The sequence below is a fragment of the Glycine soja genome, chromosome 12, assembly GCF_004193775.1.
Source record: "Glycine soja cultivar W05 chromosome 12, ASM419377v2, whole genome shotgun sequence".
Classification (NCBI taxonomy): Eukaryota; Viridiplantae; Streptophyta; class Magnoliopsida; order Fabales; family Fabaceae; genus Glycine; species Glycine soja.
The window spans coordinates 15,615,455-15,687,543 of record NC_041013.1 but is presented as its reverse complement, the minus strand read 5'-3'; the positions used below and the strand labels follow the sequence as shown (position 1 = coordinate 15,687,543).

At 29.8% G+C, this 72,089-nt stretch overlaps 2 protein-coding genes, 1 non-coding gene and 2 pseudogenes across 3 annotated transcripts; 3 read left to right on the top strand and 2 right to left on the bottom strand.

Moving 5' to 3' along the window:
- Positions 1-2,265: 2,265 nt before the first annotated feature.
- LOC114378596 lies at positions 2,266-3,824 on the top strand (annotated as a pseudogene).
- A 10,735-nt stretch (positions 3,825-14,559) lies between these two features.
- LOC114380396 (protein disulfide-isomerase 5-4-like) lies at positions 14,560-24,515 on the bottom strand. Its single transcript, XM_028339423.1, has 15 exons — positions 24,299-24,515; positions 23,806-23,896; positions 23,500-23,594; positions 22,314-22,371; positions 22,013-22,197; positions 21,838-21,895; positions 20,513-20,553; positions 20,277-20,351; positions 17,995-18,051; positions 16,180-16,246; positions 15,949-16,092; positions 15,467-15,688; positions 15,068-15,220; positions 14,906-14,983; positions 14,560-14,814 (listed from the first exon to the last, which is right to left on the bottom strand). Exons 1-15 carry the CDS (start codon positions 24,337-24,339, stop codon positions 14,737-14,739), a joined length of 1,443 nt encoding a protein of 480 aa, XP_028195224.1. The 5' UTR covers positions 24,340-24,515; the 3' UTR covers positions 14,560-14,736.
- A 22,861-nt stretch (positions 24,516-47,376) lies between these two features.
- Positions 47,377-52,172, top strand: LOC114379099 (annotated as a pseudogene).
- Positions 52,173-55,480: 3,308 nt separating this feature from the next.
- Positions 55,481-55,551, top strand: TRNAG-CCC. Its single transcript has one exon. It is a non-coding gene; the product is annotated as a tRNA-Gly (tRNA).
- Positions 55,552-55,777: 226 nt separating this feature from the next.
- On the bottom strand, positions 55,778-59,400 carry LOC114380498. The gene is made up of 2 exons (XM_028339584.1): positions 58,668-59,400; positions 55,778-56,454 (listed from the first exon to the last, which is right to left on the bottom strand). The coding sequence occupies exons 1-2, from the start codon at positions 59,142-59,144 to the stop codon at positions 56,095-56,097; spliced, it is 837 nt and encodes a 278-aa protein (XP_028195385.1). The 5' UTR covers positions 59,145-59,400; the 3' UTR covers positions 55,778-56,094.
- Between the last annotated feature and the right edge of the window lie 12,689 nt (positions 59,401-72,089).

Below are 72,089 nucleotides of genomic sequence, written 5' to 3'. Positions count from 1 at the left end.
AAGTATCTGAATCAATAGAGGATCACAAACAATTTGTGGGTAAGACCAGGACCCCTGCACCTTATTAACAAATCATAACAGTCTTCGTTAGTTTCTCCATTAAGAATAATAAAATGCTTATTATGACTATTGTAACAACTGTTTTATTATTATTGAGGGTGCAAACAAGATCTGGCCATGAAATAGGAATAGGGCCAGACGATGTCGATGGTGATGTTGGAGAGACTAGATCATGCCACGACACTAGATTATCTCCCTGAATGAAGTTGGGCGGCCACTACGATTTTCATGCTCTTTGGTGTTGGTAGGGTAGGGGGTCGAAGTGGTGGTGTGGTTTGCGGTGGAGTGTTTGGGGTCTGGCACGGTGGTTTTTTGGTGCGGCGGTGACTGGTGTTGGGTAGAGGAAGAAAAAGAAGAGGGGCTCTTCATGCAGAGAGGAAATTCAAACGCAAATGAAGATTATTGGGTTGGAAAGAGGCGAACAAAAACGAATTGATGAGGGGGCTCGTGAAATTTTGATTTTACGAACTGTTTTAAACCCCATAAATTATTCATACTTTTTATCTAAGCAATCAATGGGGGATTTCCACTACAAAATTATTGTCGCATCACAATGTAATAGAGATATTTAACAATAATAACTAAAAATTAAATCCAAAGATAATTGAGGAACCAAGACCCATGAAATATTAATTGAGGGACAAAAATAAAAATTGTGAATAGTTTAGAAACTAAAAATATATTTGATCCTTACAAAATAATAATAAAATAAGAATTTATTTTAAAAATGATTTGATTTTTTTTTAATTTGCAGCAAATTCTCTTGCAAATTTTAAATCGCAGGAAAAGTACCTTCAAATTCTTCTGTGAATTCAAAAACTATGCTCAGAAGTTTTTCGCAAAAATAAAATCTGTAGCAACTTTAAAAAAATAAAATCTGCGGGGAAACTTTCTTGCGGAAAAAATACGCAAGGAAACTCACGGGAAATATTATGTAGATTTTAAAATCCGCAAGAAATTTTTTGAAGATTTCAAATTTTGCAAGAAATTAATTATTCACAGAGAAATTATTTTGCAGATCAAAATTCGTAGAAAACGTGTTTATCATGAAATTTTTTACAAAATCTGCAGGAAAACAAGGAAATTTCTAGTAGTTGTCATACGGCCTTCCCACGGAAATAATTTATAGAACGAGAGACTTCTTAAATAATTACTGTAAAAACAATACAAAGGATTCTTGAAGGCAGGTTAGATCAACAATGAAGATCCTTGCACTTTTGTGATCTCACCACGCCATTCTCAATCCAGCTGTAATACATTTGAGCTATTTTTCATTTTTTCAATTACTCTTATTTCTTTTTTAATATATATATATATATATATATATATATATATATATATATATATATAACCGATCTTAAAAAAAATTGCACACAATATTAAAGAATTAACTGACCCACTGACTGACCCAGTTGGTTGAACAACATATATGTTCTAAATTTTAGCGATATTTGTTTTAAATTACTACGGATATTTTTTTTATTATACACCGTCTGTATTCTTCTTTTTCTTAATAAATTTTAGAGTTTATTATCCTTTTAATTTTTAAACTTTTTAAAATTTCTGTTTAGTACCTGAATTTATTTTAAGTTTACCCTAAATTTTATTTCCATGGTCATACGACCACGAAAGCTATATATCTTTCTGTAAACTTTTCTGAAGTATCGAAATATGCAAAGCCTTTTACGTTAGTGACAGAAATGGAAACTTTGGCTTCTGTACATCTCAATCATACGGTTAAATTCATTCCTGAAAAAAGTTGATAAAATTTACCAAAGAGGATTAGATCATAAAGGAGAGAAGAATGAAGAGTAAAAGTCATAGAAGAAGGAGGCGTAGAAAAAATGCTTGCACAGTGTTACTCTATCACGTATTGGTGAAGGATCAAATATCAATATTGCCGCCACAATAAAAAAGCTTCACATTGATGGAACAGTTTAGACTTTAGACATATCATTGTGTGATAAGCTAGTTTAGCCCTATGTCACAAGACATGAATATTCTTGAAAACACTGAAGCAAAGCACAAAACCACATACCAAGTTATGAGAAAGATTCTAAAAGAGCTCATGGTCCAGATAATAAAAGTGAACTTGTGCTTTGCACCAGAATCAAAGTAAACCCAAACAGAAGGTGAGAATAATCAAAAGTTGCAATAGCTTCCTTGCCACAGTTCCATGCAACTTACATCTACATAAACCCTGATGATGGATCAATGTCAATCACCCCTCTAGCTTCAACATTTCAAGCATTTGATTTGCAAATTGCAAATCCCTCCACCTTTTCAAAATCTTTTGTGATCTTTTCCAATGGCCACCTTCATCTTAAGGTCTAACAAAGCAGTGCATGCCTTTGGTTGGCTTTGTCTGCTACTGATGGTTCATAAGGGTGCTTCCTATGATTTTGTTGTTGGTGGCCAAAAGGGTTGGAGTGTTCCAAATGACCCCAGTTTCAATCCCTTCAATCAATGGGCAGAAAAAAGCCGTTTTCAAATTGGAGACTCCCTTGGTGAGTTCTGATATATTCAATCTTTCATTCTTATGATCATAGTTTGAAACGTTTTCATATAGATCTAAATTGACATATATCGAATTGGGTTAATGGAAATTATTCTTATATTCTTTTGAACAAGTTAACCTTTTCTTTTTAATTTATCATGGCTATGTTATGATATCAAATAATGGTTATAACATCCAAATTAAGAAAAAGGCCTTTCTTCTATTTTCCTGTTACATATAAAAAAAGAAAAAAAAAAAAAACTTCCTTTTCCTTTCTCCTAATTTGGTTTTCTAATGGTCAAAAGTTTTGGATACATATTCAAGCATAAAGTAATGCGACTTGGAGCTTTGTTGGCGCAGTTGCTAGCTCTACATGTTTTCAAACTTTAATTATATATATATATATATATGTATGTATGTATATATAATTACAAATTATTCACATAATTTGAAATACAGTAAAAAATTTAATATATAATATGAATGTTACCTTCACAAATTTATACATATTAGTATTATCTCCACAACTTAAAATTTTTGGATAAATGAGTGCTTCTCTTTTTCTCACAAAAATATCACATTCAATCATACCCTAAGGGTTAAACTTTTACATATGTTTATTGCAGTGTTCAACTACCAATCTGGCCAAGACTCAGTGCTCTATGTAAAGAGTGAAGACTATGCCAGCTGCAACATTGATTCACCTTATGCAAAATACTCTGATGGCCACACAGTCTACAAGCTAAACCAATCAGGCCCTCACTTCTTCATAAGTGGCAACAAAGACAACTGCAACAAGAATGAGAAGTTGACAGTGATTGTGCTAGCTGACAGGAACAAAAACACCAACCAAACAACCACTGCTTCTCCACCATCACCACAAACATCATCATCTCCTTCAGCAGCACCTACTGGCCAAGATCAGGGTCAGTCTCCAACTTCAGACACAAACCAAACACCAAGCCCTGTCAGTGAGCCACCCCCTCCCAATGCTGCTGCTTCAGCCTTTGTCTCCCTTGCTGGCTCTGTTGGAGCATTCATGGCCTCAGTGCTAGTTTTATCTCTCTAAGTATGCATGCATAAGTGGTTGAGTATTGATTTCATTTTTTTTTTCATACAATTTTTTTTCTTTAATTATCTTTTTTCTGTTCTTTGTTTCCTATACTGAGTTTGGAACTATATATTGGACTGTCTTCGGTTCAAAAGTGGGATGATGTTTGATATTTGTTTGTGAAGATTGAATAATAAGCTGACAATAATTTACCCTTTTGTGTGCTTCTTTCTTACTCCATGATGTAAAAATGTTGTTCATAATGAAATGAAATAAAACTAATTTTTTATTTGATTCACTGAAATGCAGGAAAATGTTAATTTCGTGAACAATATGAAATTTCTTACAAAAATTAATGTATTTTAAACCTCTCTATTTATTTACTTTTATCAATTTATCTCATTGTTAACGTTTTATTAATCTTAGTTTTTAGGGACCTGACGGGTATTTTATAATTTCTTTGGCTCTAGTCCAGAAAATTATTAAAAATATAAACTAAAATTTCTTCATTATTCTGATTAGGATCTCCAAATTCTTATCCAGATCCTTAAAACAAATATATATATATATATATATATATATATATATATGTATATTACAAATGAGTAAACATATAATTTTAGTTTTCTTATTTTATATGATTTTTCATCCTAAAAGGAAAATACTTTTCCACTAATAATTTTAAGGCTAAAATAATAATTTTAACTTTCATGCTCTTTTTAAGAATAAAAGTATAATTGTAAAATTATTTTTTATATTTAATTATGACAATTTTTTATTTAAAATGTGATATATATATATATATATATATATATATATATAATTGAAATAAATAAACATGATATATAATAATTTATATATATGTATTTTAAATTTCCGGTATAATTAAATAGATAATAATTTTATATCAAAAATTAAAATAAAATCTTAATGCTTGATTGTAAAATAAAATATAATTTACAAAAAAAATATATTATGATCGTTTGATTGAGTCAAAATATCTCAAAATATATTAGAATCAATAAAACAATAGATTATTAAAAATATATAGTATTAAAAAAATAAAAAAGAAATACGTAAAATTTATACATACACTTGTTGCATATAACTAAATTTATAACATTTAATTTAATTGTAAAAGTCATACAAATTTTACTCACACATTTAATACTAATTGGTTGCCAAATTATATATATGTTGTTAATAAATATAATTGAACAGAATAAAATATATTAATTATGTAAAAAAATAATTCATTATTTTTTATTACCCGTTAAAAAAGTTTAATTGATTATATTAATTTTTTTTAAGGAATTGATTATGTTAATTGATTAATCTAATATAATAAGTCTAATGTAAAAAAATATAAATAACATTAATTTTGTGCATAAATAAAAATCAATTAAATTTATTTTTAATGTCAATCTGTAAATATAAATAACACTAATTAGTGGAATATATTAACTGACAATAAATCGGAATTTGGAAAATTTTAAAATATATATTTTCTTCTATTTAAACTGGCCTTCATCAAAAGCAAGATTTTTTTCTTTGAATTATAAAAGTTGCCCAGTTGTCTATACACTGAATTGTTATTTGTAAATGGATCATCTGAAATATATTTTTTTTCGAGAAAGACAAAAAGAATTTGAAGAATTTGATTAATGAATAAGTTATCATTTCTTTCATATTATTTTTGTTCTAAATTTCATTCTCATTATAAACTTCTAACACATGTATTTTCTTTTATTTGCGTGTTAGTGTTATATTTTGTGTTACTAATTTATTTCATGATCTTATTTTTTATGTATCAATTTGATTTTCCATGTTTATAGGTCTTTCTTACAAAGTTTGTGGATAATTTTGTTTCTTTAGATGGAAAGCGTATATATCTTCGTCTTGAAGGGGGCGGACCTATGCTTACAAACATGTGAGGCCTAAGAGAAAACACTATGAGCTATATATTTGGGTCAAGGGTGATATAAGTTTGTGAATGATAAAAAAATCGGTTAATGAAAATGTCCTCAAGTATGATCTTTATGTCAAGAACATTAGAAAGAATTAAATTTCTTGGAATTTTGAAAGATCTAAAGATGAATTGGAAACAATTCAATTTTTGAATCCAAAATTCTTATTGTATACTATATAATTTGAAAACTACCTTAATATTGATGAATGATTCTTAGCATGTACGTGAATTAATATTGCAATACCCGTGACTTTCAACTTTTACCCGAAATTAAAAGAACCTAACCCTCACGTTTATGAATTTTGAAAGCTTTCGCACCCACATTCACATCGTTGTCGCACTCACTTCACCACCCACGCCGCCGTCACACAAGGCCCCTGTCACGCTTGCATCATTGTTGTGTCAGGGCCTCCATCACGACGTCACACCTAGGTTGCCGTTGAATTTGACTTCTCTATCTGTCATTTTTTATGTTGTCCTTCTCCTCCATTAAAATAACAAGGCATAATAGTTATATAGTTATGTTAATATTTAGTAATGACATTTAATTTTAAAAATTATGAAAATTATATGATTTTAATGCGTACCACAAGGACAGTATGATAAAGAACAATAGAGAAATCAAATTAGTTGTCATCAAGCATCCATATTATCGCGCCGTCCTCTCACCCACATCATCACACCACCGCCGTTGAGCCCACACCGTTATCGCTCACGCCGCCACACACTTGCTCTCATGCCCTTATTTTTAATTATATGTCAAGCTCTCTACTTTGCCTTTTATATGATAATCGATGAAGGTTCTCAACCCTATATCTCATTTGGGTCTTGCGGACCTGTAATTGTGCTTAGTGGTATAGGAATAACATCTTGGTTTTGTTATTTATTAAACCTAAATACTCTGAACAAAGTTAAGAATATATAATAATATTAGTAATTTTTTATAAGAGGTACTCAGCCTCTATATAACATAGCTGGGAAGGACAGCATGATAGAACCAGGTGGTGGATCTGTAATTAGCAAACAAAATTCTCATTTCTCAGGCAAAGATAAAACCGAACCCTCCAATTCCTCTGAATTAAGGAACAAACCAACACAAGGATGGCTAGCAAGAACTCCCTTGTTGAAGAAATTGAGAGTAGCCAGGGAGACTTAACTCAGCCTTCTGCAATCCCTCGTAGGACAATTCCCACTGCACAAGTTAATCCACATAGGCTTAACTTAACCCATCCATCAAAACATGTTCCACAGTTTCGGTGTCTCATCCCACACAAAGAGCACATAAAGCTCGTTTGAGATTGGTCTCCAGCCCGTTATGCATAATCAGGTTTGTTTGTTTTTTTACCTGGAGTTCTAATGGGAAATTGTCCTCTAATATTCTCATAGATAACGCGCATCAGAGAGTCCTTTTTTTTTTTATCATATTCCATTCTTAGTTTAAGGTATTTATGTAATTTCAATATTTTTTTCACTCTCTACATAATCTGGTCATCACATCGATGAGAACGATGGCCGATGATATCCGAGGAGATTAGGCACCGTCGGCTTTTTAAAGTAAACTCGTTTTCGTCGTCCTTCCCTATCTAGAGCTGGAAAATAAAAGGAAAAAACTTAGTTCTTTTCTATCAAAAAATGTAATATATATATATATATATATATATATATATATATATATATATATATATATATATATATATTTCATTCATTTCATATAAAAGAAAAATACTTTTTTCATTTATTTTTTCATTCATTCATTTCACTGGTAAAATTCATCAAATAAACCTCCGAATCCGAACCTAACCTGGTTCGTGTGTAAGACACACATGTCGCGTAAACGAAGCTAACTATTACTCCCAGATTAGACAAGAAACAATTAAAATATAAAACCAGTGAAGTTGAGACATGACTCTTTGATTCCCATTACTCATTTCCATCGTTTCACCTTCTGAATCTGTTTCTCTGCTTTACTAATTTGTCCCAAATCAGAACCACATTGAGCTTCTGCACAACTAGACCAGAGATTCAACGCAGAAACCGGTATCTTTACTAACTCTGTAACTCTGTGTTCTTTCTTCATTAAATTATAGTTTGCCAAACCTTTATTTTTTAATTTGAAAGTATAGAAAGTAGGGGTGGGTATACAGGTCAAGTCAATGGATCAGTCCCCAGGTCCCTGGTACGCACGGGGCTATGGAACAACTTTTTTTAAAATTTCATAGTTATATTAGGGTGTGTTTTGTTTACATTTTCATTTTTTGAATTTTTTTTTTCATTTTTAAAAGATTAAAATTCTGAAAATATGTTTGGTTTGACTTCTTGTTTTTCGTTTTCAGAAAATAAAAATACTGAAAATTTATAATATATTGACTTCTTGTCTTTTTTATTTTTAGATTTGTTTAAAATTACATTTCTTACCATCACATTTTCATTTTACCCAAAATAAGGTTTTTGTTTTCAACTGAAAACACTGAAAACGAAATTGTATTGTTTTCATCCTCTGGCTATTTCCTGTTTTCATTTTCACTGAAAATGTTTTCACAAATTCAACCAAACACATTTTCATAACCATTTTCTATTTTCAGTGAAAATGAAAACAGAAAACAGTCAAACCAAACACTCCCTAAGATTTTAGGTCTGCTCTGCATCATTCGCGGGCTATGTGGGTTTGACTCGCAAACCCGCAACCACTAGTTAAGTCCAATCCAAACCCAATTAATTTTATAAGCTCAGTCCATACTTTCTTTGCATTTATGTTGAAAATTTATTTGGTTGTGTTAAAACTTTTGTAATTAAGTATTTGTTAGAGATTTATTAAGACTTTTAACATATATATATATATATATATATATATATATATATATATATATATATATATATATAATTGAGTGTAATTGACTATTTTTTAAGAGAAAAAAATATATTTATTTTAAAATTGCATTTTAAAAAAACAAATAGGCATACAGACCAATCCGTTTGGTTTGCAGGGTTTGTGGGGCGGGGATGAACCAATATTTTAAGTTATGTAAGAGTGTGTGGCGGGTTGACCCGGTCTACTGTCAATGCAGGAAAGACCTTGCACGGGACTAGCCAACCCACTTACTCGCCCCTAATAGAAAGTTAAATTTTTAAAATTTTATATATTCGATTTATATTGCACTAATCCATAATTATATATATATTTTTCACACGGGCGATTATATTATATTAGGATAAATTTATTGAGATGATTAATTTTTTTATAATCATTAATTTTTTTATGTTAAGAGACTTTTAGATATTTACATTTAAACTTAATGTATACAACTTTTATATAAATGATATTTAATTTTTTTATATCAAAATATCCTATATTTTTTAATTTAAAATATAAAATTATATTCTTTAAGACTATTATATGTTCTATTTATATTGTGCTAATCCATATTTATATTTATTTGTCGCACGGGTATTCCTACTCGGACGAATCTATTAGAGTGATTTTTATTTAATCATTGCTTTTTATGTTGAGAGACTCTTAGATGTTTACCAGTAATCTTAATCTTAATGTATACAACTTTTATATGAATGATTTTTATATATTTCTTTTTAGAGGAAGAATCAACTTACTCCAAGAATGACTTTTTTAGAGTTATTCTCTATTCTCACATTCATTTTCTTGGATTTTAATTATTAAGATTAAAATATAAAATATTATGTTTCTACGCTAATTCATGTTATATCCATGTATCACACGAGTTACCATATTAGGACATTAGGATGATTTTTTTTATAATCATTGGTTATTTGATGTTAAAAGACTCTATAAACTATATTATTTTTTTAAAATTATATATTTTTATAATCATTAATTCATTATATATTCTATTTGTTAATTTTATTGAATTGTGTTAATTCCAAAAAAAATTATTTTTTAAACTATTCTTCATTGGAACTTGATATCAAACATAAAAATAAAATAAAAAATTCTTTGGCTTTATTAAATAAAGGACTTTTTGAAGATAGTTTCATTGAACAAGATAAAATTAGTTAACTTTTGTTTATATCTAAGACCAAACAAGTAATTTTTGTTGCTTATAAAAGAAAGTAGAGGGAGTAATATTTTTTTTTATAAAAATAATAGTTGTAAGAATAACTATGAGATAAATATATTTAAATACACTCTTTTATCAACCCAAAATTTTAAATGTACTCATAACTTTATAGCATATATATATATATATATGAGGTTTACTTTAATTATGACTAAAAAAATCAAGTAAAAATCATCATACTCTTTACCAGACTCTTTCTCAGACATCTATATTCAATTTTATAATTAAATAAAATATTTTAAATCTAAATAAAAACATCTAAAATCTTTTATTTATCCCGTTCATGGCATAAGTCAAAAAACTAGTTAAATAAATAAAAAATGATCAACAAAAATGATGAGAGTGTTACAAATAACATTTGACTAGAAAATTATCATTTTTTTATATATAGAAAATCTTCGGGTTTTTTATATAGAAAAAACAATAACTTAAAAATTACAAAATCAACTATTATGTAAAATAGAGTTGATCAAATAGACTCTTCGATTGTTCAACTAATGCTATATTTACACTTAGTGTTCTAATGCACATCCTTCAATTTATTGTAATTATCATATATTTTTTTAAAAATATTGTAATTAATATATACAATTTCTTACAGTTGTAATAAAAATATATTTAAAACATTTCTTTGTAAGAAAATTATAATTTTTTTAATGAATTATTAACAATGACGTATATTATATATTGGTTTTTCTTTAACATTAATTTCTTTATGGATAAGTTTTAAAATTAAACAAAACAAGTATAGTAACCATATATTGTCCAGGTACTTTATGAAATATAAATATTTAAATATAATAAATATATTTTTTCATGTTAAAGAAAATAAAGTTATAATATCAAATATACATTTGAATACTTTTACTTTTGGAAATTTAATTTAACTGTATTTCTTTCAATATTTTTATATATGTAACTTTTAAGATTTAGATTATATATATATATAATGTTTAAAAGTTTTTGGACAAGTGCTACTTCTTTTCATTCAATTCTACTTTTCTTGTAAGGGTATAATAAATATTTTGTTCAATGTATGTCTCATTATTAAGATAGTAAAAAAAAAAACTAGTGCCAGCTGGCTTTAACATTTTTATAGCATTATTATATGAATAACAACTTTTGACTAGATAATCATCAGTTTTTTATATATAGAAAATCATTACTTTTTTTATAGAAAAAATCATCCATCAGTTAAAGGTTACAAAATCAACAATTAGAAATTATGTAGCATAGAGTTTATCAAATATTAATATTGAGTATTCAAGAAATGTTATAGATGTGTAATTACTGTTCTAACTTCTAACGTGCATCCTTCAATTTACTGTAATTAACCAATGAAATTTATGAAAATATTATAATTAATAGATAAAATTTATTACAATTGTAATAAAAATATATTATCTTTTCTAAGTTTTTTTCTTTATTTAAAAGTAATGTATTGCTATAGATGTGTAATAGAAGGTATTTATTGAATCCAGAGAAACAATACACTATTGTTTAAGTCTAGACCTAACGAGCATCACAACGAAACAAGGCATGACGATTGGTTTAGTCAAGATGGCTTTTTTTTAGTTGCCATTTCGTACTTTAATGGTTGGTAAATTTTCTTACAATATCTTAATGTCTGAGAATATGAAAACAAATGTATAATTCTAGAAAATTGTACTAATATTACTGAATTTTTATATATTTTTGCAGGGCTTTGTATTGTGAGGATACCAAGAAATACAAGTCATGGACAATGTCAGCAAAATGACGAATGCAACTTGATTTTATCCATTTTCAATTAGTTTTCTAACGTCCATCCTTAAATTTATTGTAATTAAAAGATAAAATCTATTAAAATATTGTAATTAATAGATAAAATTTATATCAACTGTAATAAAAATATTTTTTAAAAATATTATATATTTACTTTTAAAATTATAAAAATTATTTTTTAAAACTGTAAATTTTTTTAAATTAAATTAAAATATTTAATATTTAATTTCACGTATTCATTTTTATTGTAAAATTTTATTTTAATATAAAATAATAAAGTATTATAATAAAAATTTGTTCTTATTTAATTATAATTTTAAAAAAAATTACATAAACCAATGTATAGATTATTTAAACAAATTGTTTTATATAATTTATACAAATTATGTAAATTTAATATAATATTTAAATAATCTAAAAATTTAAATTTATTAATTTTTATAATTAAATAAAAATTTATTATTTATATATAAATACATTTACATAATTTTTCTAAATTACATAAAATAATTTATATAAATAATTTACATATTAAAATAATTTACCTAATTTGTATAATTTACATATTAACTGATGTAATTATATTTATTTATATAAATAGAGTAAAAATAATTTGTATACTAATTTATGAAAATTAATTATAAATTGGTAAAATTAAAACAAAAATTTGTAAACTATTAAAAAATTAAAAAATATAAAATGGTATAAAATAAAATTTTAAAAAATTTATATATTAATTTTTTAAAATTTTATAATTTTTTATAATTTGAAAAAAATTAATAATTCTTGACTTATGATACATACAAAATAGAATTAACTAAACAAAATAAAATAAGTGTCTTAATGATTTATTATCTTATCTTTAAATAAAAGGTCATGGAGTCAATTTCTATAAAAATTCTTTTGTATTTTTTACTTCATTTAACTTTTTATCACATAAGCATCATATCAATAATCTACATAAATACCACGTCATCATCTATACATCACATCAAAGTCAACATTTGATTTTTGATGGTCAATTAACGAAATGATCAAAATTATTTATTATAAAAAAATAAGGAGACTAAATGTATTGATTTAGAAATAAAGGAACCAAAATCATGGATTTGAAATTATAGGGGATCAAAATTGCAATTTAGCATTTATATTATGGTAAGATGAGTTCATTATTGTTGAAGTGAATAATGTTTTATGAGGTGAGTGTGTTATTGTTGATAATAAAATATGATGTTGTGGTTGAATCTTTGAAATTGGAACCTATCTAAAAGCATTTAAATGAGTCGATTATGTTTTTGAAAGGATTGAGAATTGGCTACTGGGTGAAGGTGAGATCCATTGGACGACAGATCTCCAATCCACTAAGAGACCCAAGGATCTCGCTTAGTGGATATCTTCCCAAGTACCCACTCCCATGTTTTAGACTTCGATGACTTTTCGAATGGTGGAAATGTTTCATAATCATTGAAGTTGACTCATTTAAATGTATAAGAGATGGCTATTTTCGTTGGTGAAACTTGAATCTTTGAGACAAATCATAGGTGAGATGATGGGTACAGAGGTGTTGTATCTCAAACTTGAAGTGAATCTAAGTATCATATGCATGATGTGGTGTTTTGTTGTTGCGTATGAATAGGCACATAAATTGGGGGATGCTTTGTGGACCGTCAACCTAATGTTGAATGAATTGTAGGGCTAACACCGAAGTAGTCTATAGAATTATGATGTTGATTACTTGATTTTAGTTCATGATGGTTGTACATGAAATGTACTTTTTGTGAGTTGATTGTTGCTATTAATTGATTCGTAAAAGTTATGTTTAAATATGCAATATTTTATCAAGCTTTAAATTATTGTAATTATATTTGTTTATTGTAAGTTTACCCTTGTATTGTGTCGCATGTGGTTATATCTGTAATGATCTAGAACTTTATGTTAATGGAAGTAGATAATCTAGAGGTGGACCTTTTCTTTAGAGGCATATGAATGGACATGCTCAGACATAAAAATGTGATTCTTGCCTCTTCTTTGTTAGTTTTATGTAAAGAAATGACCAATGTAAGTGTTTAAGAGTTATCTTTTGAGTCGTATGGATATGTATATATGTTGAGATGACTACGTGCCTTATGCGTAGAGTTATTTAAATGTTTTAATGTTTCAAGATGTTGATGTGTCACAAGGCACAGTTTAATTCAGTTCATCATTTTATATGTGGTGTTTTATCTTAATGTCGTGAACTTTAGATTTTAGTTTTTTTGAAAAGAAAAAAAGTTCGTAAGTATTTTTATAAATAAATTAATTAAATATTATGCTTCTCTAGTTATCGAGTTACCATATGGCAACAGGTCGTTACATAAACGAATATCCTTTGGTGTTTGTGAGTAACTATGAACAAACCTTCTAAAAGTATTCTTTTTTTTTCTTTAACTTCTAAGGTTACTAACACTAATTTTAAACATTGTAGTATTGGATTTCTGACTTTTCGTTCAGAATCTTCATCTTTCAAAATTAGTTGCCCATAACGTTAAGAATCATAAAAGTAAAAAAAAAAAAAAAACTTTAAATTTATTTAATTAAACTAAACTAAACTAGAACACAAATAATATCTCAAAAAAAACAGCAAACTTTATTTTTCTAAAATAACACGCAACTCTCAATTTCATTTTACTTAAAAAAACTCCTATTATAAGTGGTTACAAGGATATTTTTATTGAAGAAAATAAAAGAAGCTAGCAGTAGCACATCAACACTAGTTAATCAATTTTCGTCCCAAATAACACTGCAAATAGCGAATGACTTAGGCAAACCGTCCTTTGATCCTAAGTCTTTTTTAAGAGTCATGCTAATCATTAATCATTACTACACCCAATTTTACATTCAAATTTATTCATCATCTTCCTACTCAATACTACCATTTTCCCCCTCTCTACCCTTAAATAAATTAATAGATATTCCTCAACCATAAAAGAAACAAGAATTTAGTGAAGGCAAAATATCGGATGCATTATATAAAAACTTCGTACCCCATTGCCCAGAGGCTCTTCGCTATGCGAAGGTATGGGGGAGGGATGTTGTACGCAGCCTTACCCTTGCATATGCAAAGAGGCTATTTCCGGATTCGAACCCATGACCAACAATATTCACCTCGTTAATCCTTATCCTTGAAATGATCATTTTTACTGAAGTAACTAGAAAGGTATATTTGTATGATATATAGCATAGCTAATTTCCTATAAAACTGCCAAGGGAAATTGGGCATTACAAAATCAGATGCCCTACGCTATACAAAATTTCCACCTATCTATCAAAAATTTTTGCCAAGCTCAATTTTTTTCACCATTCTTATAGTGTTGTGCAGAATCGAGTCCAAAATTCCAGCTACCTGAAATCACAAAAGAAAAAGAAAATCAACAATGTAATTAAAAAAAAAAAAGCATAAAATAACAATATCTGGAACAATGGCAAATACAAACCGTGAAAACACCCCCAATAATGGCACAGACATTTGTAATAAAATGTGAAAAAGACCTCTGGTTTTCTGTTATTAAGACCTGCAGACAAAAGCATTGTAAACCTTAAATAAATTTACTAGTAATGCACAAATTCATCCATAACTAGAACCTCTGTATGCAGACCTGCATGGGGGAGAGCTCAAGATGAAACTTCGCAACAGGAATGTCCAGACTGTGTGCCACACTGCTGTGCGCTGTGTACTCGTACTCCTCAATTAATTTATAACCTTTCCTAGTCACTACCTCAGTTTTAACTATCTGAATATAATGCTCTATCTGCAGAAACATGAGTGAGTGGTAGGACTATAAATTTGGAAGAAAAGCAAAGCAAAAAACTTCATGAGGTCCTGGGCATCCTTGCTATCTGTTGCATCTCACTCTTGCAAATGGAGACCAACATACAAGCAATCAGGATATTTCCCATCATGCAATCAAACATTCAATTATGATACCAACTGACAAAAGCCAAATAGTAAAATTAACACTAAATTATAAGTTTTTCATATAAAATATTGAACTTACAGTAACATTGGCACCTAAATCACGAGTATTGATGAATGACCGGCCGTTGAGCCTGTCATGGCTGCTACCTATGTATGGTATCAAGAGCTTCACATCACTCATGGCCCTAGGAGTCACTTTCTTTCCAAAAGACAAGTTGTTTATGACATGTGACATGTTCATTTGAGAAGCATCAAAAGAATGGGCGTCTGATCTAGCTGAGATGATCAAATTTCCTGGAACCTGTAAAGTGCAAAACAGTTTATATTTCTTTACAAAATTGAAATCTAGGGGAAAAAACAATAAGTTATTTTAGTATTAATAACTTAAGCTTCTACTATAAACAAAAGAAGATGAAAAAAAGAAAAAAAGGATTCCATTGTATCAGATATTTCCAAAACAACGCAAGACCATCATTCATGGTTACATATGAAAGCTAAGAAAAAAAGGAGTTTTTCTATAAATTATCGTTGAAGGTTAAACCTTAATCTTTTGGCATTTACCTTTTTCACACGCACATATCCCTCTACTCTACATCCACCTGCTGATGGTGCTGGCCTTTTTGCATTGTCTGCAGCATTAGATTTATCCTCCAGAGCTAGCTTTTGAGATTCTGTTGGGAGAGATGTGACTAAATCCTCCATAAACTGCAGGCAGAAGGTGATGTTTAATTACATCAAAAAAGCATAGAGTCTACTGATTCAAATTATGCTAATTTAAAATATAGTATGAACCTTGACTAGGCTTTCTGTATCTCGATCTCCATAATAGGACTCGTGTTCATGATGCCCATGTTCACTTCTGAAATTGGAAAAGCATTCAGGAAACTAGATTTATTGAAAAAAATCCAAAACTTTAGAAATCCAATCTTGGACAAGTAAGGTACAATATTAGGGATGTATGAAATATCATAAAAATATGGCTTAAAATGAATTGAAAGACCTCTCTCTAAATACAATGGCGAACTAAACAAGTAAACATTATAAAGAAGTGGCATTGTCCATTAGAAATTTGATTCATTGAGAAGGTCAAGGAGGCAAGTCCTGGTAAGTGGTAACTTCTCCAAAGTTATCTTTAATTACTACAAAATTGATCATCCATTTAATTATGCAGCTGATCCTCTCAGGAGATACAGTACGCAAATGGATTTTGAGAATTGCTCTAGGAGTACACCCCTTTTATCTTCTTTTTTAAACAAAATGCAACCGCAATTGTGGAGATTTAGGTAATTGAGTTGAGAGGTGAAAAAAAGAGAGCGGACATTATTGGCTATATGTATTAGTGAGATCTGATATAAAAACATTTTATTTAGGTACAAGAGATATGCCTATATATAACCCTGAACTAATAAGGAAATCGAGAAATGGGAAATAACAACCAATTCAAATTCAAATAATAACAGAAACATGGAAAAATGACAATCAAATAATGGAAATACAGAACAAAATTAACCTATTAATATCCATTTTCACAAAACGATTTCGTAATTCTGACCAATTCCCAATGAAATATATAGTCCTTTCCTTTCCTACCTATTTCAATGCATCAGTTTCATCTTCATGTTCCACTACTTTTAATTAAAATGTTTTTTTATCACTAATTGCATTCTAGATTTGAGTTTTAGATCCAACCCATTCCCTTATTGAATGAAGAAAAGGCTTAATTGCATGTTGGGTCCTTCTAGTTTAGATTGTATGGGATTTTGGTCTCCCAAGTTCTTTTGACCCAATTAAGTTCCTCTATTTATAAAACTTAGCAAATTTGATCCCTTTGTCTATTTTATTTTTGCTGAAATCTTCAAATTATCATTTTCTACTCAATATTTACAAGTTAAATCAACTAAATCTTCTTCTACTAAAAACTCGCCAACAAAAATATCAAATTACATCCAAAAAAAAAATCTTAAACTTTCCCCACTTCAAACCCTAACTTCACATCTTATTGAAATCCTTCAAATTTTATCAAGTTTCCACAGAATTTCTTACTTCTAAACTTGTAAAATAATTTCACATCCCAATTCCATCATAAACCCTCAAATATTTGGATAGAAAATTAATAATTTGAGGGTTTTAGGTAAAAGAAAATAGAAAAGGGGACCAAATTTGCCTAATTTTTAAATTACAGACTTAATTAACTCAAAAAAAAAAAAAACTTGGGAAACCAAAATCAGACACTGGCCAAACTAGAGGGACCAAAAGTGCAATTAAGTTAAAAAAACTACAACATTAAAATAGTGAAAAAATTTAATACAATCACAAAATTTATTAAGTATATAATACCCAAAAAAGGATTAGCAGATGCCAAATGAGCGCACGTGTACATTATTACCCAAAAATCCAAGGTGAAGAAATACCTAAAATGCATGACCTGTATAATATGAGGTTTATGCAGGGATAACTTAATGAAATTAATGCTGTATAATAACATCAAACTAATAATCATACATAACATATAGTACAAATGATTGTTGCTTGAAATACTGAATCAGAGGTAGGAATTCATCATCAAACACTGTTTGACCAATTGATTTTCCCAAATGGATTTATTACCTGAGATCACTACCTTTACGAAAGATTCGAATAGATGGATACCCTTGTATGTGATTCCTGGACAATGATATTGAGATACAGATGAATGGCAAAAAATGCATAGATGGAGAATAATAAGAGTTTAATAACAAACCATGACAAAAAGTAATAAATTATAATGAAGAAAAATAATTTCAAGCTCAACATAACAAGTATTGCAGAAAGTGTTTGATGTTTATCTTCAATCTTATGTGAAGAAGATCTACAAAGCCTAATCTTTGAAGGAAAAAAAAACCTTACAAGGACTAAAAGTGAAAACTGGTATGTTTGCAAGAACAAAAAGGAATTCAAACCCCCTCTATTAGGAAACAAACTACTCTAACTGTTGCTAACTAATTTCCGTTCTCTGCTAACTCCTAGCAAGACAGAAGATTTATTGACAAGAATGCAACATCACAATCATATGACCGCCACTCAGCTCTGACTCCCATATATCAGTTTTTAATCAATCTTATTCTTACTATACTCCTGTCATAGTGGATCACAGCCCTTAATTAATGTTATAACAAAAAACCCCACTAACCCTCACATATTTGCTTTATTTACAAAAGTAAACACCTTATCCTTTAATACATATCAAAAAGGTTAATTGACACAAAAACCAAGCTCCAGTTACAGCAACATAAAAAATAATAATAATAAATATAATAATAATAATCTGCACTGTTTCACAGATAGAAGCACAATGTGAATCTGAACTTTTGGTGGGAAAAGAAAGGAGCAGGAAAGAAAACAGACAACAACAACAACAACAACAACAACAACAACAACAAAGTCTTATCCCACTAGGTGAGGTTGGCAAGAAAGAAAACAGAACGAATGAAAAATAGAGACAATACAATTGTTTCCTCGTGTTTAATCAGAATAAAACTGCGGTGAAAGAAAGTTATAGATATTGAGGAAGTTTTTTAATTTAAGAAAAAGAAAATTTAAAAACACATCCCAAAAAATTATAAAAATAAGTAATAGTATAAAATAATACTTAAATAGGAATTTCACTATATTCATTGTTGACTTATTCTTCATATATATCTGGGTTAATAAAAAGTATAATTCATTTCGACATTTTAAAAAATTTGAATACTCCTATTTTCATTTTTTTATATAAAATTATTTCTGTAATGTTACTAGCATCAGATATACATTTTGAAAAATCTACCCAACAATAACCTTAATTTCTTGCAAGTATCTTAGAATTTGGCCAAGAGCCTAACTCAACCTCATAAAATCAGCTTGTAAGATGAGGATTGTCTAAGCTTTATAAGGACTAAATTGGTCACATCTCTAATCGATATGAGATCACAACCGTTAGCAACTAACTCCGGTAGGTCATAATTAAGGCTGAAGACTAGGGTGACTGCAATTAAGGCACCTTTCCAACACACCCCCTCACGTCGAAGGCTATATAGGCCTAGAGCATGGCAATGTAGGTGACCAAACAATGGATCTAGGATAGGCTCTGCTACCATCTTAGAATTAGGGCTAACAGCCTAACTCAATCCCACAAAATCGGCTTGTAAGGTGAGAACTGAGAACTGTCCAAGCTTTGTAAGAACTAGATTTGATCATATCTCTAGTCAATGTGAAATCTCAACCCGCCAGCAACTAACTCTGATTGGCCACAATTAAGGAAGCAGACTAGGGTGACCATGATTGAGGCAGCTTTCCAACAAAGTAATACCTATTAAGTGATGAGCAAGGCAAATTGACGAAAGGTTCATGCAATTATAAGGGTCAAAACAACAAATGCACTTCTTATTTCTTAATACCCATCACACATCATTTTGTTGCACTTGCTACCTATGATGAGAGCCAAAAATGGGGGGTCCATCCACGCACATTTCTTTTGAGTTTTGCCTCCCATGTTCTTTTTTACAAGCCAAACAGTGTATACAGCAGTTAACCCCATTTTTCTTTCCAATAATGTTCTTTTCCTTATTTTCTACCAAAATTAAAAAAACATATCTTGGCCCCTTTCCTTTCTCCACTCCAAGTTCATCAGCAGCATAGTCTTTATGGTTATTACAAGAACTTCTTTTCCAGGTATGATTTGGCAATGTTGTGTATATATGATTCAAAAGCAAAAACATAAAAAAAATGATAGAAAACTAAATTTCATTAAATAATGGATATAAAAAATTACATAAAAAAGGAAAATATGTCAACTCTTGGTAAGAATCTTTTTTTTTTTTGAGAGGGGGGGGGGGGGGGGGGGGGGACGAAAAGTAAACTAGCAATAGTACCTCCTGCATAAATCTCCTTCTTGAGTGCAATCTACCTTTGCCAAAATAATACGTCCATCCATTTCTGGGTCATATCTATATAAAATGTAATAATACACATATTGGACCTTGAATTAGTGAAGTTATGATAAAAATAACTCTACATCTCTACCAAATCCACAAAGCAAGCGAGAAAGTCAATCTTCTATAATGTAATTAAAAGAAGTGTGAGAAACAATGAGTCAATAATAGAGTACCTCTCTTTCATAATTTTAGCCGTCTTCTCCCATGATGGTTTCTGAAAGAAACCAGCAGAAGATAAATTCATGTAACAAGTTCAAAATCTATTAATCACACCATCATCCATTAAAGGAAAGAACTTGATAAGGCTGTTGATGAAGAAAAGGATGGGCAAAGAGATCCAACACTGAATGGGAGACCCAAAAGGCATAGCAAACGCCTAGCTGGATGGGAGTCATTTATTCAGTGAGAGCTAGCTGTTAGTCCATTTTACAGTCTTTCATGCATTTTGATTAGGTTGATGTCTTGGCACATTATCATTGGGTTTGTTATTTTACTGTTGCAATAGTTTTTCCTTTTGGAAGTTGATATAAGTAGTGGCATATGGAAGGGAATAGGACATACTCCATCAAATTCTAATTCCCTCTTCCTTCTGGAGGTATTTCCTGACCTCAAATAAAGGAAAAGGTTTTTTTTATCAGTAAGGTCAGTCTTTATCATTTGAAGGAAAAACTAATCAAAATGCATGACAGACAGTAAAACAGACTAACTAACAGCTAGCTCAGTGAATAAACTCCTCCCATCCAGCTGAGCGTTTGGCTAAGCCTTTCGGGCCTCCCATTTAGTGCTGGATCTACTAGACCATACTTTTCTTCATCAATAGCCTTATTAGAACTTCTGCACAATTCATTCATTGTATCTGTTGAAAGACAGAAAAATAGATGCAAGAGATGCCGAAACCGTAGACAACAAAGTCCGTTTTATATAGACTGCTTGCAATAAATACAAATAATTATAGGAGAATTTATTCCTATATACATAATATGATATGCCTATAAATCAATTCTAATAATCTGATTCTAATCAGATATGCCTATAATTACAAAGATCCTAAATAAATAAGGAAACAAATCATAAAATATAGAAGAAGAATAAATCCTATGCGATCATCTAGGATACTCTAAAATATTCCAAGGTATAAAAATAATATCATCAGATATCTCTCAGATTTCTAATGGTATCAAAGCACTTGGTTAACAAACTTATATGGGCAGGTGAAATGCAACTATTAGCACCCCTAGCATGACATGTTAGTCAACATTCTAAATCAGGATTTTGCTTTAGTCACTACTGAAGTGTAACTGATGAAATATGCACTAAGCACTTGAAATAGCCTTTGCCACTACTACCTGTACTGAAAGGGAAATTTGTCTTTTAAGGAATGAGACATTGTTGAAATGGAAAAAGAAAACCAATCTATTTAGGAAGCAACAAAGACATCAGGTACCAATCTTATTTCCTGAAGTGAAGAAGAGGTAAAGAATCATGATAAAATGATTACCAAACGTTGACACCAGGAACACCAAGGTGCATAAAAATTTACAATCGTAACTGGAAACCTGCAAAAGGATTATTAAAAATAGAGTAAATAATTCATATTAAAAGGAACTTTAGAGTTCTCAAATAGCTAAAACACAGAAAAATCAAATGAAATGTTTTTGGAAGTAGCCACTTACTGATGAACATATTTATCAAAATTATGTGTTGTGAGTGAAAAAGAACCTTCAACAGATTCTTCATCTACTTCATCATCATGCTTTACAGCATTTGCAACTGTACCCGAATGAAACTCAGCACCAGTGGGTCTTAAATTTGAATCAATAGAAAACTTACGAACTGTTTTTGTTATATTGAGCCTGTTCTGAAAACAAGAGGTAAAATATTAAGTACAAGGACTAAAACATCAAATAATGAGATGAGGTATCGTATCATAAGCAAGTATTAAATGAATAAGAAAATGGAGAAATAGAAACTTACTGTTCCCAGCACATCACTCACATCAACTGATGCAAACTCACATGAGAGTGCAGGAAAACTACAAAATAAGTTGAAGCAATCAGCCAACAACAACAGAGCAGAGGAAGATAAAGTTAACAAATAGCCATTAAATTAACTTAATGTACTGAGTATAATACTATGACTAACTACGATGTCTAAATGACTTGAAATGTTTCATTGAAAGGTTTTCATCTCTTCTATAATAGTGTGATTGGATCTGGAGCTTTAAGAGAGGAATTCAATTTTTCAAGTGGATTTAAAATATGACATATCAAAATGACTTGTTTGGATATTAAATCCAAAGAATTTTTAAAATGGTGGATATTTGATGGGATTTTTTTTTTAAAGTAATATGAAGGCCTTTCAAATAATATTGGAAAATCAAAGAGTTTGAAAATTCCTTCTCCTTTACTGTCTCACTGTCAAACTGTCACCCAAAGCTTTGGTGAGTGCTCTATCTCTATTGCACCTCTTCCCCTCTCTCTTTTGCACCTCCCTCCCTCTCTCTCTCTCTCTCTCTCTCTCTCTCTGTCTTCTGCACCTCCCTCACACTATTTTGCATCTCTTTTCTCTTTCCCTCTACCTCTCTATTACTGTTATGCATTTTTTAAAATAAATATTTAAAAATAAAATTTTACAGATAATGAAAATTAAATTACTTTATCCAAATAAAGAATTTGAAATACAAGGAATTTGAATTTCTTTATTCAAAAAACTATTTTGAAAATGAAAATAATTTAATTGAATCAATTAAATTTCCATGCATTTTAAATTCCTTAGAATTTTGAAATTCTCTATCCAAACACTACCTAAGTTAGTTTCAAGCTTCTAAAAAGTCAAACTACAAAACCATTTTGTTTAATGAATTAACCAATAGACAGCAAACAACTTATCAAACCCCAACAAGCTGGTCTTCATAAATTCTCTATTAGACAAGTATACATTCCTATAACACAAGCCTCAATTTGCTTATTTGCAAATACAAGTAGATAGAAGCTCACATTCCTTGCAGCATGAAAAGTTCATACCTAGACTCAGAAAACCACAAAGCCACCAATAATTCAAATATAACACTAAACAATAGTTAAGACACAAGCATCCACCATCTTGAGTTGAGAAACACCCTATTCAACCAAAGACAGAAAACACTTGCAAATGCTTCTACCTGATATTGAAATCGATACGTAAATAGTCACCATCAGAACTCTTGTCAACAATCACAGATGTGGAGGTGCTAACAGACATATAACTACTTAGTTCCTGAAACAAGGTTGCAAGACAAACATCAATATTAAACTTAAACAACCAAATAAAACTTCAAATTTGACAAAACTAAATAGAAGATGTTCATAATTTGGCATATAACAGTATGAGGACCTAATATCAATTTACAATACACTTATACACATATTATGTTCAGCAATTCATAAGTCACAAACAAAATGGAGGTTTCAGGCTTTCATCTACTGACCATTCCAAATAAAAACATCATAACCAGAGCTGCCACTATGGATAATCCCGCCCCTGATAACGACGCCTCAGTCAAATCTCTCGGGATTTTCCTGTTGACATAAGTCAACAAAAACCACATAACAAAATTATCAATAAAATTATAAAAAAGGGAAACATGCATTCACAAATTACTCATAAAATTTACATCGCAAGCGGTAATGTCCATAACCACAAAACTATTTGTAAAATTTACAACAAAACACTTCAAATCACAAAAAAGAAGACTTGAATCTAGGAAATGGACATGTTCTTCTTGCACATGGACTCTGAATAAATAGAATTTTTTGTGTTCTCTTACGCTGAGCACTTCGGTCCGAACCGTTATCTCAAGAACTTAACAAAGAACATTGAACATAACAAAATTGAACTAAATATATAATAGAAAACAACTATTCTGCACATTCGCGAGCAAATTGAAACCGAAAAAGAAGAACAGAGAAAGAGATTCCGACCTGTAAAAATCGACAGATTTGAGTTTAGTAGCAGAAATCATGATGGAAAAATGGTGAAATCGCGGTGAGTGTGTGTGAGAGAGAGAGAGAGAACACTCTCGGAAATTGAGAGCGTAATAGCTATAGATTGTAGATCGAAGGAGCTTCTCTTTCAGCAGTAGCTTCTTCGTCCCCCACTCTCACTCTTCTTCTGGGTGACTCTTTTTCACGGTTGAATATATTAAAGGTTAAATTAATGTTCTGAAACTATAAATTTTTAATTAGTTCCGCATTAAAAAATATTATAGTTAGGTACTTTGTTTTATAATTTTTTTTGTATTTGAATTCCTCCGGCTATTGAAACTGTAACAAATTATTATTTTTTAACAGTTTTAAGTTGCTATACATTGTAAAAACAAATGGTTTTAAGTCGCTATAAGTTAATTTTAAGACTTTCATTACGGTAATTTTATTACAAAATTAATTTAGAGACCTAATTAATTTTTTTCAAATACTACACGGAATCTATTGATTCATTTAAGGAGTGTTTTTAAATTTTCTATTTTATTTTAAATTCGTCTTCAAATAACTTTTTAGTCCCTATAAAATAAATATTTTGTTTTTAGTTTACCACAAAATTATAGTGACACTCTGTTTTTATTTTAAACAAGACACTCTATTTGCTATATCATCTTTTAACATAATTGCTCTTACAACAGTGACTACAATGCACAAAATAAATATTTAAAGATTAAAATTACCAAAACAATTTTATGGGAAAAAAACAAAAATATCAAAATTCTAGAAACTAAAATGATATTTAAGCCTAAAATATTTATGAATATATTTTTATAAACATCAAATAAATGCATTTATACTCATAAAAAAGTTTTTTATCAAAAATAATTCATGTTAAAACTTAATATCAAAATATATATTTATGAATATATTATAATATATATTATAATGCATGAATTGTTGTCAATTTTTTGATATTGTCTTAGATAAAAAAAAATCTTAAGAAGTTGAATTTCATTAGTCAACTCCAACAAATTATAATATTTGTAATAATTTTAAAAAAAAACTTCAAGTCATTAAATGGTTTTTGACTAAAGTATTGGTTTTTAATCCTCCAAACACTTCAGAATTGGATCTTCTAAATTTTCAAAAGTATTTGTATATCGCATTAAATGATACAATTAAGGTTAACCAAATATTTAGAAAAATACATAGGTAATTCAGCTTTTTAAAAACATATAATATTTTAATATTTAATCATCAATAAATTAAGAAACTTCTGTTATTAAAAAGTTTCTTATGATTATGATACTTTGCATATTTTTTTATGCTTAAAAAATTAGCTTAAATTACTCATTTGGTCCTTATAATTTCATAATTTTAACTTTTTTAGTCATTATAGTTTGAAAGTGATTTTTTTAGTTCCTATAATTTATATTTTAATTTTCTTTTAGTCCCGATAGTTTAAAAGTGTTTAATCCTTATAATTTGTATTTTAATTCTCCTTTAGTTCCTATAGTTTGAAGGTGATATTTTTAGTCTTTATAGTTTGTATTTTAATTACCTTTTATTCCTTATTACAAAAATAATAATTAGCTACAAATTAATTATAAATTATCAATTATTTTTTTATTACAAATTATCTTACGATAAATTAGTTATAAATTACTTACTAATGTTTTTGTAGTTAATTATAATTGATAATATTACTCATATTTTGATAATAAGGAATAAAATGGAATTAAAATATAAAGTATAATGATTAAAAATACTACTTTCAAACTATAGGGACTAAAAAAGAATTAAAATAAAATTATAAGGATTAAAAAAATCACTTTCAAAACTATAAGGATTAAAAGAGAATTAAAATGTAAACTATATGGACTAAAAACATCACTTTCAAACTATAGGAACCAAAAAGATAAGAATCATGAAATTATAAGAACCAAATGAGTAATTTAACCAAAAAATTATTATAACAATTCTATATATTTATTATTGTTGTCGTTTTGCATTCAACAAGAAAAATTTGTTGTTGTTGTTGTTGATTTACTGATAAAAAAATAAGTTGTTTTCTATCTTCATTCTCCTATCACAATGAGTTTTGTAAAATTTAGGCCTTATAAATTTATATTAAATATTTTATTAAAAAAGCATGTTAATAATAGTTCCACCGGGTTCAAATAAGACCCTTAAAAGATATATGTGATATCTTACTAAAATTATGATGAACTTTGATGACATTGACTATTTTTAAATAAAAGCTAGAAACATGTTTTTGGGGATTTCAGTATATTTTTAAGTTCTAGTGCACAAAATGAAAAAAAAAATTATCCATAAGAATAAAAAATAGTGAAAAAGGTTTACAATAATTCACACATCATACTCAAATAATCGAGTTAGACTCCCATAACAAAATTACAATTATATGAATAAAAAATACTTGAGAAATCTCCATGTTAAAATCCAAATATGTATTATATCATTTGGAAGGAGATGTTGAATAAATTATAGGAAAAAAAGTCACCACTAACACAAATATATATTATAGTTTTTAAAAGATTTCTTAAAATTGATAACTGAGTAATCTTTATGAAACAATAAGTATACCCATTATAAATATTCTCCACCTAACAAAATTTGTTAAAAAAATAACATTTATAAATTAATATTTTCTTTATAAATAGATAAATAATTACAAATATTTTAGAATGAACCTTAGATGGGTCAAAAGTATAATTCTTTAAGATCAGAAGGTTCTTATTAACATTACAGTGTCCAAATTCAAACTAATACAAACCAAAATAAAACAAATGCTAAAAAATTAAAAATCGAAACAAATTAATATTTTTTATTTGTTTGGATGATTTTGTGCTTAAACTGATCAATTTAGTTTAGTCTACAATTTATGTCTCTAGAGCTAATTCATAGTGTGTATGATTGTAAAGTTATTCTTTTTTTTATTCTTAATGGCTTTATACAACACACAAGTATGTGTTTTAGTATTGTCATCCTTTTCATAAAAATAAAAAAAAAAAATCGATCATAGAAAAGTACCAAGGTAATGAAATATACATGCACCTAAAATTGTAGTTTGTTATGAATAAAAAAATATGTTCATTCTTACATGCTCAAGCATATTATGATTTTATCAACCTTATTTTCTTAATTATGTGTTATGTGAAAGTAAATATCAAAGTAGATCAGTTGGTCACTGGGACAGAGTTGAATAGTAACACACAAATTAACTAGACTATTTCCTACAAACAAAAAAAAACACATTTGCTTATAATTTTACTTCTCAAGCTTCTTGCTTAGAAAACAACAAATATTAAGGAGTGTGATTTTTCCTTCTCAAGTACTTGGATAAATGAATAAGACAAAGTTCTGATATTATCAAAAGGTTTTATAATAAAATATCATAGTTAAGCTTTTGTAAATAAGGTTTTCAAAAACAAAATTTAAGCGCGCATCAACTAAAATAAATGAGAAGCGATAAAGAATGTTACAACACACGAAAGATTTATTCTGTAACCTGGGCTACGTCTAGTACCTTCACTTGTAGGCTTTTTCAATTAAGACCAAGTACAAAATTGTGGTATTCTTTCTTTCTTGAAACCTTCATAGGCTCCTACACCCCATCATTTTAAACCTCTATAAATTCTACTTAATATTCTTTTATTTATTCTGCAGGCAAACACTCTATTAGTATTATGAACCTCTTCATGTTCCACTTAGTATTCTCTAAGCCTTTACAAGCTCCACCCAAGTATTCTTTCAAAAATTCTCTTTAGGCTTCACCTCTAATAGTCTCTAAGTCTTTGTGTTCTCTACCCAAGTATTTTTTTCAAAAGCCTCTCTAGGTTTTAAACCCTCAATAGCAACTATTATTGGACTTACACATCACTTGTTTGTTTTCACTATGAACTTCAGAAGTAGTAATTTCTTGACAACTCTTTTGAGTTCTTCCTTTAACCTAAGAGGATGGATACTACATCTTTTGGATACCATTTATTAAGACTTCGTGTATGAAGGTGTTTACAAACACTCCTACAGATTGCTCTCTACTAGGGCTCCACCTAGATTGTTTTGGTTAAGAAAATTTCTTTTGATAAGGAATAATCCAGATAAACCCTTCTTTACCTTATCCTACTTTTTTGGCACTCATTCCTTCCAAGTTTCTCATCTGAATTTGATCAACATAAAGAGATATGAAGTTAGTCGTTTATGAACTTTGGAAATTGAATTCAAATTTTTGTACGAGTTGTCCAAGTTTATGTAGCTAGCCATTCTTCTCTTCATCCTCCATCTTTTGCAACTCATCTTGATTTTTCTTCATCATCTCTATTGTTCTCCATTGTCAAGACAACTTGCACATTTCAAATTTGGATATATCCGTCGAGTGCTAGTTGTTGGTCTTAATGGTTTCTCTTGATTTTCAAATTTGAACAATGAGAAGTCTTTTAAAGATTGGTCTACAACATGTCTTATGTAGATGTTGTTGTAGCTGCATTGTAGTGTGCTTCAATCTACATTGTATCGGTTGTTTGTTCATTGAATAGGACATGTTGTTTTCTTTGAGTTTCTTTCGTAAAAAATCTTCAAGGATAATAAGGAACTCACAACTTCAGAATCAGTGCTTCTAAACACCGATGCATGTTGTAACACCCTTAAGGGTATGGTCATAACTACACTTATATTTCTAAAATGTGAAAATTAATACAATGACGTCATGCAGAATCTAGTAACTAAAAATATAAAATACAACTTTGTCATATTTTATTACATACAATACATCCCTCAAAACATGGGTATCATACATCTCATAAAAGAAATACATTGAACATCAAATATAACTAAGTTATGTCTTCCAAAATGAGGCTGCAGGCTTCATTGGTACATATCATCACTTGATTCCTAAAAAAAAAAGAACTTAAAGGGGTGAGACATAATGTCTCGTGAGTGCTCTAAAAACTCTATAGGTGGACGAGATTGTTCTACCTAAACTTCATTTCTCTTACTTCTCATGCCATGACTCTCACTAAGTATCTAAGTAAAAGTTTCATGCCTAGGATTGGTTTTACACATTTTGATCATTAATAACTTTCGTTGACTTCCTTTTGTTTTCTTAACTATTATAGTGTTTTTCCTATCACTATTACTTTAAGAATCGTCTAACTGATAATACTTCTCTTATATAGCTGCATCTAGTTAACATCAATATTCATTCCTTAGTCTCACCTTTCCTTTTTTCGATACTTAGAGTTTTCTACCAAATTAAATATAGGATTCTATTATTCTTGGATATCTCAAACGTTCACTTTAACCTACATAGTTCTTATTCTCTTACAAGATTCATGCCCTACTATTACATCACACTAAAAACATCCTTTCATTTGTACTTTTACCAACTAGGACTCACATAAAACCATGTTAGATATAATCATCCTCAAAATCTTAAGGTTGCACAAGACATTCTTAATTAATGTACAAACATACTTTTCATGTGAGTCTTAGTACAAAACATGCATCCATCAATTCATATTACTATCACTAACACAATTTCTCACACATGTAGATCACAACCACAATCACACACTTCACATAAGTGACAAACAATACACTCGTGGCATTCACATCACAAAACACATTCTAAACACTCTCAAAACAATGTACAATGCAATGCAATGCTTGATTTTCTTCTATTATCATATGCATGTGGTATCATTACAACACTTGTGAAAGAAGCCCAAGAGAACATGAAATTGATAGATTTAAACACCATGGGAAACCCAACAACACACTTTCATTGAGATGAGACTGCCAGCGACACGTCAGGGTTACCCAATTTTGCAATGATACTCAAACTTATGGAATCAGCATGAGTCACATGAAGATTTCAAACTAGATAACACTGCCAAAGATAAAGTCATACTTCAACTTGTAGAAACAAAGCTTCATGGTGAATCAAAGGTGATTCAAAGGTATTTTGATAATAACAATGGTGATAACAAAAGATGATGACAAAGGTGATGACAAAAAGCTCAAAGATCAATCAAAGAACAACTCAAGTGAATCAAGAATAATTCAAGATTTCAAGATAAGAATCAAGAATAAGAGTCAAGATTCAAGGTTCAAGATCTCCAAAATCAAGATCAAGACTCAAGATTCAAGAATCAAGAGAAGGCTTAATCAAGATAAGTATAAAAAGTTTTTCTCAAAAATTGAGTAGCACATGATTTTTCTCAAAACATGTTTACCAAAGAGTTTTTACTCTCTGGTAATCGATTACCAGATTGTTGTAATCGATTACCAGTAGAAAAATTGTTTTGAAAAAGTTTTCAAATTGAATTTACAACGTTCCAATTAATTTCAAAAAGTTGTAATCAATTACAATGTTTTGGTAATCAATTACCAGTCCCTTTGAACGTTGAAATTCAAATGTGAAGAGTCACATCCTTTCACATAAAAGCCTTGTGTAATCGATTACACTGATTTGGTAATCGATTACCAGTGACTGTTTCTGAATAAATCAAAAGATGTAACTCTTCAAAAAGGTTTTGACTTTTTCAAATTGGTTTTAAGTTTTTCTAAAAGTTATAACTCTTCTAAATGGTTGTCTTGACCAGACATGAAGACTCTATAAAAGCAAGGCTTTGTTTTGCATTTCAATCATCTTGAATACTTTTCCAATCAATCTCTTACAATCCTTTACAAGCCTTGAATCTCTTTGAACTTCTTCTTCTTCTTTGTACAAAAAGCTTTCTAAAGTTTTCTGGTTTTCTAAACCTTGAAAACTTGTGCTATTCATCTTTTCATTCTCTTCTCCCTTTACCAAAAAGAATTCGCCAAGGACTAACCGCCTGAATTCTTTTTATGTCTTTCTTCTCCCTTTTCCAAAAGAACAAAGGACTAACCGCCTGAATTCTTTTGTGTCTCCGTTCTCCCTTGTCAAAGAATTCAAAACGACACAGTCTGATAATTCTTTTGATTCTTCTCATTCCCTAATACAAAAGTGTTCAAAGGACTAACCACCTGAGAATTCTTTTGTATCCCCATTCACAAAGTATCAAAGGTTTAGCCGCCTGAGATCTTTGTCTTAACACATTGGAGGATACATCCTTTGTGGTACAAGTACAGGGTACATCTACTTGGGTTTGACTGAGAACAAGAGAGGGTACATCTCTTGTGGATCAGTTCTAGTGGATGGTACATCCACTAGGGTTTCAAAGAGAACAAAAGAGGGTACATCCCTTGTGGATCTTTACTTGTAAAAGGATTTTTACAAGGTTGAAAGAAATCTCAAGGACCGCAGGTTGCTTGGGGACTGGATGTAGGCACGGGTTGTTGCCGAACCAGTATAAAAACTCTTATGTGTTTGTTTCCTTCTTCCCTACTCTTTTACTTTCCACTGTGCATTTAATTTCTGCTTTTACTTTTTGTTAAGTTTCTCTTCTACTCCTTATTCTTTTAACAACTTAGTAAAAGCCTTAGAAGAGTAATTTTTAATTAGTAAAGATTTAGGAATAATTAATTCAACCCCCCTTCTTAATTATTCTGAGGCCACTCGATCCAACACAACCATTCATGCCCTCCTTGATTAGCTCAACACCATATCTCAAAAAAACATAGCATGATATGATGCATGAGACATACAAGACAATTATGAATTTACATACTTATCATAACATGATGATCCTTGCTCCACGTGAACTCAGACCACATACTTGTCATTACAACCATAGTTATAAAAATTAGACCTGCCTAACCAAGACCCAGTGTCCTAGGTAGTCTGGTTAAATAGAAGGACAAAAAATGCATTCAACTCGATTTGGCTTGGATTGACATGACCGAGTTTGGTCAAACCTGGTGACCTAGACTGAGTTGGCCTGATGTTTTTTACCATGTTAAATGGTTAATAGCTAATTATTGAATAACATATAATATACTCCTATAATATTTTCTTATCTTGATCAAAATATAAATAACTAATTATTATCATATTGATCATGATATGATTAATTATTTATATGTTTTATACATCTTCAACAAATTTGTTTATGGTCATTCGATAACTTATGTATTTAGTCTTGAAAAATAAGAGTTTCCTTAGTAATTTAATGATAACACCCAACAAAATAGTAGTAATTTATAGTGATAAACCACTATATAATATTTTATAGTTTGATCATGACGATAAATTTAATTTTGGAGTATGAAAATATAGATTGATCACATTATGTTAGGCGTATTATATATATATATATATATATATATATATATATATCAGGTCAACATGGTCACTAAGTGACTCATTTATTGAACATCTAACCCACTGATCCAGTGTCTTGACTAGGTTGATGACCGAACTAGTTTTCATAACACTGATTATAACATATTACCATGATATCACACAAGCATATAAGCTTACAACCACAATGGCACCATAATTGAAGTAAACACTTTCACACATATACACATAAATGGCAATCATCACATTTATCAAACATCAAGATTAGGCTAACAACTCATGGTGTGATCCCATTCATAATTCACCACTTGCAACTTACAATACACTTAATTTGGTAAAGCTTAAAGCACATGAACATATAAAAAACATAAAGTTAAAACATCATTGCAAATATGTATAATTGTTTAGAAAAACCACACTTAGCGCAAAGAAACCAGAGACTATCTATGATGTGTTTACCTTGGAACTTACCATGTTTATCTTGTAGTGCAACCATGCTTAGCGCAACATCATTCACGCTTAGCACGGAGTGTCCAAAGACACTATTTTCCTTAGCCAATTCCATGCCTAGCACAATGTCATTGCACTTAGCACAACAAAATTGGCAACAATTGTGATTCTATGATTTTTTTCCCCTGCACAAGTAAGGTTTTCCACAACTCCCAATGCAACCCAACTTCAAAATACACAAGCAAAGAATCTAAACATCATTCCTACATGTTCCTAATTTATTTAAACACAATTTTCTTCTTTTAAAGTCTCTTTTATTGCATCGGAAATAAAGAGACAAGGTTCATGCTATCAAGGGTGTAATCGATGTTGAACGACATAGATTTGAAGTTGGTCAAGTGATGTATATCAAGGTAGGTCTGATTTGAGATTTTTCATCAAATCCATGCGTCACTTTTCATTTTAATTGTGTTTTCTCTTATTTATTTTCTAAAGTAGATTAAATCACTTGGATTATTGTTCCTTTTTAAAAATTTGAATTATATATTTTTTTCTTTATTCCTTTAAATTGAATTCCTATAAGTCAATAGATATAGTAGCTGAAAATTATTAAATGTAAAATGGAATACTATTTTTTATTTTTATTCTCTATCAGGATTATGTTTAATAGTAGTTATGGATTTCTAGATAGAATATGTTTCATCCTATTAGCTGAATAGGCTTAAGTATCCAAACACTCTATACAAAAATTCAAAGCTTATTTAACTTGAAGTTTGTTATTTAGTGGATTGCTATAACAATTAATTTTTTGGGCCCTATTGCTTGAATTCAACATAAAGAAAAAAAAACTTAAATTTAATAAAAGTCACAAGTAGCAATTGACTTTTTAGTTCCTATCATTTATTAACATGCTTATGAAGTATCATTAGACAAGTATTTGTTTAAAGCTTCGAATTGGAATTGTGAATTAAGAATTTATGATGTAAATTTCCTATATTTCATTAGAAACAAATTTCTTATGTTTCATTAGAGAAGATGAAAAGTTTAATTTTTATCTCATCATCAGTTCTTTCATAGTAAATATCTAATCAATTATTCATGCAAGCATATTTAAATATTTTGTATACTTACTAAACATTGACTCTTCATGTCTTAGGAAATTCATGAAATTCCAATTTTTTTTTACCAATGTTTGAAACTTGAACTACCAATAACAATATGTTTAACCAATTGTCTAAAAAAATTGTAGGTGGGATAAAAAAATATGAAGAACATGGTTACTTTGATATTTGTTTATTGAAAGTCTTGGAATTCTATAAGTTGGTTCAAAAAGCATGAATCTATTTAAATTTATGTGGGAAAATTAAGGTTCAATTTAAGAGTCTCTATCATCCATTTTAATGAGATTGCAAATCAACCAAAATTAATCATAAATGGTGATGTAATTGTGTTGATGTTTTAGTCAAATAAGAACAAGTAATGATGTTCAATTATAGTTTGTTCTAAACACTTTATTGTTTTCCTTGCACAAATAAATGTTGAATATTAATTATTACATAAAGGAACACATACAAAGCATGATTCAAATAACAAATGAAATGATGACAAATTCTGGCAACTGTGTACTATGCAACCCATTGATGTAAACAGAAATTTAGTCATTCCTATAATTGTATTGTATAATATTATAATAATGTATCATTGCAAACATGTGGTTCTAAACTATATATTCAAAAAATATTTTCTTATTATTATTTAATATTTTTTCCACATATCTAAGTTTTTGTTCCTTGGATTTCTTAAGTCTTATAAGGTTGAAGTCCCAACAAAGTGTTGGTTTGTAGATGATGTTGAAACTCAACTTGGAATGATTGCATAGAAGTTTTGCAGTGATAGATATTTTGTTAATGAAATTAGTAATATTCTATATCATTACAAATTAAAGACTGGGGCACGATTTTTCCTTGTCAAGGAAATGACATCTTTAAAATGAGGCTAACTGACATTAATTATGAATAGATTATTTACTCTCAAAAGGTTGTTACATATGATTATCTTCATGATCATGAAAATTATGATTTCCTTTATGTAGATTGACAATTCCAGAGTATATAAAAACATAACAATGACAAATACATTCAGCAATGTCATAGAATACATTCATCAATATATTTTCAAGGAACTTAGCTATTCATATTGCTCCAAATGTAACTAGAGTGATATAAGATCCATATTTGAGTAAATTAAATTTATTATTGGCATGATATGTTGTCATGATCATATTAACTTGTATTTCATGACTTCAATCAACTCAATTTATATACATAGCATGATTTATTATTACTTTAATTTTTAAATTCCAAATTCTAGGTTAACACAAATTTTGCTTGAGGTTGGGAAAAGTGTACTACACATTACTGTCCTAAATAATGTTAATTTCTTAAAAAAAAGAGGTTAAATATTTATATTGCTCTTAGTTATATAATATATGCATTTTTAAATTGACTTACGACTATTTTAAATTATTAGGGTGTGACATGTTCTTCTACATGAACAAACTTGTTTGAACAAGTCTAGGTTAAAGAGAGGTATTTCCTGTACTTTTGTCGTATAATCTAATTAGCATCTGAACTACTACATGTTTATTGACATCTAATTATCTAATAGGTATTTTTTTGTTTTTTTATTGTTCTATGTAATAAAGTAATGATAAATTCCATGAGTTCGTAGCCAAATAATGCTATAATTATCTTACCTATTTTTCTTCTTCTTGCAAATACTAAAATTTAGTTAAACTTATTTTTCACTTGCTTTGATTATAATTATAAGACATAATCAACCAATTGTTTTCTCATTTTTTATAAGACATGATTTCAACTCTCTTGTGCATGGATTATTTTGGATTAAAGTATAATTACTTATTTTAGGTATAATTTGATGTAATTTCAAAAATCATTTTCTCTTTTTGATTCAAATTCCAAAATATCAATAAATGGATATTATTTGATTTGATAATGTTAAAGACAGATTTGCATCAATAGCCAAAAACAAAAATAGTGGTTATATATATAAACTAATTTTATAAGAATTCTAATATTTAGAACATAATATCTTATAAATAGGGATGAAAAGAGTAGCAAATAAATACAATTCTATTTAAATTATTGTTAGTGTGTTATTTTTTGATATTATTATACTAAGCATAGATTATCATTGTTTTGATTTTAAATCCTATAAACTTAAATTTAAAAAAATGATAAAAAAATATATTTGATGATCTATATATATATATATATATATATATATATATATTGGCATAAGAATTGAAATTGGGGAAATTATATTATTTATCTATATTCCATTAGAATCAATAATGCATTCCATTAGAATTGGGTCAATTTAAATATTTTTAATAAGATTGAATTATAAATATGTTATTAAATATTAGTTCATGTTATTAATTGTTTTTTGCATTGTCATGAAAGTCATGTTTAGTTTAAAAAGATGTGTAGTGTCAACAATAAATGATTGAAAAGATACACCAAAATCAAAAACTTGGTAATCAACTTTTTTTTATAGAAACTTGGTAACCAACTCATAGTCATGTAATATCAAAAGTTAGCATATTGTACTACTTATATTAATAAACATCATGTTCATAGTAGTATTGGTATAGTTATTAACTTTAAAAAAATTGTATGGTATAAAAAAATATCAGTAGTAACATTATATTGTTAATATCATGAATAATGATGTAACATTTTTAATTAATTGCATTGTTTTTGTGTGAAGATTATATATAATTATATGACTCAATCTTATGATAAATGCACGAAGTACTAACTAGATGTATTTGTGATGAATAGTAAAGAGCATTTAAATAAATGAGTTAGATATGAAAAACATTTAGATATATATTTTTATTTTTTAATGAACACTCGTAAATGGAAAAAAATCGTAAATGAGTTAATTTATTCATTTTAATTTTGTTTACAATGTTAAGAGTTAATTTCCAAAAAAAATGTTTCACATCCACCGTGGTTAATAATATAGATGTAAAACATAATTATTATTGTTTTTTTAGTGATAATATAATTTATAACAATATATAAAAGGGATATTCCTTTTTGGTGTACACATTTGTTTAACACAGTTTTACCCTTTAATTATAATTTTCTCTCTTTGAACCACAATTGTAATATAATTGTCGATTAAAGGATAAAAGAGAAACAATTGTGAACACAAGGAATTAATGGTTTTTTGTTTAAGATCACTTTATCCATTAGCAACTACACACTTCATGTATTAATGTTAGAAAATGCTCTTACATACAACCTGTAAACTGATTATTTCCACCTTTCTCCGTTCTCTTAGACCACCCTTAAGTATCTGTTCTCTCTCACTTAATATTTTTATCGTTTCATCTTACAAAATAATGTTTAACTAGAAAGTATGAATGTACATTCTCTTATTTTATCAAAAGGTAACACAACAGTAGTCCAGAGATTCTAATTCTCCTTTGTCAAAGGAGCTTAATTTCTTTTTATTTTGTATTTCTCTATATGATTTTATATATAAAAAAAAGTATGTAATCAAGCATTGTTATTTTATTTTTGAAAAGGAAGGATTGACAATTTATATATTTCTTACTACCACATCTCATGAAAACATAACATGTGTGAAGTATTTGGTTGTTGAATGAGAAGAATAAGTGCATAAAAGAAATCATATATCCATTTCAGCCTTTTCGGTTATGTGGCATAATGGAATTCTCTTATCATTTTCACAACTTGCTATACACTCTAAAATTTTAAAACAAAATCCTTTCATTGGTTACAAAACAATCATTAGATTTTTATTTTATATAATATTCTCTTAGGGAAGGAGTTTAAACGATTGAAACAAATGTTATTTATCGATCACTAAAGGTTCTCTCAAGTAACTTGATGTTGGTTTACACCTTTTCAATAGTTACTTAAGAGTGTGTCTATGTTTACACACTATTATTTCCAACCAATCAAGGGCTACAAGAAAAAGGTTACAACAAACCTTAAAAAATATATTGAGGAAGGAAGACATTGATTTTCCAACTTTCAATTTGTCCGTCTTAGCTAATGCCACTGAAAACTTTTCATCAGCAGTCTTGGTTGGAGAAGGTGGATTTGGACCAGTTTACAAGTGATAAAGAAAATTGATATCTAGAACTTCTATTTTCTTTAAAAAATTTCTCTAAGTTTCTAATTATAGTCGATGACTATTTTTCAGGACTCACTAATAGAATGGAAAGAGTTAGTTATGAAAAGGATTTCAAAGAAATCTAGATAAGGGTTGGCATAAGTGTTTCAGTTATTATATTTTTAATTGATGTTACAACTTTCATTTGCATATCCTTCTTCTCCCACATTAGAGTCCTTCTCACTATATCTATGTATTAGTGATTTTGTAGGTTTTCATCCCAACTCACTTATACACATGTTTTTATTTTTAATTTTCATCACTTGTTACTAATACTGTTTTAATTATTTCAATAGGCCTAGCCAAAAATAATTTCATCTATGGAGTTGGAAACACAAAAAGGTTCAATATATACTTCCAAATCCTCACTTGGATTTTGTAGTCATTGAAGTTAGAGTTGAAGACACAAATAGGTTCAAATATCTTTCTATGGAGTTGGAGACTGGCATTGTTACAAGAACTTCATCTAATTTTTTTTATTGAGTATTTAATTATATGGATTTACTACTTAACAATTTTTACTTGGGGAAAAGGATTTGGAGAGGGGGGGGGGGGATATTGAAAAACTTTTCAATTACAATGTATAGAGAATGATGCCTATCTATTGACTCAACATATATTTTTAAAATTTTGGATATTGAATGACAAATGTTGATGAGAAACTTTGATTCTTTGTCTTTCCTATTTTATGTTCAATTTTGATTTCCCCTTTCTCTCTCCTCTCTCTTTTAAGTTTCTTTTCTTTTGCATGTATCACTGTCAACATCTATTAAGCCCATTTTGAATTTGTTAACTCATTAAGTATATTGTATGTTGCTTCAATGGCTTACAAAACTCAATTTTTTATTTTAATAATCAATGGCTCACAAAATCCAATTTTTCTATTCATGTTTCAGCACTTGAAAGGAAACATTGCATTGTCTTGAATAATGGTTTGTAACTAGTAAAGTAAGGCTTCTATCTCTTAAATTATTTTCTTTCTCCTCCTTCTATGGGTTAATCAATGGATAAGAAAGAATAATGAAATTTCCTAATTTCATATTAAGTTGTCAATGAAAAATCACGTTAATAAATCATTTCTATTTTAGCTAAGCTATATGTGAATTTTGTAATTAATATTGATGTAACTTTAATTGAAAAAAAATGATCATACATTCATGTTTAACATATCAATTTTTTTTACATATCTAATTCATTGTATGGTACTTCAACGACTCATAATATCCAATTTTTAGTTTTAATTATTTTGACTTATCTAATTTATTGTATGTTACGTCAATGTCTCACAAAATCCAAATTTTGTATGTTTCAACTTTTGAAAAGAGTCATACAAGGTGATTGTTTTTCAGCACTTGAGAAGTGATTTTTATTTAGTGAAGCAAGAGTTATATTTGAATTGTGCTATTGATTTTTTTTAACTTACCTAATCTATTATATTTTGGTGTTTCAAGTTATACATGTATGTGTTTTTACACTAATTTATTAACTCCGTTAATTAATCAAATTCAATATTTCTAACTCTTTTTTTCTTCGGTTAGAAATTAACCTTTCCAATTAAACAAGCGTCCATGTATGTTTATAATAATTAATCTTTTGTTGCTACTAATTTGATAATTTTTATTAGAGCATGCTAAATATTGTTATGTATTCAAGTTAGATCAATTGTTATATATCTTAATTTGAGTATAACTTATACAATACTTTAGAAATTGATAGAATCACATATATATCTTGGTTTATTTAAGATGAATGTTCTTCTACTTTCATATGCAGTGAAATTAATTGTGTATATTAATATAATAAATAAAAATAAAATCTATAACCATAAAGAGATAGACATTTCACCTCACACATTTTTGCCTCATTTTTCTTCTATTACCAAACTTTTTTAAATCTATATTTCATTCCTAGATAGTTAATTATCTAGCAAGTAATTAATATTTTTTTTAAACTAGCTATCCTTTTTTTGAATTTGTAAATTATATAATTAATAATAAATTAAATAATTAAAATGTTGGTAAAAACTAACTATATTTTTTTTAAAAAAAATCAACCAAATTTTTTATTTATAGATCCTATCTTTCCTAACACAAACTATTCATTTTCTTTTAAAATCATTAATTCCTAGCTCATTTATTCTTAAGTTATACACTAAATTTTTTTCATGAGATAAAATGTATAATCTATAATTTATAAACTACACTCTATATCCACAACCTATCTATAAAACAACATATATATGTATTTTTCAATTTTGATGTACACAATTGTTTTGCCTTATTTTATGCCTTTAAAAGAGTCATGTAACAAATATCTTTTTTATCCATATGCAGTTCATGTTAAATATTTTTCTAGCCAAATATCCAATGTTTTTGAAAACTATCCATTTTTCAATTTTAGAAATACGCCAATTAACAATAAACATTTTTAAAACCGACCATTTTTAAAAAATATATATATTTTTTAAATTATGGATCCTATCTTTCCTAACACCCAAATTACCATTATTCTTTTCTATCTACTAATTCCAAATTCTTATATCATTTGTTCTATTTTAAGTTAATTTATCAATTTGTAAAAAAAATTAAGTTACCCAAAAATATTCAGGCTATAAGTAATCCAATTATTCTCATTTTCAGTTTCTAATGATAGGAAACCTTGATAATTCCAAATATTTTATACAAGTTTTACTAATGTAATTGTTATTGTTAATTGAGTTTTAATAATATTTTTTGAATGCAAATGTTCGAATTAGAGATATTGATTCAATCTCATCAATTGTACACAAGAAAAAAAAAGTAGAACACAATTGAGTTGTCCATCATAAAATTGATATGTTAATTGAGTTTTACTATAAACTAGTTATTATTTATAAGTTTTGAAATCAAAAAATTCTTTTATATGTTTTTTTGTTGTTTGTATAAATTTTCAAGTACAACATTAAATCCAATTGGTATACAACTAGAAAAAGTTATTTTTTTTTATGTTTTTATCTATAAAATTTAACAAGTTTTTATGTATACAACTAATGTCTTGTCTCATCAAAATTGTTAAAATATAATTCATTTTACTTCAAGTTCAAGCCAATCTGATTATAATTATTCAATTATCATATTTATATTTTTTTCAACATGAAATAATGACATAATAAATTATTTTAGATTAATAAGTTTGGATAAAAAGATAAAATGGATAACTATTTCAACTTAACACAAAAAAGTAATAACAAAATAGAAATATGGATACATAAGCATGGCAAGAAGTAACTAGTATAGTTTCAAAATTAATAATTTTTTCATTAAAAAAATATAGACATATCAAATCAATTTTTTGTAATAAAACACAACAGCGTAGAAATGCGGACACAGAGGCGTGACAACACCTGTGTCTCTTTGAGTCGTTATAATGATTATTAAATATAAAGATTATTCATAATGAATATAAAGATTAGATAAATTTATTGCTGAAAAAAATATAATTATTAAATTATTTGTATGTATATTATTTTTTTATCGATATCGTGAATGAATAATGTGTTAAAAATGTTTAATGTCAATAAATGTAACGTTTATGCAGAAACTGGTGTGCTAAAAACATGCAAAGAAATATAAGTTAAGGGTAACTAAAATATGTAAAATAGAAAAACAATAATTTGTTTAAACATAAAATAAACAACTTTAGAATAAGTATTTTTTTTAATTTTTTAAAAATAAGTGGATAGGATTTTCTTCTTAAAATAAGTAAAAAAATTACTTATTTAAAGTAGAAACAATTTAAACAAACATATTGAAAAAATATAAAATTACTTATTTTATTAAAATAACTTTTTTTGACAAATATGTTTAAATAAAATCAGCCTCGGTGCTATAAAGTAGACAAGTATGTGAGGAAAAAAAAGGAAATAAAAAAACAAAGAATAAGCTAATTAGCAAAGAAACCGTGCATCAACATGTCATTGGTATGAGTAGTGTTGGGTTTGGTCCCCTTAGGAAGGTTTGAAGTTCGAACTTTGTGAATGGAAAAAAAGTAATTGAGAGGAAAGATCACATTAAAGGTGGTCAGCTAAGTTTTCCTGCGAAAATTAGTCATCAATAAAGTTGATAAATATTTTGCACCAACATCATTAATACCAACAAAAAAAATAAAGACATTGTGCATTGCATGGATTTCTAGCTAGTAACATTCAACTTAAACTTACTTCCATCTCAATGAAACATAATACTTAGCTTTTCATTCTGATACATAAAAATATGTATTTTTCCTTTTATTAAGCTTTTAATTGCAATCCAAACATACTAAATTTGCAAAATGAGTTAAACAAGCTATAATTGGGTCAACTATTTTCTTTGCCTACAAATTAGAGCATCATATCAAAACAAATTAACACACGTTTGAACCTTAATTTAAGGGTAAATGATTCATTTGGTACCTAAAAGATGCATTCACACAAAAATTGCCCCTTAAAGGTGAAAATAACCAATTTAGTCCACAAATGTGTAAATGTGACAAATTGATCCGACTGTTAAATCTTCTTTGTTTCCATTAATCCTCATGCACACATGACACAAACATGAGTGACATGACACCTCCACAAGGTAAAGTGACTTGGCTCTTCAAAACATATCACTTTGGACCACCTTGTTAGCTAATGTTTGCCTCCTTTAAACACAACGTATTGGACCAATTTGTCATGAAATGTTTGACTTCTTTTTCTTCACCAAAATTCTAACATTTTGATTCTTTTAACAACTATCTTTGGGTCTAAGTACAAATTTTCTTGTGTTTCCCATTCTCATTCTCCCATTCTCCAATTTAGAGTTTGTTTGCGTTCAATCCTTAACTATGCTAATGAGTGGTGGATCAAAATCAATAGAAGGTGCTTCTTTTTCACACTTCAATGATGGTCTTTTTGTTTACTGTACTTGCAAGCAAAAGGTTGTGATTTGAACTTCAAAAAGGCTAACAATCCAAGGAGGTTGTTCTACACATGCCCACTGCCAAAGATTTGGTAATTTTTGTTTGAATGTCATTCAATACCTCCTCTGCCTTAACATATTTTACTCCAAATATTTGGCTTTTTTATAAATATTTTTATAGAATAATTGATCATGTAATTAATTTGACTGAGTTCTTGTTGGTGATGATGGAAAGTGGAAGGAAGACTTATGGTGAAGATGAATTTGTTGGTCTTTGAAGTATAACAATGTGTTTGGATGAATACTTTCATTTGAGTAATTCATTTTAAATGAGATATTGAATTGCTGTCATTTTAAATTTAGTGTTTGGATAATGATTTAAGGAGAAATTAAATACTTCAAATTTTAATAGAGAATTTTAATTAACCAAAACTGAGTCATATGAAATTCTCCTAAAAACCTAAGAATTTCAATTTCTCAAGACGTGCTCCTACTCACTCCTTCTCCTTTCTCTGCCATCTGTGCTCTGACTCCACTCCTTTCTCTCCTTTCTCCATACCAGCAGCACTCCTCTCTCTTGGGGTCTTTTTTCAAAGGTTTCGAGAACTTCGATCTCGACTCGCAGGCTCATTCCCTTGCGATTTAGACCCACACTCTCGTTGTGTCACGGTGTGTTAATTTTTTTCGTTAATTTGTGATTTATTTTTTATTTAGTTGTTTGATTTCATTGGTTTTATACTGTGGGTACTCATTGTTTGATTTCGTTGCTCATTGTTTGATTTTGTTAACGTGTACTGTGGGTATTTTTGCAAATTTGTTAGGAACAGACCCTGCACTATAGGTGTTTATGTTTATTCTTCTATTAAGAACTTTGGTTTCTTCACTTTGTGTTTATTATTGGAACTTTTCTGTCAATTTGGTTTATAAATTCAAACTGCACTATGTTTATTATTGGAACTTTGTGTTTATTATTGGAGCAGACCCTTAAAAGTTTTAGAGAATAATAAAGAATGAGAGAGTTTATATGACTTTTAGAAGTTTGTGAAAAGGAACAGTGGAAGCTTGTGGTTGTTCCTTAAGTTTCAGAGTAACATTTTTTTTATTATTGGTACTTATCTTTTTGGCAGTAACCCATTAAATTCAATAGTCGGTGTAGCACATCATGTGCCATTTATGCGATCCTATGGTTTGTTTGATATTGCTGCTGTTTCACTGGCTAATTCATTGACTCTCTTCCCATACATTGATGAAATATCTGAGAAGCTGGACTATATAGGCATAAACTACTATGGGCAGGTTTGCTTTATTAACCTTGACAGTGCACTGTGCATGATATCTGGCATACTCACATGACAATTCTCACATTTATTTCAAGAAGTGGTTTCAGGTGCAGACCTGAAGCTGGTGGAAAATGTTGAGTACAGTGAATCTGGTTGTGGGGTATACCCTGATGGTTTATACCGTATGCTGCTTCAGTACCATGAAAGATACAAACATCTAAATATTCCCTTCATCATTACTGAAGATGGGGTTTCAGATGAGACAGATTTGATCCGTCGACCATATCTCTTGGAGCATTTGCTTGCTATTTATACTGCCATGATCACAGTTTTGATTATGAATTAAATTTTTATTTGCTTAAAATTAAGTTATTCTTTCATAAACACCAATTTCATGTTAGGCTTCATGCAATTTTTCTACAGGGTGTGCGTGTACTTGGTTACTTGTTCTAGACTATTTCTGATAACTGGGAGTGGGCTGAAGGATATGGTCCCAAGTTTGGACTTGTTGCGGTTGACCGGACAAATAATCTTGCACGGATCCCTCGCCCCTCTTACCATCTATTTTTAAGGTTCGAACTCCCATCTATATTTGTTTTTCCATGTCATTTGCTCTGTCTAATTTTTATGACACTTCTCATGAACTCTTGATTGCAGATTGTGAATACAGGCAAAGTTACACATGAAGATCGTGAAAGAGCATGGGATGAACTTCAAAGAGCTGCGAAAGAGAAGAAAACAAGGCCATTTTATTGGGCTGTGGATAAACACCGTTTAATGTATGTAGGTAATTATTTACTCATAATTTCAACTACCAATCTGTGTCTCTATTGATTAGTGGGACTCTGTGTTTCTTCTGGATTTTATGTTTTTTCCCACCCTTCTTGTTTTAACATATATTTTTTGAATGCACTGATTATTTTACGGTACAATTTTATATCAATAATTTATTCATTTAAATTTATAATAGTTATATCAGCACCATGCGATCTTGTTTTAACTTTTAACTGCAGACAAATAGTTATATCAAGTTTAAGATGACTATTTAATACTACTGCATTATATTCATTCTTCAATGACTTTAGTTCTATATGGGGGATATATGGATAAGTGTCTAACAAGTCTTCTTGGCTCTCATCAGTGGTGGACTTGACGAACCTGAACAACGACCTTATATAGAACGAAATTGGCGGTTGATTCATGTCAAAAACCGTATCAAATTACATGTGATTGTGTTGATTCATGTTTATGCATTAGTGCATTATTAGTAATTTGAATTTTCTTCCCTTACAAATAATGAAATTAATATCATTTGAATTTTGTACGAGATAATTATCCTTAAATTATATAATTATTTAATTTTAATATGTTTTTTAAAATTATTGCGAGACTAGGTAATTAATTTTTTTAACAAGAATAAGGAATTACATATCATTCATCTTTTAATTTTGCAGTATTATTTAATCCAAGTTTTTTTGTGTTACTATAAGAATATTATATAAGATTCAAAATTGTTTAGTATTAAAATTATTTTGATTATTTAATTATTAAATATTTTTAAAAAATTATTATTATATATTGTATAACATTAAATTTATTTGGAATATTTAACTACTTAAAAATGATTCATGTTTATTTTCATTCAATATTGAAGTTTTAATTTTTAAATAAATATTTAAAAATGAAAATTTGAATTTAATTGAAATTGAATTACTTTATCGAAACAAGGAAATTAAAATATAATAAATTGAATTGCCTCATCCAAACAAAATATTTATAAAATGAAAAGAATTTAAATCAAGACAATCAAAATGCTGTGAATTTGAATTTCCTAAAATTTTTTAAATCCCCCGTCCAAACACATGATAAAGATTTTGAAGATGCATTTTTTTTGTTCTGTTTTTTATGCATTTGGTAATGATCTCCTCAATGTTGTTGTTGGATGTTTAGAATGTATTGTAATACCATGAAGAAGGTGCCTATTGTTGTAATCCCATTTATTCTAGTTTTAAATTTGTGTTTTTGAGAACCATGGTGTCTTATAATTCCTTTGTTGTTCTTGTATAATCCTATTCTAATTTCAAATATGTGTTTTTGTTCGAGTTTCAATTTAACTGAGGAGATCACTTATATGTGAAATTTTTTAAATATTTGCTAAAAATTGTCAAATTTGTTCCTCAATTTTCACACTTATTTTCAAAATGGTTGTTAAAAAAAAAATACAGCTAAATGACAATGTAGTCTACAACATAATTATAAGGAATGGAATAATTAGTTGAAATATCACTTGATTATAACTTAAATAAATATGAATTTGATTCAGTAGATATCTTGAAATTCGATCACATCAAGCAACAATACTACACAAGATGGCTGTCAAAATTGACTGACAAATCTAAACCGGAACTTGTCATTGAATACCACATTGCATTCATAAGTTAACCTTGTTCATTACATTACCAAATCCAACTAAAATATCTAATATGAACAGTCCATTGTCGTTCATTGGAGCACGAGAAGAAGATGAGATACCAAGTCTATGCGTGAAAAGTGAGTGTGAATGGTAACATGGGAATTTTCACCTTAATGGTTTACTTTTGAGATGAAAAATCATCCAAAATATGTGTTTAAAGGATGCAAATATTTCATGACAAATTGCTCCAAAATGATGCGTTTAAAGGAAGCAAACATTAGCTCATAAATTGGTCCAATGCGGTATATTTTGAGGAGCCAAATCATTTTACACTGAGAAGGTGCTACGCCTAAGTCACCCAGTTTGTACGGTGTATGCACGAGGGTTATAAAAAACGGAAAAGAATTAATAATCAGACCAATTTGTTATGAAATTTACATATTTGTGAACTAAAATTATTTATATCTTTAATATTAAATTGTCAAATAAATACATGATATTGATACTTTATCCTTAATTTAATTTATATTCTGAATGCCCTTCCTCATTTGGCAACGATTTCTGTATCCCGAAGTACGTAAAGACCAAAGGTGACAATCTCCCACACCACACGCACATGGCAGCTACCAGCAAGAGGGAAAACATTAAAAAAAAAAAAAGAACAAGTCAGCGTCATCGTTGTATTTATCACTATCATCATCTTACAATTCTCCCACTCCTTCTCCAGGCATCCGAATCAGCACTTCGACATCGACTCCAATACGGCACCGTTTCCCTTCACCACCAATTACAATTTACAACACATAACAATCGCCAGCGCCACCATTTCCCTTCGGTTTCGAAGAATCAATGGCGACTCGCGCGTTGCTTGGAGCAATCAAGAAACGCGCCGTTTCGTTCCCCGCATTCCCCGGCCACTCCGGTTATCGACACGTAACAATTATTCATCCCAAAAATAAAAACATAAATAGAAAGCGGAACTTTTTTTTTATTCGTTTGTTTTTCAGTGTATTATGCTTCTCACTCTGTGTGGTGTTGTTGTAGGGTAGCACGCTTGTTGTGGCGGAACACGAAGGTGGTTTTATCAAACCCCCTTCTCTGTCTGCACTTGCTGCTGCCACGTGTCTTCCCGATCCCTACTCTTCCGTTTCTGTGCTCTTGGCCGGTTCGGGTCCTTCTCTGCATCAAGCTGCTTCACATGCTGCTTCGTGCCACCCTTCAATCTCCAAGGTAACTTTTTTTTTTTTAAATATGTAATTACGATTTTTTTAGAGTAGATATTCAATTTAATTCTTAAAATTAAGGACTGAGTTTTGATTAAGTTTGTGTGCTGCTGACTGTGCCAAATACTTGGAGCCAAAGCTTTGCAGTTTATACTTTATTCAGTTCGAACAAGATTGTCTCTGGTAGAGAATATATATGATTTCGTACTGAAAACAAAAATTAATCCATGGATTTATAAAATTAAAGGTGTGTTTGGGAAAACTTGTTTTTTGACAACTAATTGTTTTTTTTTTGTGTGTGTGTGAATTTTTTCTTAAAAAATGATTATGTCTTCAAATTTCAAAATAGGCTAATTAAAACACTTAGCCTCGATAAATTCAGGAGGTGCAGCACAAGTGAAAGATACTGCAAGTGTCTATTTCTATGCTGCTATTTTTTTATTATTATAATTATCGCTATTGTTTTAATGTTAATGATTAGTGTTCTTGATTGGATATTATATTATTGCAAATACGCTATAGATGGGTGGGGGATTTATGTTATGGTGCATCGGGCATTGGTCTTGAGCTTGAAATGGTGAAAAGGGGAAAGAGGAAATGGAAATTTTGTTATTGAGTATGGGTGGGGGTTATTTATGTGAAGATATACGTTGGAAGGGAAGATTGGGTTTCAGGATTTTGATGGTTGGTGTGTGTGTGTGTGTGGTGTAGGTGCTCGTGGCAGATTCGGATAAATTCAAGAACCCTCTGGCAGAGCCCTGGGCTAAATTAGTCCATTTGCTTCAGCAGAGTAGCGGTTACTCTCATATAATTGCTGCTGCAAATTCTTTTGGGAAAAATGTCATGCCGCGTGCTGCTGCCCTTTTAGATGTCTCTCCCATTACTGATGTTACTGGAATTTCTGATTCCAATACTTTCGTGAGGTACATTCTGTTGTGTTCTCTTTTTAATTTAATGATGACTAGGAACCTGCTGTTTATTCCAAATTTTGATGGTGGTTACCTACTATTAATAATAGTCAATGCTGTTAATATTTTTCTCATTCTTTCTTTTTACACGTTTATAACAACTATTTGTAAACTAAGCAATGACTAATTAGAGATCTAATAGTAAGCTGGAGTCCTGAGTAGTCAACTGAAAACCTGGATTATCTTGGGACTTTTGAACTCTGGGAGGTATTTCTATTGGAGTATATTTGCCATAGATAGCTTCTGTCTCTGAATAATAATAAGACATCAGAATAGATATGAACTTGGTAATCCTGACTAATAGGTGAGGACTGAAGTGATACAATATGGATGCTGGTTCATGCATATAGGGGAAGATTTTTCCATTCTATTCTTAAGGCTTACTAAAAAAATAGTAGAAAAAGTGAATTCTAATTTACATTGGTTGGCTGAAAAAAGAGCATGATAACACCTGAAGGTTCCTGAACAAGTATTCTTATAACTTCATTGTATGTCCTTTTGTTAAAAGTGACCTCTCCAGCAATTGTCTTAGTCTTAAAAATTTAGAACAAATGAGTTTGCATGTGGTAAGGCATATTCATTGAGTTGAAGAGATGGCTACGAGAGTAGCGATGCATCTCTCTTTTTTCCTCTTTTTTTGTGGTTTTGGCAGCTAATTGATGCGACACACATCTTGTATTTGAGTTATTCATTATGATCCTGATTCTGTCTTGTATCAATACATGCTGGGTTCTTTGTTTAACGAAATGTAAGATTTCGATTTCTTATACAGGCCAATATATGCTGGAAATGCACTTTGAACCACCGATATACTGGTGCCAATCCTTGTATATTAACTATTAGATCCACATCTTTTCCTGTTCCTCAGAAGTCAGTTGACTCAAAATCCAACGAGGCTTCAATATCTCAGGTTGACCTTTCAACCTTTGATGAAGGTCTGTTTTTCTGTTTCTGGTGCATGACATTTTATTTTTTGGAAAAAAAAGAGAAATGCATTTTGTCATCAATTATCTGTTGACAATAGGTCCTGGTTGGATGCTTAAAGAGCAATGGTTCAACAATATCACATATAATTGTTCTCAGTCATTTACATCTATTTGATCAATTACCACCCTGTCAGACTTGGATACTTGAACCTCCCTTATGGGAAAAGAATCTTAAATTATTCTTTTTCTTGTTTCTTTTTTGGGCAGATCTGGACAAGTCTAGATATATTTCTCAAACTTCCCAGGATGATGAACGACCAGATCTTGGGAATGCACGGATTGTAGTTACTGGTGGCCAAGCACTAAAGAGTTGTGAGAACTTTAAATTGATTGAAGATCTAGCCAAGAAACTTGTTGCTGCTGGTATTATTTGCTATATGTGCTATTATGATATTGATACTTATTTTAATAGCTAGAGATTTGTTATTTTTGTTTTTGCAGGTTTCACCATTGCTGGTATTATTTGCTTGTATGCTATTATGATATTTATTTTATTAGCTAGAGATTTGTTATTTCTGTTTTGCAGGATAGAAAATCTTTTAATATATAATTCCTTGCCTTGACACATGATAGCTTGCTTCACTGTTATCAATTTTTACATTTTATTCTTTTTTATGAGTTAAGTAAAATCTGCTAACTTCATCCTCCTTTGTTTAGTTGGTGCAACTCGTGCTGCCGTTGATGCAGGATATGTTCCAAATGATCTCCAGGTGACAACTTTACTTCCTTTCAAGATTAACCTTCTACCCTCCATGCCACACATATGAAAGCACAAATGAATTACAAAAAAGGAATGAAGTCTCATTCTAAATTCCTCTTTTTACATCCTTGGCTCCCATGTTTATGCTGCTAAATGCCTGAAACAGCAAAACATCTGTTAGTGTTACAAGAATAGAATGTTAAAGCTCACATATCAATTGAATGCATTAAAAGCTGAACATTTACTTTTTTGTTTTCTATCAAGTAGCAGGGTATTAATCATTTCATGTAATCTTTCAATCTTTTGGCGACTGTTTATAATTTAGAAAATCAAAATGATCCAAGGAAGGGTTGGATCCAGTGTTTGGGTCTTGTCTGGCTTACCTTGCATTTGCAAAGGGTTTTACAACTTGAATCTCTGACCTTTAATTCACATGGTGACAACTCCAACCGTTGCACCGACCACCAAGGCTGCCCTTTTTAACAATATTTTGATATGCTATCTCAGCCTGATGCATAAATTAGTAGAAAAAAGATATAGTTTCCTGCCTTTTTACTTTGCTACTGATGGTTATGGAATGGCATATCATTTGGAGTATTGGGATATGCAAATAATAGGCTTTGTGTTGAATCTCAATAACCACTTCAACTTCAATTAATTCATGGCTAATATAGTGTTCTCATGTCCACGTTACCTGCTGGAAATTTGATATGTAGGTAGGGCAAACTGGAAAGATTGTTGCTCCTGAACTCTATATGGCTTTTGGTGTATCTGGAGCTATTCAACACTTGGCAGGGATGAGAGATTCCAAAGTCATTGTTGCTGTTAACAATGATGCTGATGCTCCTATATTTCAGGTAATGGCTCTCTTTCAAATGGATCAGGCTACTCTGTATTTCAAAATTCAAAATAATTGTCACTTTAGAAGTTTTAGTTTGGTTCTTTTTGGGTCTCTTTAAAAACCAAAAGGCTTGTGCAATGAGAGAGAGATTATTAATGGACTGAAAAGTTAATTTAAGCAAAATATTTGACTGAAACCTTAACTGTCAATTATTTTAAAGTGGAGTATTTAAGTTAATGCAGCTTCTACTTTACTGGCCACAAACCTGCTGAAGAAGAAAACCGTTTTGCCATATTTTTGTGATATGCTAAATTGCAGGTTGCTGATTATGGACTGTTTGAGGTGATACCAGAGTTACTGGAGAAACTCCCTGAGAAAAAATAAAACGTGTAACATGCATCTGACATCTGTACATACTAGAGCAGAATGTATCATCTTGGAGCCTCAAAATTACATTTTTTTTTACCAGATGAATCACTACAATACTAGATGGCCCATTTTGCACTACCACACTGGGTACAAATAATACTAAATCACTTCACACTTGTGAAAAAACTTTGACTCTGTTCGGGATGGTTTTATGTTTTTAATTTCAAAATTTTTAAAACCGGAAATCAGTTTTGAGTTTGAGTTTGAGTTTGAGTTTTCAATTTCTGTTATTTTGGTTTTCAGCTATTAAAAATGATTTATGCACAAGTTAAAAAGTATAAAAAGATAAATTTAACGGTTAAAATTTAGTTGAATTTACATGCCTACTATCAAGGGGACAGCACGTCTGTAGGTTTGAGGGAGGCTTTCCCCAACCCCCATTTTTTTTTTCTTAACTAAATCTTTGATTTTTATTTACTTTTTTTGGAAAATAATATTGAGAATGTTGTAATTGCATATGGACAGTGTCATATGTAACACAATACGTGCAAAAGTGGAAATCTGTTTAATTAGATCTCCACACAAACGAATGAAACGATAAAGCTCTAAAGTTAGTGTAAAAATTAAATGTGCAAAAGTATCAATATTTTCTTTTCCGGTAATATTGTCTTTGAACTCAATAAACAGTTCATGCCAAGACGAATAGAAAAGGTTCTACTTTGATATGTTGTCAAAATTCAAAACTAATATAACTTAGTTACGAACCATTCTCGCACTATTTGTTAGACATATTTTAATAAAACAATTCGCATATATTTTCGGATATTTTTAACTAAGAAAAGTAAGATATCTTAGCAGTTAGATAAATGACATTTCATTTTATCATCTATAATGCCGACTCAGGGGATTGCGCTTGAGTGTTTTTCTATAATAATGTCATGGTATTTATATATGTTCATCTGATTCGAATCTACTTTCAAGTATTTGTTGTGTTTACCTGTAGCTATGAACTCTTCATGGATATATATAAATTAGAGTTCACTCGTCATTGTGAGTGCAACTGGTGTATTGGTATCATAGTTTCCTCCCACGGTACTGGCCGTGGTCGATTCCCCGGTTGCGCAATAGTTTATTGAGTTACTTGTATTTACTCTTCTTGAATTCAATTATTGATTTTGAGTATTTTTCGGCGCGACCAAGCTGTTTTGGTCGAGAGTTAAAAACTAATTATTTGAGGTAATAAATCTCTTATCACATATTTAATAAATAAAGTTATCTCTCATCCCATGTTGATATTGATTTTGAGTATATGTATATGCACTTCTGGAATTCAAGGATAAAATATATTTTTTTCCTCTAAAATTATTCAAATTCGATCTTAGTGTTTCAGAAGCTTTTTGTCCTAATTTTAATCCTCTAATTGGAAAATACTCTATCTTTAATCTTTAATTAAAATGTATTTTTTGAGGGTGTTTTTTAGTAGGATATTGGGGGCTCACATAATCTAGCTACGTTTTCTTGTATGTTGGGTGGTTAAGTTGTGAGTTCTTCGTGTGCTATACTTTACTGACTGCTAGCTTTAATTAATAAAATTTTGTTTGCATCTCAAAAAAATATAGTGTATTTTTGGATCATTTATAACTATTATTAAATGTTAATTATACACATAGTATTTCTAATTTGAAAATACTTTACTTTTCATTGTTAAAATATATTTTATGACGATTTATAATTACTTTTCAATATGTTAGGTTTAATTATTTTTTTAGTCTTTATAACTTTCTTTTTTTGGTTCTATAGTTTAAAACATCTCATATTACTTTCATATAGTTGTAATTTTTTCTATTTCTTTTGGTCCTTCATGTTTAAAATCACCTAATGTCATTTAGATCCAGATTCATTAAAATTGATTAATTCTTTTGATAAATTGTTTACTATTAGTTTCAGCTTTATAATAGTTTTAAAAGATTTGGATGTCATGACATTACACAATTTTAGACAAGGAGGATCAAAAGGATTAAAAATTGTAACTATAGTTCAAAATATTTTAAAAATATAGAGACTAAAAGAGAAAGTTGTTGTAATTAGAGGGATCAAAAGGCTACTTAAATCTAAATATTAATTATGTTATCCATGATCATGATCAAACATAAATCTTTCACGAACTATGATTCATTTTCAACTTGAAAATTCATTTAATCATGAAAAATATTAACTTGAGATATTTGAATTCGTGTTGTTATCAAGAATTTATCTGCATAATGTGCAAGTCCCAAGGTCTAATAGTTTCTTCCCATCATAATTGGAGTAATGAAACCAGCAAATGAGAATAACCATCCAAGAACTCAAGGAGAGAAAAAGAGAAGCAAAAAAAAAGAATATTGATGAAAAATGCCATGAAACTTAGATATTTATAATGAAGAAGATAGATTTTATAGAAGCATGATTATCATACTCTCAAATTAACTCGTTAACTCTTGCGAGTTTACGAGTCTACTTACTCTCTGTGAGTTAACTCGTGAGTAAATTCTTTTTTTAGTAAACTCTATAAACTCTAAATAAACTCGGTAGACTCTCGAGTCAACAAGTCATCAAGTTAAAAAAATTAGACCAAAATGTAAGTCATTTTGGTTTTTTTTTTTGTCTATTTAGTGTTCAACATACCTTTGTTTAATGTATTGTTCTTAAATAAAAAAAATCCTCACCTTTAATAGCATCAAACGTTTGTTCTTTAATAACATCAAACTCTTGATGTGAATGATCTATCACTATTATAGCATCTGTAAGTTATTATTTAGCAGCGATGCATCACTAGACTTAATTATTTAAGTAATGTGAAATTTATGATTTATTATTTTGTTTTATTATATTTTTGAAATGTTTAATTGATATGTTATTTATAAATATTTTGTTATTATTTTTAGATGAGGCGAACTCTTATGAATTTATGAGTCGAATTCACGAGTCAAGTTTATAGAATTCTGACGAATTTATGTAAACTCTCGAGTTTGATAACCTTATATAGAACCACCTAAAACTAAGTCCAAGGATAAAATAAAACTCGGTCTAGAATTACCAAGTCCAATAAGATGATTTTTTTAAGAGTAAACACTAAATTGATTAAAAGATTTTTTTATATTTAATTAAATAGAAATATTAACCTTTTAAAGTATTAACAAAATATACAACACATTATAATCATGTTGAGGAACAAAAGTAGAATATTTTCAAATTAGAAAAAAGAAAGAAAATAAATTAATTTTTTTTAAATGATTAAATTTGAAAACTAAAAAATCAAAAATATCTTTTACCAGAAGAAGATTCTAGTAAATTGCATAGGCATATGGTCTAGTAATATTTAAATAAAAATGAATTTCTGATAGTAGCAATACAAGCGCATCTGGTGTAGTGGTATCATAGTACCCTCCCATCAAGGTTCGATTTCCTGGATCGCAATTTTCTTAAATATATTTGCATATAAGTTACACCAATAAAAAATTATTAGCTTAGATATGATAATAATTATATAATGTTTTATTGTTACAAAAGCAAAGCGCAACTGGTGTAGTGGTATCATAGTACCCTCCCACGGTACTGACCGGGGTTCGATTCCCCGGTTGCGCAATATTTTGTAAGTTTTTATGTATTAATTGAAAACAATAGAAAATAAATTAATTTTTAGTATTCATACTTCAGTTCTTAAATCCTCATTGACAAAACCGTTTACGTTTAATGTCTTACCGTATTTTGAATAAGGTCACCTTCAAAAGAAGGATATGTGTGGGAAATAAAAAGAAAAAACAGGTCGAATGTGTGGATGAAACAGGTAGAGAAGAGTCAACTTAAAAAGTTACAAATGCAACAAGAAAACCAAATAAAAGTAACAACAATTAGATTACAGACCACAGATTCAATATAAGTGCAAATTTCCAAATCCAATCAATAAAATTTTTCACGCCACAAATTTAGACTTCTCTCTCCATCTCCTAAACATAGGGTCAATAGTAAGGAAGGACAAAGTACATAGGAAAAAATATGTAAGAAAAGAAAGAAAACAACATTTATTATCCTAAATCATATCACAATCTGTACATATAGCCTAACAAAACACAATGTAACCGGAATATGATAACAGCAAGCAGATCAAATGAAACTAAAGAATCAGAATCATATATCATCCGGCAGCTGAAAACTCTGTGAACCAAAAATCTGGTGAGATTTGCTCTGAACAAAGACAGCCAAACCACATTTGCTGCTTTTGAATCCTTCCCATAAGGGAAAGTTAACCATTCCTGATACTGTTTTCTTGGCAGAGATGTCTTTGACAGTGCAGAGCTTTTCGAGCTTTCTAACAACATAGTCGTTGGATAGGACACGCCCTTTGTTCTCCCCTCTTGGACAATCGGTGACCAAACCGTTTTCGTATAATGCAACCATGACATTCGCGCCATCGCTGTCCACCTTGGTCCTCAATGCTCCTGTTAGGGACACTTGCAATGAATCTGGTGCAGGCCTGGTGAAAGTTGCCTGATAGAAAGACAATTTTGTTTAATAAACAATACTAGTATTTAAGAAGAAAGGAAAACAGATAAACAAACTTCTTGCATACAAACACAAACATAATTCTTCCTAGACATGACTTGGTTGGCATGTGTGGCATCATACAATAATGTTATGGCTTGAAACAAGCAAATGTATGCATCTTAGAAGTTGGAATTTCACATTCTTGTTGGTAAGTGATTTTAAGTTGTGTGAAATAGTTAATGAGACTATTTGTTTCAAGGGATGCCTTTGGTCCAACTCCTATTAAAAATGAAGGTGATGAAAATAACATAATAACTTCCAAAACCTATAAAACATCTTAATTTGTATTAGGTGAGCAAGTGACCTCCCACTTGGTGTTGGTTGGATGATGGTATTGTGGTTGAAAATCACACATCAACTTCTGTTTTGGGTTTATCTTAAAGTGTTCTAGCTTACGTTGGTCAGAAGTGATGCTGTGGCTTTTAAGCTATACACATCAACTTCTGTTTTGGATCTACCTTAATGTGATATACCTTTTTTTAATCATAATGTTTTTTAAAAACAAAATGTAAATTTTAGATCACTTCAACATGAAACTTTTGGCACCTAATTGCACAGACTTTACTTCTCTGAAAATCAATTCCACTCTCCGCAGAATTGATTTTGGAATTTTATAAAACTTATCAAACAAGATTGGTCACTAGACGAATCAATTCTTTTCGCTCCATTATGATTTTATTCAATGCTAACCAAATAGGCTCTTACTCTAGGCCTACCTAATAAAAAATAAAGAGTTGGAATCGCCTGGTGTAAATTATGCATATTTGGGGCATTTAACGACTTACATAGCATGCACCTCATAACAATGAATTCAACTTCACTACAACTCTACCTTATTGAACAAAATATTACACACTTTTATTGCAAGTAAGTCGAATTCAGTGGAGGTGCATGTTACGTAACTCAGTGTGACAAATAGATTCTTTACTGAACCAAATATTACACACTTTTACAGCAGAGTTTTCAAACTCAGAGAAGTATATAAACAAAAAGGTACAGTATATCCAACTCATAATAAATCTGGGAATTCTCTGTCCATAATTCCTTCCTTTTGTTTTTGGCCAAACTTATTCTAACAAATTAAAACAAAAGGTGGATGCAAGACTAAGGCATAGACATCCACATTAGCTAAACAATTGGTTCTCCCAGAGCATATAACATAGTCCTTTCCTTCATTAACTTCAACTAGAAAATTTTCCATTATTAGTAACCTGTTTCAGTTAAGTGCAAAGCTCTCTCTTGTAATTTAATAAAGCCCAAAACTTAGACATAGTTCCTTAAATACTTTTGATCACCTTCTCCGATCAGAATTATAGTTTCACCTTGAAAATTAATGAAATAAAGGTTTACATAAAGAAGAACATAGATTACAAGGGTGAAACTTCAAGAAGAGTGCTACCAACACATTATTTAACATACTTATTCTAATACACTCTTTTTGTGATTTCTAGTAGACTTCTACTACTAGAGTATGTTCAAAACATTTCATTGAACTCCAATTCTGATTGGAAAACTTTAAAAGCGCCTAAGAAAAAAATGTATCTAAATTATGTTCTTTAACAAATATATGAATTACATTAGATGTTGGCATGGATTATCGAGATCAAACTCCAATTCTAATTCTAATTAAAGAAAAACTTAAAAACGCATAACAACTGCATTAAGGTAGGGTATGTTTGGATAAAAAAGAATCATAAACATTTATAGAAGAAGAACCAAGAAGTAAAAATAAAATGAGTTTCTAATGAGAAAAAAATGAGTTTTGGTATAAGCTAAAACTAACTTATGTGCATAGGCTAAATTGTAGAAACTCTTTCCTATGTAAAATATGTATAAGCTAATTTTATTTTTAATACGTAGAAATCAAAGATAAATATAAGAAGATTTATAATAATTTATTATCTTGTTCAATCAACTGACTCGTAGCTGTTTGCTTAAGCTAATTTTTAACTTACAAAGAAACTTCATATTTCTTTTTTCTTCTTATTTTCTGATCCTTTATAAGGAAATCTATCCAAAAACACCCTTAAGTTTGTTTACTTTTGACAAAAACAAGGAAACGATGTCAATCATGAATGAAGTAATGAACCAAAAACGAGGGAAAGCAAATGCAAAAGGAGAAGGAAAAAAGAAGCTAAGCCCATCTAAGTTCTAACCTGGAAGGTTGGAGCAGGGAACCTAGGAGCACTAGTAATGGCAGAAACAAGGGCGTTCTCGTCATTTCCAACACACTGGGCCTTTCCCTGAACCACAACCTGTGGCGTGAAAATGGTGTCAAGCCCAAGGGCCTCAACATAGGCCTTCTGCCGAACCGTCCACTGGCTGGCCCCGAACGGATCCTTCCATCCCATATAGTCCCAGTAGTCAACGTGGAAAGCCAGCACCACCACCGGCGCCTCCAGCTCGAAATCCCCTCTCCCCAGCCGCGACAGCACCAGCTCCGCCGCCGGTGAAGTCGCGCACCCCTGCGACGAGAACATCTCCACCACCACCGGGCCCCCGCGCTTCTGCTCCTCCGATGTCAGGTCCGCAGTCACCACGCGCCGCGAGGCGGAGGCGTCGGAGACACCGCCGCCGGTGGTGCTGCCCTTGCTACTGCTGCTGCGGAAGCAGGACCAGAGACGCGGCGCCATCGCCTGAATTGATCAGCGGTGGCGTACGTGGCAAAGGAGTAAGAGTGGGATTTGTGTGATATGCTAATGAAATTAACGAGAGGGAATGCTTATGTATACGAAAAAGGTAAGCGATGAAGAGAGAGAGAGAGAGAGTGGTGTAATGATAAGAAGGGAAGTTAGGGGAGGGGAATGGAGATGGAAGGTGGAGAAAGAAAGGTGGCGAAGAATATGGCTAGAGTAAGAACTGAAAAGAGCTACGCGGGGATTTCATTTTGTTTCTGTTTTGTAGTACTTGTTTCTTCGGATTTGGGATTTTTATTTATTTATTTTAATATCAGATTTTAAAATATTAATTGTTCTTTTAAAATTTTGAGATATGTTTTGATAATAATGTTATATTGTTATTGTATTTTTATTAGTTTTTATTTTATTTTTTTAATATTTGAAAATATAAAAACACTAAATTTATTTTTATATAATAAATTAGAAGATTTATGAGATGATATTGTAGAAATATTTATAATTATTTATATGTTTAAGATGAGTATCACACACACATATATATATATATATATATACATTAATTTTTTATATTTAAATAATTAAACGTGACTTCATTAGAAAGATAGGTTGGTCAAACATCCAACGTGGTTATTATTATTATTATAATAATAAGTTTAAAGAAGTGAATGTTCCTTTTTTTTTATTATCAAATGTATTTTTCTTTGAAATAGGAGTAATCGAATGATTTTAATAAAAAAATATATGAATATATTGATGATACATTTTTATAATTTACTTTTCATTTTTTATTATACAATTTATTTTATGCTTATTTTTTTTCTTTTTATGCTTCTTAACTATAAAATTTCATAGGAATATAATTTTTCTTACATTGGTTAGTTGATTTTGTACCAACCCATGTGGGTTCCGTTGTGGACACGGTTGTGTCGGTGGCATGCACGTTGGGGTGTCCGTGTTAGATTGAAATTGGTTGATAAAATATGGTGCTAACAGGTGTCAGACAGATCAACTACTTAACGAATCCAACACAACGGTTGTTGGGTGGTGAAAAGAAAGAAGACAACTTCTGCAAGGAATCTGTGATAAAGTACCACTGCTATAAAATAGAAGGAACACAAACTTTTTCCCTTTTGCAGTGGCAGGTGGTAGGCTGCAAGAGCATCACCAACAGTCTAATTTTAAGATTTTAGTTATTTTTTTAGTAGATTTGATAGTGATATACCATTTTTTAGGTCTTTTTAACTTTTTACTTTTATTTTGAGATTAAATTATGTTTTAGGTCTCACAAGAACTTTTTTTAATATTTATTTATAATTTATTTCAAAATATTTAAAAATAATTAATTATATATTATTTAATTTCCAAAAAAATTAGTTCAAAAATACAAAACTTATTAATGATTAAAATATTTATTTATCAACATAATTTAAAGTTTCAAAATAACTAATGTTTGAAATCTCTAAGTTCCAAAAAAATTAATTCAAAAATATAAAACTTATTGACATTGAACAACAACAAATAAAGTTTATTAATCATTATTATTATGACCGAAACGTTTTTAAATATGCTTTACCAAGTTTACTTGAAGTTGTTGATGAACTTTTCTTGTATGCATATAATATATTGTTTACAGGTATGCAATAAAGTCGAAATGAACATCACGAGATACATCAATGTTTGAAATCTCTTAGTCAATGTGATCGTAATCAACATCAATATTATCATTATAAGTATCTCGTTCGTCTTAAACAATCATTTATGCAAAATAATGCATCTCAAGATTATCCTTTTCATGGTACCCATTTTCCAATTATGCGATGGATTACATATAATTGTGAAACGAGATTTGAACACACCAAATGCTCTCTCCACATATTTTTTTGTTGCTTCTTGACATTTTGTAAACAATTTTCTTTTCTCTCCCTATGGCATTGGGTTGGTCTTTACTAATGTGACTCAATCACGATATGTCATATGCAAGATGATACTCATATTATGTGTGGTTCCATTAATTGTAAATTGTACCAGAGGAGCTCGATCTTGCAAAACGTCATTAAATATGGGAGATTGATTTAATACATAATGTCATTGTTTGAACCTACAATTCTGAAAATATGTATGTCAAATCCACAAGTCTTATGACACGATGACCTCGATTATTATTGTGGGTTATATGATATTGTTCTTGTCATGCAACTGGACAATTTTTTTCATTCTCAATGCATGCAATCAATAAAACCTAACACATCTGGAAATCTACGTGCCTCTCCAATTTGTAGTAGGCGATTGATGTCGTTGCTGTTAGGCCTTCTCAACTACTCATCTTCAAATATGTTGTCCACACCATTTACAAAAGCTTATAAGCATTCAACTACAGTGCTTTGGTTGATTCTGGCATACTCATTCACACTATCGGCAAGTGATCCATATGTCAATATACGAATTGTTGTAGTGCACTTCTGCAAAGATGAAAGACCCCTTCTACTAGATGCATTAGATCTCATTTGAAAATATAGATAAAAGTTATTGAGAGCGCCCACAATTGAAGGAACAAATGCTTCCGCATTAGGAATCTCCGTTGAAATTAACTCTTTGTGTATACACAATTTTTACAAAAGTAGTCATTCATTAAGCAACTATGTTTATTTTCACAATTGTGATTTACATTTCTTCTTGTTTGTCTGGGCTGAATGCTACTCTCTGTTTATTATTGCAACCGACATAAATATCTCATGATTTCTTCATCGGTATTGTCTTCAGGTGCTTCATCAACAATTTGTTGCCAAACTCTGTTAAAGTCAGAGTTTTAAGCCATTTTACGACTGAGTGGGAGTAGGAAAAAGACACAAGAAGTTTGACGATGAAGGAGTGTGCATGAATGAAAGGAAACTAAACAATTAGATAACATCATCAACGATGGCTAGTTTTTGTAATGACTAGTTTTTAACAACTAGTTTTTATAACGACTTAAAAGTTATGCATTAACAAATAAGTTATGTAATTAAAAACAAACTTCATCATTCAACTAATTGAAAATGTGTTACAACATGATTATTGATAACTTAACACATAAAAAACAAAGTACTAAACTAATAAAAAAACTAATTAAAAACAAACTTAAACATACAACTAGTTAACGATAACTTAAGACATAAACACTAACTACTAAACTTTTTAAAAATATAATTACAAGTGATTTCGTGTTTCTTGTGTTGATCTTCAATCGTTTTAAATGTGTCCTCCATAAGAATATTGTACATCTATCGGACTCCATTGCCTCTATTATTTGTTTTTGGACAACATTTATTTCCTTCATTTCTTTTGCAATGACAGACAAGTCCACAAATGGTGTAGAAGAAGATGCTCCTTTTACTTTGACCTTCCTTTTGACCTCATTTTGGCCCATTGGGCGAGCAAGTGGTGTAGGACTGTCACTTTCGGAAACATCAATTGGTCTCTTTGAATTAGATGACAATGAGTAAATCCAATTTTCATTCAGCTTTATTCTTTTCGAAGGAACTTCTTTGCATTGTTCTAAACATCTAGGTTGATCTTTTAATGGTCGTCATGCATGCTGCAATGCAAAATCCTTATTTCATTTTTCTTCCAAATAGCATATGCATTAACCATCATATCATTCTATGATCCTTTTCCAAAAAGCCTCTAAATTTTTACCATCATTGACGATTGAATCGAGTGAGACATTAAGCCATGAACTAATGAGAAGTTTATCTATCCTCTTCCGTTGAAAAGAATAGCCTTGTATCCTTTTTCTTCCTTGTATAACTCACTCTTCTTTTCTCTACTGTAATATTTTCTAACTCAATTTTGGTAGAAAATTGTGTATTAGCTTCCTCATTTGAAGGAGTTTGTGCACAACTACAACTATTGGGAGGCTTACAAAATACGGTGAAGGTATTTTGAGGAACTGAAGGAAAGATTTGAGAACTTTGAGAATTTTGAGAATTTTTGGTAGAAGGGAATTGCTTATAAGTTACTAGTGGTGGTGGTGGAAGTGGCAAGTGGGGAATGAAATAAGGAGGAATTTGAAAACTTTTGCTCATTGATGGAGGTGGTATTGGCAAGTAGGGAAACAACAGATGAGGATGTTACGAATATTCGTTCAAAGAAGGTTGTTTGTAGCTTTGCAACAAATTCATATAAGCTTGTTAATTAAATTGATTTGGATACATATGGCAAGGAACAAATAAAACAACATTTAAAATTGGAATTGGAGAATCTGAGAATGACAATGGGAATAAGAATGAGAATGTGAAAATTTTGTGCAAATTGCTTCCTACAACGACCAATTTATAGGACCCAATTTTACAAAAGTTCAATGTAAAAAAATTATAAAAAAATAAAATATAACATGCACAAAAACTTCAGAGTAATAGTCAATTTTGTGCAACGTTCTAAAATTCACAAAGTAATGGTAAAAGATTCACATGAACTCCCTTCCCCCTTATCTATCTTCTCTTTTTTTTTTCTCTTATTTCTCTCTCTCCTTCCCCCTTTAGTACCCACCTCCTCCACCCATCTCTTCTTTCTTTCTCTTCTTCCCTCTTCCACAAACCTCCCTCCCCCTCCGCCCAAGCTCTCTTCTCCCTTTGTTTTCCCTCTCCCTCTTCCTCCAGCCAAGCTCGGTGTTTTCTCTTCTCATCGCTCCATGTGCCCTTCCGATTTGGCCCCAAAGACCGCACCATAACATAAAAAAAATAATCAAATAATTATATATTAGATAAAGATTATCTGAATCGTGCGTGCCTTTGATTTGGCCCCTACGGTTGCGCGAGGCTCCGATCTGACCCTCATGGCCATGCAAGGCTCCGATTTGGACCCCATGGCGGTAATGCAACATCCCAAAACTAATCAAATAATTATTTAGATAAAGATTATCTAAATATATCTTTTAGTAAAGGAAAAGATAGATTAAATTGTTTTAATATATTGATTTTTATATTTTTGAAAAGATGTTAGTATAATAACATATTAGATTGGTTAAAGATAATAATAAGTAAAGATAATAAAAATAAGAGATAAAGAAAGGTTGGTTAAATAAATCTCAAAAGATATAATGTCAAATTACGTACCACGCTTATATAAGGATAGACAAATTCTTTTCCTAAAATCACACAAATAAACAATCTCTCTTGGCATTAATGAGTTACTTAAGGATAGAGAAAAAAGAAGAAAGCGGATAAATTTTGCTGAGGCAAAGATAACGAAAAATTTGAATTACTTGCTTCAAGAAGTGAGTAAAACAATCTTCTTCTAACCTTTCATGGTATAACTCTTTTATGAAAAATTTCTTCTATAGTGTTCTTGATATAAAGGATTCACGAATTAACGATGTTTTGGATGTTCACATAGTATCAAATATATTTTAGAACATGTATAATTCCTTTAACTAATTGATTTGTATTGTAGTGTGTTGCATTAATATTTCCTCTCAAGATAGCAAACTTCAATGGTTTTAATTTGTTATACAGGGATGTGTGAGAGTTTTTTTCCCATTCAAATATTTGTGTCGTTGAATATAAATATAACTCTAACTACTTTTGATTTATGCTAGACTATATTATATTTAATTTTTGAATAATAGTGGTAAAGGAAAATTTAGGGTATGAATAGCACACACACACACATGCATACATATATAAATGTTGATGATACTTTGTGGTATTTTCTCACAAGTGTGTTTGTGCCTTGTATGTGAATGACAATATTGGTATTTATATATTTATGTGTGTTAGACTATTGACAAGCATACCAATGTCGTCGCAGGTTACAAATGTAATAAAAAAAATCATCTCCATGAGGAGTTGAGTTACTCAATTCCTCTTGGATAAAAGTTATATATTCAATAGTTATGTACAAATTTAATCGAAATATCACAAGTTTAACGAAAATAATGAAAGTATCAGAAATAACACAATTAATATGTTGAAAATAAGTAAAATTACGAAAACAAGTAAAATGAATTTAATTAATTCAAGAGAAAAGTAGGATTGAATTTCATCGTTCATACCCTCAATATCCAAATAATATTAATACATATGAATCATTTTCTAACATCGCTAATGTACACATTAAATCACCCAAAATTGATTCCTCACATTTGAGAATCCTAAGAATATTTATTGAATATCGATTCCTCGTATATGAAATAAATATCCCAACATTACAATCACAATCTCGTGTTATTTGTAATCAAAACGTTATGCTCTATTCCTAGCAACATAATGTAAAAAGTAAATTTATTTAGTTCAAATTCTAAGAGTATTTTCCAGTCAAACCTAAAATCTAATTTCCTGAAACTAGTGATAAAATAGAATCAAGCATTGTGAACAAATTGACATCACTAGTAATAAGTAGAAAAGATTCATACATATATATAAAATATCAAAAGAATTGGATAATGGTACGAAGATTACATCCAATCCTTCGGAGGCACTAGCCAATCATTGTGTAAAACACAAGATCAACAGAAGAAATGATGAAGGATGTGATCCACAGTCACTTCCCTACCGCTCAATGCCATTTTTCTCTCCTTTCTCTCACCTTTTCATGAGTTCTTCTCCCCATTCTTCTTTTCTGCTTCCTGTTGGTTTGCATGGCTTTTAAACAAATGAACCAAGAGGTGCTAGACCAACTCACCAGAGGCTGAAGAAATAGTACTAGCCCAGGCGAGCTGGTTGCTAGCCTGGGTGATTGGTACTCACAACTAGATTTAAGGAAAGTTTGTAAGAAAACTGTTACAATCAAAAGATAAGTGCTAACATTTTAATCTCAAAAATAACTAAAATATGAAACTTATCAATGAGTTTGTTGAATTATAATTTTTTGGACAAGTGGCCTCAGAAATTTTAAAAAGGGAGGGAGTTGAATTAAGATTTCATTGACTATTCCTAATTGAAAATTTCCCTTACTTAGATATTCCCTAAATTCAATTATTTCTTTAATTATAAGTTACTCAAATAACAAATAAGGAGAAGTAACCTTAAAGAAATATAAACACAACACAAAGTAAAAGAGATTAAGGAAAGAGAGAATGCAAAACCGGATTTATATTGGTTCAGCCACAACCTGTACCTACGTCTAGTCCCCAAGCAACTCGCTTAAGATTTCCATTATCCTTGTAAAATCCTTTACAAGCAATGAACCACAAAGGACTTCTCTCCTTTGTGTTCAGTGATTACAACCAAGAAGTTATTCTCACTTATTTTAATGAACCCAAAAGATGTTGGTCTTTTGTGTCCAGTGATCAACTAAGAAGCAAATCCTACTTCTTGCAATGAACCCAAGGAACGTTGGTCCCTTGTGTTTAGTGTTTGCAACCAAGAAGACCTTCTCTTGAAAACAGTCACCAAGAGTAGGTCTCTTGAAAAGCTTTTTGTAAGAATGGAGGAGAGGACGAAAATAGAATAGCACAAGTTTTTGTCCAATGAACTTTTCTTGACAAAGCAAGTGTTGAACAAAAACTCTTAGAAAGATGTTGAGAAATTGGTTGTTTGAAATTCGTGCCATGATCACATATTTATATCCATTTGATGGCTCTTGAAGAAGCCATGTTAAAAGTTGTGACTTTTGGTTTCAAAACCAGTCACTTTAAAAAGTTGTGATCACTTTAAAAGTTGTGACTCTTGCCAATTTTTTTAAAACCAATCACTTTAAAAGTTGTGACTCTTGACAATTTCTTCAAAATCAGTCATAGTTAATGGGGTAATCGATTACATAGTTTATTTTATCAAAAGTTGTGACTCTTCACGTTGAGGTTTGAAATCCAACGTTCAAAAACCACTAGTAATCGATTACAAATATTATGTAATCGATTACACTATTTTGAAACTATTTTTGAACGTTACAAGACAATGGTAATCGATTACTACTTTGTAAATTAATTATAAAATGTTTTGGGCTTCTGGTAATCGATTACTACCTTATGATAATCGATTACCAGAGAGTAAAAACTCTGGTAAAAGATATTTCTTGAAAAATTCTCTTGGACGATTTTGTGTTGTTCAATATTTTGTTTGAAAAATTCTTTTTAACTTACCTTGATGCTTTTCTTGAGGTTCTTGCATACCTTGAGTCTTCTTTTGAATCTTCACTTGAATCTTCTTGATTCTTTAATCTTGTTTGAATGAATCTTTAATAATCTTTAGCATCATCAAAATAATCTTGAAAGCTTAGCTTCTACATAATTGTGAATGAAGCATTGCTCATATCATAAATTTATAATTTTGAATTATATGATAGATACCTCCATTTGGGATGAAGATGAAATTATTATAGATACCTCCATCTGGGATGGGAAAGAGATTTCGGATACCTCTATCTATGATAAGGAAGAAAGTGAGATGTCATTACATGGAATATGAGCTCATAGACCCTCTAAAGAATATGATATTTACACTGGTTTCGTGAACCAAAAAATTGAATCTTGTGATTCTAGGAATTACTAAGTTGTGTATGTTATATTTATTTGAATGTGTTGAGGTGTTTTCATTTATTTACTCAGAATGTCATAAATTGTGATCGTTTTAATATGATTTTTTATCAATATATATATATATATATATATATATATATATATATATATAATTTTAAATCCATTGCGGATACCATGACTGATTTTCCACATTACAATGCTGGATGAGAATAATACTATTTACAAATACTCTAGGTTTATTTTATTCACTGTGATTATTACACTACTACAAAAAGCAGTTTTAACATCAGCTTATTAACATCGGTTTTTTCCAAAAAAAACCGATGTTAACTAATGATGTTAACATCGGTTTTACAAAAAACCGATGTTAACGTATGATATGTTAACATCGATTTTTAAAAAACTGATGTTAATGCATACACGTTAACATCGGTTTTTCAAAAACCGATGTTAACTAATGATGTTAACATCGGTTTTTTGGAAAAAATGATATTAATATAAACTTTTTTTTAATTATTTATATATTTAAAAAAAACCATATATTGCGTTATTAATTATATTTTAATTAAAAAATATAATAATTAATAAACAATTATAAATTCAAAAGGTAAGCATTTAAAAATTAAACTAAATTTTTAAAATGAATTTCATAATTTTAATTTTATTATTTCATGATTATCATTTAAATATAACACACATTTATATAAATTATTTGATATTAGTTAATTTGAAAAAAAAATTGTTTTTAATAATAAAATTTAACTTTTATAGAATTTTTATAGAATGTTGATAAAAATAATTATATCGTAAAAAAATTAAAATTTATTATTAATATATTTTTATTTAATTATTATAAAAATAAAAAATTGTAATAATTAAATAAGCAACATCTCTCACTCCCAAATTAAAAAATTGCCGATTACCAAACATGCCATCTTTCAAAAAGTACAAAGTGTTACTATTATTTCTATTTAATTAGTATAGTAGTACAATACTCTTTCTAATAAATTTAATATTAAAATCACATAATTGTATGTACTACGTTAATTGAGATTCTTCAAATAAAGAGAGCAACTCTCAGGTAATTTAGTGAATTCTGAAAGACAATAAATTGTGTTTTTGACAAGTGTTTATACAACAATTTTATACAGTAGTAATATTTTTTATATCAACAAAAACTAAATATAATTTCATCTGAATAATCTATTTTATTTTTTAATGTAAATATTTATCACTTAGATTATTAAGATTACGATTTTTAAAGAAAAGATTAACAAGATTACGAATTGGGTTAAGCCAATTTGTATAAGAAAATTGGATATCATAAGTATAATTGAATATGAGTGGTATTTATTTTTCAATCTTTGACAGCATACGAGAATAGTTCCCGAATTATAGTCTTATTTTTCTCGGGATTTGCACACTCTGTGCCATTTGATCAGTTCGTTGCAATGCCTTGATGCTGCTAGATATTAGTATTGCATACTACGTTTGAAGTTAAAGGTATATATAGATATAGACAGAGTGATGAATAACTCTACTATTTGGAGGGGATAGAATTGTGTTACAGTAAATTCAACTTTACGTTTTGGAGAGGTTAGAAAATTCAACTCTAGTTTTTGGAGGGGTTTGAATTTGGTTCAGTTTTAGTTTATTCGACGTCAATCAATAATTAAGTTTTCTAGTGCTATTGATTTTGTCACTGTCATGAACAATTCGACTGCTCTAAATTTAAAAATATTTAAAAAAAGTAGTAATTTTTAATTATTAATGAAAAAATAGCTATAAATATTATATAATTTTCCCTTTTTCAGTTTAGAGGAATCCGGTGCCTCGAAAAAATTCATAATTAAAGTGAAAGTCGTGTTTAATAAAATCTTAAAATCAATAATAAAAATTTTCAAATTTTATTTTATTCTTTGAAATCTCAGAAATGAATCAAAAGTGTACGTTTAAATTGAGAGTTGTGGAAAGAAAAAAAAAACATCCATTCCTTCTATCAATCGCTTCTTACAGTACAAAACCCCAAGTTTTTAGCTACCCAAATTTATAGTAGTATTTGTGAATTGTGACGCCGAGTTAGTTAGTTAAGATCACTTTATTTTTATATATAGGAACAAATCTGCACTCATTAGAGCATTTTTAATCAATAAATTAAGCTACCAAAGTTTCTCGTGTAGTTTTTTCAGAATATTTCACACTTATTTTTCTTTGACTTGTGGCTTCTTATAATTGAGAAAGTGGGAAAAGGTTCCGAGAAAGAAAAAGGGGTTTCGTACGTCTTCAAAAGATCCGAGAAAAAGGGATACTCTCTCTTTGACTTGTGTGAGAAAAAGGGATACTCTCTCAAACACAATATTGCAGAGAAAGAAAAAGGACCCAAACGCAAGTTCTAATAGCAGAGAAGAAGAGACAGTTTCATGACATTTGATTTTTGGAAAACGCAAACGCAAGCTATTTAAAAAATGGAGCCGGGTACTCTCTCTCTCTCTTTCTCTTTCCTTGTTTTCTCTTCAAATCTTGACCCACCCTAACCCTAACCCTTCGCGTTTTCACTTTTCAGGACCAAAAGGACGCCTTACAGAATGGTTTGGTAACCATGGAAGATGTTCAAATGGCAGTTGCTGATTATTTCATTAGTGACTTTGTTTGAAGGAATTTTAAGGTATTTAATATTTTATTACTTTTAATTTAATTCCTTAACTAGGCAATGAAGAAATCCAATATTAGCAAATCCCTTTGTTCAAAATGTCCAGTAGTTGACTGTGCTTGGATTTTTTTTTCTTTCTCTTTTTTCAAATTAGAAGAATGCATGATGCAGGCAAAACACGATAATAAATCACACCATCAATACGATATTAATGATATCCTCTTTAACTGAAACTTAAATATATTCAAATCCTCATCTACTTTAACATTCATTTACTCTTTACCAGCACTTAATTGACTTTCTTGATTACGCTAAGAATATTAAAACGTAATTAAACATGTTTTTAAATATACTAAAAATTAATATATTTAATTATCATATTCCTAAGAATGTAATATTATTTCGTGAAAAAACGTTTCCTCAATATTTTTGAACTAAACTACTAGTACCATTTTTTTTATAAGCAAAGTGTATATATTTATTTGAACCAACTCAAAGCACAAGTTGTGCCTTGAGCCAACATGAGCATATTACACAATAGGTACTGATACCAATTAAGTTATCTATAAAACTAAGCTATATATGCTTTTCATTAAATAAAATTATTGTAAGAACTCAATAATATTAAAATTTAATAAACAAGAAATAAAGGTCTTTGGTAGTCAAGAAATGGAGTTAGAATAAAATAAAAAAATCGAAGACTAAAAAGGAGAAGAAAAGAAATGCAGAAAGAAACAAATCACCCAAAACAAAATACAGTAGCCTTCTAGAGATGGGAATAAGTGTCAAAACATTTAAAAGTAGGGTAGTTCGGGAATTTAGAGATAGAAAAATGAAATCGTTAATAATTGGATAAGAAGAAGACTCTGTAATGAGAGGCAATAAGATTTTGAAAAGTGTCCTTAGGTTGATTTGAACGTCATATCATTGCCAATTTACCATCATGAATGTATGTGCAAGAAAAAAAAAACAGTTGTGTCTCCAGCAAAACCTCCAGAAAGCCCGGATGAAGAGGTCGATGATCTCCTGTACCTGATGAAATTGACCATTCCACAACTGTTTTTGAAGCCTCTCCAGGTTATGTGGGATGCTACCATATTCGGGGTGTTTAATCAAAACTTCCCGTTGTATATAAAGCACGAAGATCTCTCTGAAATTGCACACGGTGGTTAATGTCTTAGCATATCTGTTATACAGTTGTGGATTCTGTAAGTCATTTTAGATTACTGTTAATTACCAAAGTAATTGTTTTAAATTCATACATAATTAACTTTGGCTTAACAACACAGCCATCTGACTGAGACAGGTGTGCGAGCGGGGAATTCTGATGTGTATGGATTCCTCGAGCCACAGTCCATTCAGAGATCTGGGCAATCACAATTTGAATCCGAAAGTTACATCAAGAGTTGGATACAGAGTTCAAAACGAGATGTTTACCTTGGAGCCTACTTGAATGGGTAAGTCAAACACAACAATTGAATTTAAATAATCTATACTACTACAATAACCCATATTCGTCTCTACTGCAGCGGACACTGGCAAATGGTCGTCATTCTGCCTAAGGAAAACCTAGTTGTCTGGTTTTGTTCTTTACATAACAGGCCAGACAACTACCTTAAGGGAATAATTAACAGGTCAGTATTGTTTTCAATACATTTTCATTGGCATAACTCAACAACATCAATATTTTAATGTTCCTCATATTCAACACTAGTGCTTTGAAAGGACTTGAAGATACTCCACAACCTAAATCCAAGGCTGCTGCTAGGTGGATTGCTGTTAAGGTACGTGATTTCAATAAAAGTTCTACTTATATATATTTTATGTGTGTGTA

Coding starts and splice junctions, on each gene's coding strand:
- LOC114380396 (XM_028339423.1), bottom strand. CDS start 24,339: ATGATTTCTGCTACTAAACTCAAATCTGTCGATTTTTACAG. Junction 22,372..23,499: donor CGTATCGATTTCAATATCAG/GTAGAAGCATTT, acceptor CTTATTTTGTAG/TTTTCCTGCACTCTCATGTG. Junction 14,984..15,067: donor TTGAGCTCTCCCCCATGCAG/GTCTGCATACAG, acceptor TTTTGTCTGCAG/GTCTTAATAACAGAAAACCA.
- LOC114380498 (XM_028339584.1), bottom strand. CDS start 59,144: ATGGCGCCGCGTCTCTGGTCCTGCTTCCGCAGCAGCAGTAGCAAGGGC. Junction 56,455..58,667: donor TCCCTGCTCCAACCTTCCAG/GTTAGAACTTAG, acceptor TCTTTCTATCAG/GCAACTTTCACCAGGCCTGC.